The following is a 72,089-nucleotide window of genomic DNA, read 5'->3' on the forward strand; positions in this document are numbered from 1 at the left end:
ATATAATTTTTGAAACTTTGATGATCATGTTCATGTTCTTATGAATTTAGAAGATGAAAGGAATTATTTGCTGAATTGTTTAGGATTAATTCTTGATCATTTATGTGTTTTAATGGAATCCATAATTTGTCCTCAAGTTATGGATATCCAAAGGTCACTTCTTTTAAACACACATTTAAAACACATAAGTTACATAAAATGAAGAGTCTTCATTTTTATGAACCTTTAATTCATAAGTTATGAAATGAAAAGTTTTGGATAGTTACAAAACTTGCCCTCAAGTTTTGGAATTTGTAAAGTTACACACACTTTAATATACTTTAATTCCAAACCCTTAGAGTTTTAAAATTTAAAATTCAACCCTTATACTATTTATAACATTAATGGTTAATTATTATATATATGTATAAGATTAAGTCGTTTTACCGTTAGTAGGCCTCATTCACGAAGCCGGTCTATAAGGGGGGTATAAGGTTGTTGCCTATAAAATGGCAACTTAATGGGTGTCCATTCTCACCCACCGCTTCCTTGATCGGTGGAGGGTCGTTAGCCGAACGGGTAGGACAATGACTTTAAATTCTCATTAAAAGTATAATGAATATTATAAAGTAACTAAACCTTTTATAAATTCCCAATCTTAGTTACTTTAGGAAAATGTGAATATGGTGCTAACCCATGAAATTCACACTTTGTACCTTACCAAGTCGTTGGTGGAGCGTGTGTGGTTAACCGACACACTAACTTGGACTAGTAAGGATCACGAAGGGTGACTTAATGTTTATCATAGATCGGTGGAGCGTGTGTGGTTAACCGACACATCGATTAGGTGATAATATTAAGGGTACCAAGTGAGTTTGCATGGTTATTCACACCTTGTTTGTGATCCTCGGCATCCCAGTCACAAAACCTGAAGGGCACAATCGAGATTGAAACATGCCATTGAAAAGTTCAATGAATCTCAAAAGATCTAGGAGTTTCAAATCCAATTAAAACCTAATAAATTATTTTGTTTTTCATGGTGGAAATTGGTGAATCGTCATTCACCTACCTTCAAATATTTTATAGCTTGGATTACGGCATCCCTCTTCCAAGTTATAAAATATTGTGTTGGGTCCTAGCCTTAATATTTCATATTGGGTGTTATATTAAGGACTTGAATCAACTAACTTGATTTTCTCCCATTGTAGATGTCTGGTTCAGACAACTATGATCTTCTCAAATCGCTTGGAACAAGCTTTCCTCTTGAAGATGATGTCCCTCAACATCATGCTTCACTCCCTCCACCTCCTCCATTTATTCTCCCTGACCCACAAGCCCGAAGACTTGAAAGGTTCAAGGTCACTCAAGCTCCACTAGAAATGAAACATAAAGATGGAAGACCTGTGTGCACTCATGTCTTAGGAATGAAGTCACACATTGACAGGTTGAGAATGTTGGGTGCTGTTATTTCAAGGAAGTTCGCTGTAGACTGGGTTCTTCAGTCACTTCCTGAGTCGTATGGTGAGTTTATTAAAGACTACCATATGACAGATCCTGACATAACCCTAATAGATCTTTCTTATTTGCTTGTTGCTGCTGAATCAGCAATGATTTGGCGCAATGGTCAAGCAAATATTGATGGAAGGTCTGATTCTCAAACTTCCATGGACATGGAAAATGGTAACATTGGAAGTCCAGAAAAGCTTTCTCGTCCCAATGGAAGGGGATCGGCCTTGGTCAACCCGGTTGACCAAAAGGTAAAGGGAAAGGCTAAGTCTGTGATTGTCTCGTGTACCATTCCCAAAGAGTCTATATGTTTTTATTGTCATGAGAAGGGACATTGGAAGCGAAGCTGCCCTGAATACCTGAAATATTTGAATGCAAGTAGAGACAAAATGTTTGACTCGGCTTCAGGTAAGTCCACTATCTAACTTTGTTAAAGTTCCTAATTGTTGATTCTTATTACATGATGTGACTAGGTTGCATCTTGATGTTTAGCATGATCGAGCAAAAGGAAGGTTAAAAGAAGAGTGTGCTGAATCTGATCACGAAGATGGATTTCTATCGCATGGTTCGAGGATCGGATTTTTGAGCCACTACTTAAAAGTTATGATAGATTGCTAAGAAATATGTAATAGCATAGTTTTCATTTAAAGTTGCATTGTAAGGAATATTTTTCCGCATTTTAATAAAGAAATAAAAGTTTTGTTTAGTTTATTTTATATTATATCCCCTTACAATGACATTTATGGAAAATTGATGTTTGTATGTTTCTAGCAATATTGGAGATATGAGTTTGATTCTCTCACATGTGGTAGTGTCTGAATTTACCAAATGAGGAAAGGTTCTCATCACCCAAGCTTCAGTTAGACAAAAACTTGGAATCATACAAGTTGTATTGTATGATGAATGAGAATTTTCATCTTTGTAAAATTGAGACTAATTCATTGATCACATGCACATGTGAGTCAATTGAAGGACTAAGGAATTAGGTACACTGGGTGTGTGCTGGTCAAGGTCCACCACAAAGATCAATTTGTCATGATTTACTAACGATTAGTAAATATGGTTATACTTATAAGGTTAAGTATAATTCTGTAACATTGAAAAAGTTTCAATGTATGGCAGAACGGATGAGAAGAATCAAATTTGGTAGAGAGATAAAAGTTTCTCAAATCTGAAAAGATGGGAGAGTACTTTAGTATCATGTTTTATGATCATCTTAATGATTATGAAACCATATCACAAATTCATACTCTAAGGACATCTTAGTGCATTGTTATGACTAAGATGAGGGGTCATGAATTGTTGGAATGATTAAAATCAAAAAGATGAATCATACTTCGTTCCAAAACAACTCTTAGAGTCATACTCCAAGATTGTAACATTGAGTGACACATCTTAAAGAAGGTTTATAACACTTGTCAAATGTAAGAGTAAAATGTTTTCTACTCTTGCACATTTGAAATTGGTAAGTTGTGATGTCTTGGATAAGACAAAGACCAACTAAGACCAATTGTGTGAAGTGTTTATCTTGATAAGAATCCGCACTATCCCTTGAATATTTGTTTTGTCAAGGAATGGTCCTTGACTAGGGAAACTTACATGTCAAGAGGACAGTGGGAGTCTTAAAGATCCTGAAAGGATTTCAAGATTTAATCAAGAGTAAAACCTGAGTTTTATCACTAGCACACGACTTAAGGTTTGCAACCTATTAAGTTGACATAATTCTTGTTTCTGTGTCTGTTCCTATTAAGTTGACTATGCATATGAGTTATGTTAGTTCTAAACGGTGTGCATAACAGCTTGGAAGCATTGGTGGGCCTTGTGCTACCAGGTGATAAGAAATTAAGATTGAACAAGTTCAATCCATGTAAGGCTGAATTTGTCGCTAACCTTGTCTTTTGATTACGGTTTTGACAAATTCATATGGATAGGAACACATACATCATAAAATCTAAGTGTCATAAGGTTTCTCTCCGATTCATGAAAATGATGGTGAGGAAACGCTTTCACTAAGTAGATTTTAAGTAAATAGCAATTGTGATGTTTGCATTCTCAAAGTCGTTAGTGGAGCGTGTGTGGTTAACCGGCACATTAACATGGACTTGTGAGAAATGGCAAACAGGTCTAAACATTATGATTACGGCATCCTTCTTCATAATTGTTTAGACACACATGTGAGCTGTCTAAGGAAAGATGTATGAGTCTGAGAAGCTTAGATCAAGTTTTGTCGAAGCATCTCGTATCAGAAGTCAGAACTTTGGTGATGAAAGTCAATAAAGTATTGATTTCTAGAAGTCGATTTCTGAGTACCTGTCAAAGCTAGTGGGAGCATAATTGTTGTGCTAAATAATTATTATGCTAGTGGGAGCATAATCAATTATGATGAGTATTGTTAATTATAGAAAACAAGAATTTCACTTGGAAAAGGTTGTTTTGCTATAATTAAGGGAGAGAAGATTATACTTCATTTCAATCCTAAAAGTTTAGATTGAGATTTCAATCATCTTTATTCAAGGATATATATATGAGTTTTATGTTAGAATGGTTCAACATAAGGAAATTCTATATATATTGCGTTCTCAAATTTGATTATGATTACGACATCCCTCTTCATAGTCGATTTTTGAAAACATGGCAAATAAAAATATTGTAGCAAAAGACTGATCTAGTATCAGGTCTTTATGTGAGACATCATGAATCGTGTCCCATATGCTTCGGGTATAGGATAGGTCACATGTGCTATAATATTTATCCGTTCTAAATTTTTCAAAATGCTTAGAGCATTAAGAAGGGAAAAAGTCTAGAATTGGATAAGACTAAAATGATTAAGAAATTATCGAGGACAATCTAAGGTTCACCAAAGATTGGTTGCTCAGGGACAGTTGGAAGTATAGTGTTAAATTTTAGAAGGACCATATAGATATATTCTGAAAAGAGGCAGCTCTTGTTCATATATGATAATCACAGTGGCAATATGGAAATTTTCCATATTGGGAGTTGGATATTAAGAATCTATGAGAAAGTTAGAAACTTTTATGCAAGAAGGATGTTCAAAGCAATGTACTTTGAATATGAGAGTTCGTTTCCATAGAGTTGATCTCCTTTGGAATCCTCTGTAATGACTGATGACAAGGTTTGGTGACCTTGTGCATAATCATTACGAGAGGATCAGTGCATATAAGTTTAAAATCTAACAGATTTTTGGTAAATGGTAGGAATTAGGAATTCTTACATTTACAATAAGGATTTGGGATTGTGAAATGAGCATCATTGGAATCATGTTCAATTGATCTATTTCACAAAGTAAAGATCATAGACAAACATAGTGTGCATACTTGGAGTATGGCATAACTATTGTTTAGAAAAACAAAGTGTACATGCTAGGAGCATGGGACGACTGTTGTTTTTGTTCAAGTATTAAGTTGATTATTTGAAACATTATATAATGAATAATGTGTAATCAATATGGTGATAAATAAAATGTGGTTTTATTTATATTCAAAAGGGTTCTGAGACCATATTGGATTCGATTATTATTGTGTTTCACTTTGCATGTTTTGACTTCCATAATAACTAGGTTATTCTTTCCGAATGATTAAGTTATTCAAACCATCCACAGCCGGTCATATGTTGGAAGTAGATATGAATCAAGACTGTCATGAGTTGGTTGTAGAGGTCTAAGATGTTGGACATGGCTACAACACTCATGAGTGCTCATAAGTTATGAGTATTGGATTCAACCCACGCTCACTTGCATCACTTCATGGAATTTATCTCGAGTGATCGTGAGACGGTAATATCATATAAGTCTTCAAACCTAGAGATATGAGTTGTTGCCTATTAGTTGGTTGTGCATTGATTGCACGAAAACGCATCAGTAACTTGATGTTATAAAACGTGCCTTTGTGTACAATTCAACAAGTAGTACAACAAGCATATGAGTCGAAGTTTATCTGTTCCTTCTAGAAATAGAAGCGATATCTGGGCCCCTCGATGATTTTGTTTTGACCTATGTACCCGGCCCGGTCAGAACCTAATTGATGTGTTCAATTTAGTTCTTTGTCAAACAAATCGGAAATCGGGAAACAAACTGCTGGACAATAAGTACGACGTTGTTCCATGTATTTGTCCGGCTGATATCATGAGACCAGAGGATTATATGATCACTTATCTAAAATGGCGCTTCATAGTTCAACAGAGTTTTCGAGAGCTACGATTGCTGGTTGGTTCCTGAAGTAACATACGCAAATACAGTTATTAGACTTATCCAAGTGGGAGACTGTTGGATAAGGTGTCTAAGTCCATAACTTATTTGGTATATACTTGACCCGACCCGGCATGGTCCATTTGGGTTGCACTTCACCTAAACTGTTTATGGATAATTTTATGAGAATTGTATACTTACGATTTATTAATATATTATAAGTTATAATATATTAATATAAAGTCATGTTATTTAATTAGTTTTAATCTTGAATTAATTATGAATTAATTTAGTGATTAAAAGGAAGACTAATTAAATCATGGGCTATTATATTTATATGGTGTGGGCTAATACTCATTTGTTAATGGGCTAAGCTTATATGGAAGTCCATGGATGATCCATGGAGCTTTTAACCCATGGATCCTTGGAAAGGAAAAGACATGGGTTATTAGGGTTTCACCCTAACCATGCACACTATATAAACAAGCTCATGTTGCATGAAATAACACCCTAATGTGTGTGTAAGTGTGGTGGCCAAAATCAAGAGTTAGTATACTCTCTCATACATTTTCCAAGTTTGTGGTGATTTGTGATTTCCATTTGAGGCATTCACATTATTGGTGCTTGGCTCTCAAACTCCAAGGAATCAACAATCAACAAAAGGTATGTAATTCATCTAGTTCTTTTATGTTTAAAAGTACCCCATGCCATGCTAGATAGGTTATAAACCTTGGAAAATAATATTTTGCATGTATCTTAGACAAACATAGATCCAAGGTTTAATAGGGTTGCATGTACACTTAGGAAGTGTTAGAATGCTCAAAACCCAACACTACCAGGATGCAAAACAATAAACATATCATGTAATAATCCGGATACAAATCCATAAAGGACCGGCCTTGGTGGCTTAGACCCTGTTGATATAGTGAGGATAACTCACCTCTCAAGTGTCGTACTGAAGTGATAAGCTCAACTCTCGGATCACCAACACGAATTCCTCCACCTAAAGTTACCACAAAACCCTTTTTCCATAAATTTCCAAATTACCAAAATACCCCAGAGGTCAATTGGTCAACCCTTGGTCAATGTCCACGTCCCTGGTCATAGTCAACAGTCCATGTTGACCCAACTCGTCAGGTACAGTTCACCGACTCGTCGAGTTCTTCCTGGACTCGATAAGTCGTGAAATCCTAGGTTGACTCGTTGAGTTCCCCTATAACTCGTCGAGTTCCTACGTATCCAAAGGTTGAGAGAAACCCTAGCCGAACCGCCGAGTCTTCTACTGACTCGCCGAGTTCAAGGCAATCTTCGACGGACTCGCCGAGTTGTTCATCCAACTCATCGAGTACATGGCCATCTTCATGTGGCTCGCCGAGTTGACTATGCAACTCGTCGAGTCTTTTCAGACCTTCACTCATGCATAAACTTTTTAATCCATGCCAAGGTTCCAAATTACAGATCCAAGCTTCTAAGGCATGTTTATCACATAAAGTTGCAAACTTTACGTGCATGCAAGGCCCTAGAGGCTCTAAATGACCAATCTAAGCTTCCAATGGAGCTTTACACCTTAGGAGAGTCTCATCCTTACAAGAGCTGGAAGCTTTATGGACTTAGAAGCCCAATAGAGTTCAGATCTGAAGTTACAACTTCAGATCTTAGCTTATACACAAGAAAAGCTTCCAAACATACTAGGAAAGCCCTAAAATTTGCCCAAAGGGATCTAGAAATTAAATGAGGTCAGGATAGCGATTTAATACCTTCCAGAAGATGCCAAATAAGATAGATTTCGGATCTCACAAGCTCCTTGCTTCTGGAGACTTGATCTCCAAGCTCTTTTCTCCAAAAATCCTCTTCCAAGCTTAAGAATACACAAATGGAACACACACACTCAATTAGGGTTTGAGAGGGACAAGAAGCAGTAAAGGGGAGGCTGGGGGAGGCCAATGATCCTTGAAATAGGGTGCAAAACCCTGGGATTTAGTGTTTCATCTGCCAGCTCCTACTCGTCGAGTTCCTTCTTGGACTCGGTGAGTAGGTCATTAAAACGTGTGGACCAATCCGCTGCTACTCGACGAGTAGGGCAACCAAATCGTCGAGTAGCCCTTGAAATCAAGAAACTTTCATATTAAAGCAATAGCTGAGAATCGGAGCGTTACATGGAGCTTCTTGAGCACAAGCTAACTTCAGATCTACAAACTTGATCTTCTTCTCCAACTCTCTGATGCAATACCTTCCTCTTAAAGCACTCAAGAACACACTAAATAAGCTTAAACACACAAAGGAGAGGCTAGGGTTTGGGGATGATGAATGTAATTTGTGGAGGCTGAGATACCTGAAACCAAAACTGAAAACTGTAAGCACAAAGCTTAGTGAGTTCCCCCATCATACCACATACCATACAATAACATATCTAGCCAGGCATATCTGGGTTCCGACCTCCCATTCGGTCTATTTCAACCGGATAGTTGCCTAGAATATCTGGGTGGTGGCCTCCCCTTCGGTCTATTTTAACCGGATAACTGCCTAGCATATATGGGTGCTGGCCTCCCCTTCAGTCTATTTCAACCGGATATCGGGGACTATTTCACCCCCTACCACTACCACTACCACATAGAATCATAGCATACTGGCACATAGAGCATAACAGATAGTGGCATACCAGACAATTATCACACAGACAATCATCTAACTACAAGCTCCTACTAGTGGGCCGACATTATGGCCTTAGACCCACTTCTACTGGAAGGTAACTCACCTCGTAAAGCTGAGTGTCGAATCTCACGGAAAGTAATCTCTAACAGCTGCTCTAATGACTTCCGGCTATCATAATCACAATAACACTCAATCAGAATCTATAACACTACTTAGGGTGAAATGACCATTTTACCCCCTTGGCCTAATTTGAACCATTCATAAGGCCCAATTCTAACTTATTACACCCAGTGCACCCATGGCCCATCAAAGGCTCCCTAAGACCCACTAATGGCCCAATTTTCTGAATTGGGCCATATTCCTCAAATGAGTTCATTACAATACCAAAAGTCCTTAGCCCAAAATATAATTTCAAAAGGCCCGACATGGCCCAATACTCAAATTCCAAACTCCCACGCCCAGAACTATACTTCACAGTAGGCCACGGGGCCCAATCGTCCAGGCTCAGTCCCCTAAGGCCCAAAAAGCCCAATGTAGCCACTCTGCATGCGAACGCGCGGCGTAGCTGACACGTACGCCCAACGTACGCTGGCCTTGACCGAAAACGGGAAGTTGACCCAGTACACGCAGCGTACCAGGGTGTATGCTTAGCGTATTGGCCAACTTTCTTAGGACTTCATTTGTGACTTAATCCATTAAGTCTTCACGTCTAAAAAGTAGATCCAGGTCCTTTAAGACCTCCTAATCCATAAAGTCACTAACTTTATGTGCTTGCATGCATGGTTGGGGTCAAAACGTGATTTTGGTTCTTTGACAAGCTTTATGACCATCAAACACTTGCATGGTTGTGGCTTAACCATCAAGGTCTGATTTTTATGACTCTTAGTGCCTCTACGAGCCCAAAAGGACAACTCTTATGGTCTAAAATCATCAAGATGCAAGAAGCCTCAACAATGGAGTCCAAAAGTGGCATAAAACACCCCAACATCAAATCTAAACATGCAATGATCAAGTTTAAAGCTTGATACCTCAAATGAATCAGAAATGGTGCTAATCTCCTGGATCTACAAGCTCCTTTTGAATCCTTGCTCCTTCTTCAAGCTCCTTTCTCTTCCAAAACACCAAAACTACACCAAGATACTCTCAAATGGATTCCAAATCACAAGGACACATAAATATAGGTTAGGCTTTTCGTGCTGGCTGCCTAGAGGTGAGAGGGAGGCTGGACCAAAGGCATAAGGTTCTTTATATAGGGATCAAACCCTAAAAGTTAGGGCTTTAAAATCTGCACGCGTACCCTTTGGTACGTTGGGCGTACGTGCATAGCCTCCCCGCCCAATTCTCTTGAGTACGTTGAGCGTACCTGGCATGGTACACCCCGCTTAATGCCCTTCTCAGCCCAATAAATAGTAAGGGTTTTAGAATCTATTTTGTTATATATTTTTCAGTAATTGAGCTAATATATTATAAATAGTAAGGGTGTATAATTGAAATATATAAATAGTAAGAGGTGATATGTAAATAATATATAGAATAAATTATTTAAATCATCCCTATGGTTTACCAAAATTTCGTGTTTGGTCCCCATCTTTTGTTTTGCATCCAGACCATTCCTAATTTTTTTATTTTGTTATGCTGTTGTAACACCGTAAATTTCAAACAATTTTTTTTCATTTTAAAATCATATAATTCTCATAACACATTTCACAAAATCCCATTTATTTAATTTACAAACGCATCTCCGTAATTGTTTGATTAGTAATCCAAGATCCTCAAAACATAACTTTTTCTCTGGTGCGTACAATCAAGCCGGTGCCTTCCGGCGATCCTGAGAAAACCTTGAAACACATAACACATAACACGGTAAGCACAAAGCTTAGTGAGTTCCCCAAAATACCACATACACAGATAATAAGCCTCTCATGGCTATAGCTCGTTGGACCCTCCAGTCCGTTATCAGTGTGGACCCTCCAGTCTCACGGCTCGTTGGACCCTCCGGTCCGGTATCAGTGTGGACCCTTCGGTCTTACGGCTCGTTGGACCCTCCGGTCCGGTCTCAGTAACACATAATATAGCATACATATATCACACAAACAAGATGTATAACTCAAGTAAACACATAAGACCCTCCGGTCACTCATAGATATCACTCATGGTAAGTATAGTGAGAAGACTCACCTTGCAAGCAAGCAAGCAATTATCCTCGAACTCGGATCTCGAACTAGCCACCGACTAACACATAGGGTAAATATCTCTAATTAATACTCGATTCTTGACTCTAAGTAACCAAATGTTATTCTTATCTCTCTAACTCTTGAATTGGGTAAAAGACTATTTTACCCCTCCATGGTCTCCATTACTCATGTTGACCAAACCGTAAAGTCAACAGAAGTCAAACTCGAGTCAACAGTCCATGTTTCACCCGACTCGTCGAGTGCACTCTTGTGACTCGTCGAGTCCTCTCGTTTCCTCAGAAGTCTCAAGAAAGTCCAACTCAACTCGTCGAGTTGACCCCAACTCACCGAGTTATCGCACGATAAAGCTCATCGGGACAAACCCTCACCGACTCGTCGAGTCAAGCCATGGACTCGGCGAGTCCCTTCGATCTGATTTCTCATTCAGACGATTGAAGGCAGATCTATCACTCCAAACACTAGATCTACCATCCTAAGGCTCGATTGTTACGTAAAGCTTTGATATTTACACTCATGCATGGTGGTTTTGCTCCAAACTACCAATACATGTTCTCATAAGGTGTTAAACACCATACTCCTCATATGGATGAATAAAGTTGGGACTTTTGGGTTCTAGGGACCTCACAAGGTCCAGATCTGAGGTTTAAACCTCTAGATAACTTAGTATTCTCAAAGTCCCAAATAATATGTGATGAAAACCCTAACTTCTCCACTCATGAGATCTAACCAAATAAAGGGGAAAGATTCAAGCTTTTTACCTTCCTCTTGAAGCTCTGGACGAAATGGCGTGCACCCCAACATCTCCTTCTTGTTTCTAGCTGAATAAACTCCTCTTCCTCCTCAAAGATGCACTAAAATCCTTCAAGGTTAGCTTGGAGACTCTCTTAGCTCACTATACTCGGTTAGGGTTTCACTCAGAAGGGTTAGGCAGCTGGTGAGGCAGAAATGGGGGCATAGGTTCCCTTATATAGGCCCCAACCCCGGAAAATTAGGGTTTCTCTGCCCAGCACCTACTCGGCGAGTCGGCTCTCTGACTCGTCGAGTCCATTCATTAATCCTACACGGACAACTCGACTCTACTCGACGAGTTGGACTCACAACTCATCGAGTCACTCCATAAATCTCAAAAATTAAACACACAATAATATACCTGAAAGTCTGGATGTTATAATTCTCCCCCACTTGAATTAGATTTCTCCCTCGAAATCGGTTCTCAACGTCACATAGATCGAATCCAAAAACCCGATAGGTACCACCGAAAGGATCTCATACCACACAGCTAACTTCCTCTATGGGCACCTGAAACCAAACAGGAACTCCCAAACCCGGAAGAGGACATACCCTTCTGCCGCTACGATACCCCTTCTGACTCTCCAGAATCTGGAAACTCTAGTGGCCTGTCTCACTGCCAGACCGCCCTCTCAAGCTATCACCATGTTATTCGCTCCTCGAATAACAGACCCTGATAACTCACTGCCCCTCTGATTCTCTCGTTGCGACTGATAGAAACAAGTCAAAACCCAAAAATTGGCTACCGATCACTCATACTAGGCATACTAAAAGATGCATATCGTACTCCAATGAACGAAAGGGTCACATTACAGCAGAGACCCATCCTCTGTACTGCAATCGAAACCCACCCGAATAAAGAACTCTCAACACCCTGTCCTCAGACACAAGAAAATGATCATGCTTGCTCAGAAGTATCCTCTGACATCAAACAATCATAAGCCCCATCTCCCTCTCAGATATCCCTTTCAACACTGAGCACCAGGTCAACTCCCGACCCCACAGTTGAACCTCCAAAGGTTACCCATTGCATGCCCCAAAACATCTCACTGACTTCCTTCTCACAACAACTATATCGGCCCAATGTGACACACAAGTCACGAAGTTCGCTTTACCCCAAGCAAATACTACAATCCCAATTGAAATCGTCTCACCCTCGACCTCTGTCGTCTACTACTCATTAGTTCCATGCATCTCGCAGTCATCCCCATACAAATGAACTGACCCACTCAGGTCTAAGACATCAGATGAAACACAATACCCCTCAAAATGAAACCCATCTCTGAATCCGTAATTTCATTCGCCTACTCAATACACCACCAAAGCCAAACTCAAACTCGAGAGTCTGGTCCGACACAAAATTGGAACCACTTGTCCCAATGAAGCACTCAACTCATGACCCATGACCTGCAACCCACGCGTACATCACTTCTCCAATTCCTTTCGATTGCGATAACCACAACTTAACTCAGAATATAACGATTCCCGACAAATATGGAGACCCCAGCCTCGCCCCTGGTCCGACCCCCAGGTTCCCGAAACTGAAAGAATAAGGCTACCCAAGCCTAAAAACTCTTTTGTTTCATGCTCTGACTAGCGAATAATACGGCTACCCGTAGTATCATAAAATGCCCTCTCACTAACCCGTGAAGACTACGGCTCCCCGCAGGCCTACGCCACTCTCTCACTAACTGGTGAACACTACGGCTCCCCGCAATATCACAACACTTTCTCGCAGACTGGTGAACACTACGACTCCCCGCAGTATCACAACACTCTCTCTCACTGACTCGCCATGGGCTCACTCCATGGTTTTCCCTTGATAATCCGAAGTGATTACTCCCACTCAGATCCACTCACCCTCTTATCCCCCCATACTCTCCTCCTCGAGTCATCACCCCACTGAGTTCACTATCGAATACTCCACAGCTCAACATAGATAGGTACACACACCCACCCAGGTTAAGCATCACCACTCCTGACGACAACCGTCGTGACCAACACTTTTTCTCGCTGCAATTCACATTCGTGGATACTCTCGTTTGATGACAATTAGCTGAAGGGCTCCCACCGGAACCATAGTCACTTGATACTCCACTGGCCATCTCATAACTCAAGCCTCAAAATAATCCGAAACTCAGGGCATTCTACTCAGATACCTCGGTACACCATCACAGAACCTCACGATGTCTTGCCTCAACCACTGATCTTCTACTTAAGGCATCATACTCAGATACAACAATGCATCCTTTCAGAATCTCACAACTGATCTTCCTCTCACACAACTTGTAACTTTGGAATATTCCAACTCTCAATTGAAACACGGAGGAATCGTCAATGACTCAGAACACGTTGACGACCATCCGAAACTCCTTCCTCTATTGCTCAAAACCCATGCAAGAATACACATACCGACCCTGAAGTTAGTTGCCCAATCAACTTCTACCCTTCCCAAAGTGCATATAACAACCCATACATTGAACCAAAAATTCTCAACCGCCGAAACTATATTTACGAGCCACCCACCTCGAATTCACTATTACAACCTCGAAGAATTCCTAACCACTACAAGGTCTCCGACCAACAGCCACCTGTCGTGGAGACACTCATCCTTTCCTGCATATGTACAACATGCATTATCTCGTTCTGCGCCTCGCCTCGACTACCAATAACCCTGGTCTCATGTATCCGTACTGTAGGTCACTATATCCAGTCCTCTAACCGCTCTTGAACAAATCTTTGATACTCTCAATAAAATACACGGTTCTCCCCCACTCAGGGCTCGAACCATCACCATTTGGCACACCAACAATCTGTTCCATAGACTGTTTCACCAGGTACATCACATTTACGCTTGGAAAGTACCACATAACACTCGATAATCTTCCCGCTAGAGACCAAGCAACTCCAAACATCCCGAATCTCAGATAAAATCCTCGAAAACTTCCCAACGAGTCATCCAAAATCTCTCACTAACATACTACCGTACGTCTCAACTGTCCCGTAGTAGCCATGACTCTCAGTCTGAAAATAATGAACTATCACACTCCTCATCTTCGACTCCCCAACCAACGTCCCATCATGAGAATTATCATGAGAGCAGGGACCTCACCCCCACACTCGATATCCATCATAGACAATGAGATCCACCGCCCCAATATACTCCTCGTGATCACCCGACACTGCTGCTAACATATGCCCTACTATACTCAAATAGGGTATATCCTTGTCCTTGACCATCTCAGTCCCCACTGATGACCCTCTCATGCTATAATATTACCCTTGCGGCAGACATACTGCCCAGATACTCTGGTGAAAGATCGTAACCAATGCTACCCCACAGGGTTTACCTCCAAGCTCATAAATCGGAAGCTCAACATCTCTTCTGCTTCTCACAGGAAACGGAAATAACACAAATCTGGTCACAGAAAGTGACATCTCCACTATCGGCCGATTGCTCAACTCATACCGTAATCCTCCATAAAGCACCATCTCTACTCATCCCTGAGCCTTGCGACTCCAACTAGCATCTCACCAAAAATCTCTTGGAACTAACTCGATTTCCCTCTCAAGGTATGCTCCATTGGAACTCATTCAACATGGCCCTCCGGCCCCATACTCTATCACATCTGATCTCAGTCTAATCAATCACAACGGGATAACTGGTAAAACCAGAAGCACTAACTGCCATGCGTCATGGTACTCGAACCATGTTATCTCGTCCCAATCTGCTACAAGTCATGGTACTCGAACCATGTTATCTCCTCCCAATCTGCTACAAGTCATGGTACTCGAACCATGTTATTACCTCTCGCTCTGCTACGAATCATGGTACTCGAACCATGTTTTCACCTCTCGCTCTGCCACTCAGAACCTCTAGAATTCTCCCGGTTTTGACTACGGGTCCTCTGCTTTCAGTAGTACAGGCTCATACTACCTGCCACATCTACCCATACTTTCCACACGGATTATCCCAGATTTCCTAAGTAGCTACTCAACCTTCTCGATCACCAATCCCCTAACACTTGGTCGCTCCCCAGCGAATACTCTCCTCAATCAACGTACTCATCTGACTAAGGTCACTCCCTAGGCTCTTCCTAGGTTCTCTCAATTCTCTGCCATCAGTTGCTGAAGAACTCCTTATGATGCCAGCCATCTACCTCCTGAATATCATCATATTCACTTAGTAGCTGACTCCCATCATCAAAAGTTCTACAAAGCACGAAGCAAGCAGCATTCGGGCATCGAATAATCTCTACCAACACATAAAACCACTCTAGGTTACAACTCCACTTGCTCTACTCACACTCAAAAGGTGTCACTAAACTCAATCAACCCTACCCCTCGGGGGTATCTAACTACTCCCTCAGTAGGCTCCTCCAATGCTAATCTAGGTATCAGTGTGGACCCTCCGGTCTCACGACTCGTTGACCCTCCGTTCCGGTCTCAGTAACACATAATATAGCATACATATATCACACAGACAAGATGCATAACTCAAGTAAACACATAAGACCCTCCGGTCTCTCATAGATACCACTCATGGTAAGTATAGTGAGAAGACAAGATGCATAACTCAAGTAAACACATAAGACCCAACTCGCCGAGTTATCGCACGATAAAGCTCATCGGGACAAACCCTCACCGACTCGTCGAGTCAGGCCATGGACTCGGCGAGTCCCTTTGATCTGATTTCTCATTCAGACGATTGAAGGCAGATCTATCACTCCAAACACTAGATCTACCATCGTAAGGCTCGATTGTTACGTAAAGCTTCGATCTTTACACTCATGCATGGTGGTTTTGCTCCAAACTACCAATACATGTTCTCATAAGGTGTTAAACACCATACTCCTCATATGGATGAATAAAGTTGAGACTTTTGGGCTCTAGGGACCTTACAAGGTCCAGATCTGAGGTTTAAACCTCTAGATAACTTAGTATTCTCGAGGTCCCAAATAATATGTAATGAAAACCCTAACTTCTCCACTCATGAGATCTAACCAAATAAAGGGGAAAGATTTAAGCTTTTTACCTTCCTCTTGAAGCTCTGGACGAAATGGCCTGCACCCCAACATCTCCTTCTTGTTTCTTGCTTAATAAACTCCTCTTCCTCCTCAAAGATGCAGTAAAATCCTTCAAGGTTAGCTTGGAGACTCTCGTAGCTCACTACACTCGGTTAGGGTTTCACTCAAAAGGGTTAGGGAGCTGGTGAGGCAGAAATGGGGGCATAAGTTCCCTTATATAGGCCCCAACCTCGGGAAATTAGGGTTTCTCTACCCAGCACCTACTCGGCGAGTCGGCTCTCTGACTCGTCGAGTCCATTCATTAATCCTACGCGCACAACTCGACTCTACTCGACGAGTTGGACTCACAACTCGTCGAGTCACTCCATAAATCTCAAAAATTAAACACACAATAATATACCTGAAAGTCCGGATGTTACAGCTGTAAGTCTCTATCTAATAGGAAATGACTATAATGCCCTTATTATTTTCTTTTTCAGTTTTTTATTATGTTTTTAATTAAAGAAAATGAATTAACTGATTTATTAACAAGTGTAACCCACTCTCACCTCCAGTCACCTCCCACCATCAGCCACCGGTTACTACCACCACACACATGCAACCACCAACAACCACTATCGGTCACCGATAGCCACCACTAAACACCGACACCCACTACCAGACACTACCTTTCCTACCCTCTTTGCATATATTCCGCTCTGAAGCATCCTCTTATACCCTTATACCCTTATCTGAAATCAATGTTGGTGAGAACTTAACTGTCTCCCCCTGAAGAAGAGATCTAGGTTACCAGAGATGATGACGGTAGTTTCAACGATGACGGCTGCAACTCAGAACCAAGTTTCAGCTTGAATCTTGGTTTTAGTGGGGATTTAGCATGGATTAATGTCGAAATTTACAAAAAATAAATAATTTCTTGGAATTAAGTTGAAAATCAGACAATTTGACTTCCAGATCAGCAACAAGCATAGGCACACAGATTGATTGAGATGTTCGTCATGGAATTGAAGTTAAAAACAACCTTCCTGGAACTTTGCTTTGAATCACCAAGCCTGCTTTCTACACTCTTAATCGAATAAATCCTTTGAATTTCTAGATTAAACGCGATGTAAGAAATCATATGCTTTCTCTCAAAGCCCACTACCATCGACTACCAACATAAATGAAACCCGAATGCAACCCAAATGCACAAAGCGGACACTATTAGAGAAACAACTCAGAAAACAATAAACATGCATAAATATTTCTTCTTGTTGAAAACAAACCACAAAGAACAACTGGATTTGTCAAGAGGAGTTTAAGAGAAAACAATAATGGAGAAGGGTTGCCTTATACACGAAACAAAATTCTTTATTAATTACAGCAACAACCAAACATTACATAGACACGTACTATATATATAGACCTATGTGTAACTGTCAAATGGCGGTTACTATCCCAACCAATGCACCGGTCAAATGAAATTCATTCAAACCAACACAATTGTTCAATCTAGTCGGTCTAGATGCAATACTATTAATACTGATAATAAATACTAATAACTACTGTTTTAATAAATAATTACCAAACTACCCTTGTCTAGCTTATATCTTTCAACAGACACTACCCAAGTCAAATGAACTCAGATGAAACCAGATGCAAAAAAATGAATGTCTTCAGGGTCGGCTTCTAAGGTTGATGCAATCCCATTCAAACCTATGGCTGAGTTGCAGCGACATTTAGGTCACAAATGGGCAAGTTTGAGTCAGGGTTCCATCAGTGATGACGCGGGTGGGTGGTGGAGAGGGAAACAAAAAGAGATGCATGTCAATGGTGAATAAGGAGGGAGGAGATGTAGTTGTCGGTCAAGAGGGAGTATGGAAGAGATGTCGTCGACATCGTGGCTTTGAACGAGAGGGATAGAACGGGATTGAGAAAGGAACATGAGGGAGCGGGTTTGGGCCTTTGGGTGATATATTTTTTTATTAATTTTTTTAATAAGATAATAATAGAAAAATATAAAAAAGGTATAAATGTCATTTCAAGGCTGATAGAGACTATACACCATACAAAATCAAAAGTTAAGGATGGTCCGAATACAAAACAAAAGATAGAGACTAAACACAAAATTTTGGTAAATCATAGGGACGATTTCAGTCATTTGTTCTAATATATAAGTTAAAAAGATCTTATATAAAATTAAATCTAAATTGAAAAAGGAAATGAAAGTTTACACCCATTTGGTCATGCATCTATTTTATTCCACCGGTCAATCAAAGCCCACCTAATCTTCCATCAAGATATCCACTCCACAACACGTTTACTAGCCTTGGGAGCTGTGTTCACCGGTGAAAATGTATGCCACGTAGGCTTTGACTCGTAAGAACATCCCCATACCCCTTAACCATATGTACATCCAACACATATAAACACATTTCTTACAACTCCCACAAAAAATAAAAAACCTAGCAACACATCTTCAAAATGCTATACTTTAACCCCCTTGTTTATAAACCAAGACATATATATACTACCACATAACTTCGATATAACTTTCAATATTGATTTTTAAAAATATATATACAACTTATACTCATTAGCAATTTAGCATTCTAAATTTCAATTAATTTCATAAAATTTAGTTACACGTTCAAAAAATACCCGTAAATCGCGTATTCGAATCAGTTTATCTTCGTTCCGAATCCTGCCCAATCTCACAATCTCTACTCTCATTCGATATCGACCTCTCAACTTTTTGCCTCTTCTTATCTCTCGGATCTTTCTTTTCATCAATAAGCGATAACAATGTCTGAAGCCGCCTCGACCCGGCCCCACCGGAATCCGGTGCCGCCCGGGCAATATTACGAAATCGCCGGAAAACTTGACAAAAGTAAATAAAAAGGGCAATGAAACACGCGATACCACAGATAAGAAAGAGACCCCAGAAACTTTTGAGGTGTAATCTGTCTGATTCAAGCTCTGAATTATCAGTGCTACATCCGCTTCTTATTAGCCATTTGTCATGGATCCGTTGAAGGTCTCCGTTTTCTGATAGCGTGAGGATTGCGGTTGATAAGTCGACTGCTAATGGAGAGTCACGGGGGAATGCCTGTAATGTGATTTGACCGTATTAGCCTCGGTTATTATTCTCAATTTGTAAACTAATTAGAGTTTTGTGGTTAAATGAAATGCAAAGATATAATGTGTTTTATTGGTTTGTTAATCATAGCATCCTACTTTTGTTTTCTCGCGTTGCATAGATTGTACTTTGAAAAATCTACACACTTGAAAGTATAATCTTGTAATAAGAAGAAATGAAAGCATAAATATATGAAAAGCTAATAAATGAATGTATATTGCTATTTTATGCATTTAGACTTTTGATGAAGTCAAATTCAAGAGATAGGTTAAATACAAGAACTAGCAATGTATTTTCACTGATTTGTTTATTTTAACATCTTACTTTCATTTCTGCATATTACTACAATATACTTTGAAAAACCTACCCAATTATAGCAATATCATCGAAATACAAAGCTAATTGGATAGATTTTTTAAGGTATAATCACCTAATAAGAAAAACAATAAAAGTACAACGCTAAAATTGGGTCGATGTTTCGATTTACACAACCTTAAAAAACATGAAAGTATAATGTTTAATCAAAAGAAATGAAAGCAGGATGCTATTATAAACAAATATGTGAACATACAATGTTGTTTCTTGCATTCAGCCCTAGAAATAAATAATGTCCTATTATTTCTTGAATCTGGATTCACCAAGGGTTAAATGCATAAAATAGCAACACACTTTTATTTATTTGTTTATTATAGCATGTATTTCCATTTTTTATTACAGCATCGTATTCTTTTAAAGGCACTGGACTTTGAATAATGAACCTAATTACAGCATTGTACTCTCAACATGTTTTAATAGAAAAGTATACTCCAAAAAATCTATCCAATTATAGGTTAATATAATGAGGTAGATTATGAAAAGTACAATGATGTAATAGGAAGAATTGAAAGTATGACCCTATAAAAACATATCACTGAATATACGTTGCCATTTCTTGCCCTTAATACGCTATGATTTAAAGTTTTAAACATATGTTTTATATTTAGAGGTACTTCTATGAGATAACAAAGTACCCACATATCAATCAATTAGAAATTTCAAATCTTGAAAATAAACACGAAAAACAAAGAAATTAAAGAAGGAACTTACAAATCCCCATCCGCTCTTGGTGAACTCGCGCCCAACAACCCTAAATTTGCACTGATTCGATAAGAAAAGCTCAACGTATGGTCGTTCATCAACAATGGCCGCCACCCCACCCTTGTCGGAGCCTTTTAGGAGTGCATCAGCGTAAGCATCAGGCGTTCCAAGAGGAACAAGTCTGGATTCAGAAATTCCGATCTCATCAACCAAATATCGTTCTGCAAAAGACCCCACTTGGTATCCAATTCGATCGTTGGTTTTTTTCAAGGTATCGATGCCTTTGATTGGAGAAGATAACTGTTGGACTGTGAGAATCGAAGTCAAACTTGCGGTGTAACTCGAATTGATTATTAGAACTACGAACAGCCATATGAGTAAAACTATACGTCCGAGAGTACTTGCCGTGTTTTCCCCTGCATAAAAAAAACGCGTCACTCAATTGGAAAGAATTGCAATTTGATAGAGAGCCTAGAGCCGTTTGTGAAATTCTAGGGTTAAAAAGGGTATTTTAGTACTTTTTGTGAATTCCAAGTTTCAAATTCATTTGCAACCAAAGGCTCGGCTGGATCACTGGAACGGAATCGAATTCCAATTCCAGCCAACCATTGCACTTTGACTTTTCAAGTCAAACGTTTCTCTCAAACTTCAATTTGGGTATTGTAACTGATTTGGTACCAAATGTCGTCCCAGATGTAATATATTTATGAAATTTCTCAAAAATTAATACGAATTTCAAAATTCAAGCATTGTTCAGTTTGATTTCAAAAATCAAACAGAGAGTGGTATCAAGCACCACTCACTACAGTTGACTTTTGAGGTCAAAATGTTGCTGTTGAAAAATAAGCAATCTCACTTACTATGTGCAAAAAAGAGAGTAGAAAGGCTAAACCTGCAAGGAAAGAAACCAAGACTTAAATAAGAAACAAGATTGTAGCAAGAAAACAAGATATCATATCATTAAGCTATGCCAAACTACGCTTAGGTGGTGTTTCTTTTTGACATTAACTGAATTAAAAGATAACAAGACTTAAAACCCAAATATGCATATGTGTACATGAAAGAAGAAGAAAACTAACCATAGAATGGTTATGATCTGTCTTTTAGGTGTCCCTCTAAACTCATCGTTTATCCGATGCTCTAAAATCCAAACCACTGTGCCAACCACAAGAAAGAAAAAAGCAGTGACAGCCCACAATGTTGGAGAAAACGGGCGCAAAAAAGCCCAAGCACCCGTGTTCATTTTCTTGAATGGAGCCACTACAACAAGCCCTGATGCAGCATATGGTTGTGTGAAATCCACAATTCTTGTTCGGTTTGTGACTATTGCAATATCACCAACCGCACCATCAAATACCTACACCAAAGTTTGATTTTTAATGCTTCAGTGTGCTATGAATTATTTAGGCATTGTTTAGGCCACTTTAGTTATGCATGATATGTTGTCACTGTACTGTGTTTGACATGCATTGGACTGAGACTGTGATTGATGTCAATGGGACAAAAACTGTAATTTTTTGTCACACCAAAAAAGTGGGACAAAGATTCGCTCTCGATGCCCTCCTCATCCGCATCTCGAAAACAGCCCTAGAAAGCCTGTCAAGCTCCATGTACTTGTTTATTATAACATCCTACTTTCTAGGGGTGAGCATATTAACTGAAAAACCGAACCATAACCAAATTAACCAATATAACCGAACCATTTTAACCGAATCATTACTAAAAGCTATGGTGCGGTTTCTAATTTTGATTAACCGAATACATATGGTTCGGTTATGGTTTTCATCTAAAACCGAACCACTATTAACCGAACCAAACCAATAATATTAATCAATACTTTTAATATAATATAATATTAAATACTCCCCCCCCATCCCATATTTATTGTCCACTTTTGATTTTTAAAGTTTTTATTTTTCAAATTTAATTTTAAATATTTTTATTTTTAATATATAATACTTGATGCAAAATATATTATTGAATTGTGTTTTAAATGTCTTTTCATTTTTATAATTTTTATCAAGTAATTTATAACATAAATAAAAATATTTAATGTCAAAGTTGAAGAATATATACTTTAAAAGTCAAAGTGAACAATAAATATGAGACGGAAGGAGTATATTATATGTAATTATATGAAGAATTAAAAATTTAAAGGGTAATTATTTAGAATTATATATGATAAATAATCTTCTATCAATACAATTATATATACATAATCATTCACTTTTTATAATGGACTTTATGTTTTTCAATTTTTATAGAAAAGTATTTTTAATTTTATGTCATGTTGAACCATTATCGTTAACCAATATTACCCATTAACCATAAGCATTAACCGACTAAAACCGTTATCCAAAACCAATATTAACCGCTACCCAATGACTATTGAAATACATTAACCAATTGTAATGGTTATGGTTCGATTTTGACCAATAACCGAACCAAACCACCCCATTTCTGATTGCATCATTCTACCTTCATTTTTTCTCTTATTAAGGCATTGTACTTTCAAAACGCTACCTAATTATAGCATTGTACTTTGAAAAATTTATCGAATTATATCGACAAAAAATGCTTTGTATTTGGATGACATTGCTATAATTACGTAAATCTTTCAAAGCACAACGTTTTAATATGAAGAAATGGAAGTAAGATGCTATAATAAAGGAAAAAAAACAAAAGTATGTTTCTATTTCTTGCATTTAAACCAATTAAAAACATTAATATTCAAAGTCAAACTCACCCCTGCTGCGATCAATCTCACAAGCTCGGTATAACTTGGATTTTCTTTCCCATTCCCAAATGGCACAAATTGATACGGAACTGCATATGGTAACAAATTGACCGCAGAAACAAACACATCGATACAAAAACCTTTCGAATAATTACTCCCCGGTAATTGTGAAACAAATTCCTTATAACTAACCCTAATCGGAACTGCAATTTTCAACAACTTTCCATTATTCGGGAAAACCCAACCCCGTGGTTTTGTCACTATCTCCCCAGGCCAAATCACACTATGAAGTTCTTGATTATGTGATCCGTTGACTTTTTTCGAGTCAAGATTCTCGGGAGTCAAAGTTGACAAACCGGAACTATTTGACCAATATCCAACCGTTCGAAATCCGGTTCCGATTATGTTAAGAATATCGTACGCGGGATTGACAAGACTTCGATCCGAATCAAACTTTATATGCCCGGTTAAACCAATAAAATCACTATTCAATATATTATCCAATAGTAATTTTCCTCCATTAAAGATGCTCATCGCATCAAGATGAAGATCCGCAAGACCTGCGTTACTTAATCTTGAATCATTTGAAAAGGAAATAACACCACCTTGATCAAAGAACGCATCAAGAGCATGAGCTATAATCCAAACGGAATCATATGCGTATAAACCATAAGAATTTAGCCCAAAAGAACCACCCGATAATTTTTTAAATTTTTCCGTAAAAGATTTAGAACCGGGGGTGTGTTGGCGTAAAGCAAGAACGCCTTGCATGTCGTCCATTTTATCCGATAAATTTGGAAAATTTGAATCTAAAGCAGACGAAAGCCAATCGGTAGCAATCCAAACGTACCCATCTTCCATCATTCCAAGATAACGCGCAACCGAAAAAATCAAGAATCCAATATCCGGATACACGTGAAGAACAATCACTCGCGATTCCATTAATGCGATTTTCACAAGAATATCCATGATTTCACTCCGCCCGTATCCTAATTCCGATTCCGACCCCGGTGGGATTCCGGCTTTGTATGATATTCTACAACGTCTTGCAGCTAATGCATCATCTAACGCTAATACCCCGTTTCTTCCATAATCATCGTCTATGTAAATTGCAATGACTTCTCTCCATGTGTAGTAGTCTATGATTTCGGATACAGCTGTCATTTGGTGTAAGTCACTTTGTGTTGATCTTATGAAATATGGGAATTGGAGGTTGGACAGTGTGGGGTCCGTGGCGGCGAATGATAAAAGAGGGACTTGTAGTTCGTTTGCTACGTGTGATATAATGTGGGCTACTACGGATGATTGTGGCCCTACGATTGCAACCGTATCGCTTTCCATAAATTGCAATGCTGTAAATGGTAAAAAGATAATTGTTCACAATACAAAATTCTATAAGAAATAGCAACATACTTTCAAAGATTTGTTTATTACAACATCCTATTGTCACTTCTGTATACAACATTGTACTTTGAAAAATCTACCCAATTATATCAATGTGATCCAAATATAAAAAAATTTTATCTGTTATATTTGGATAGACTTTTCAAAATATAGTGTCCTAATAAGAAAAAAACTGAAAGTATAATGCCATAAGTGGGTAGATTAACAAAGTAAAATGTTTTAATAAGATTAAAAAAAATTACAATTCTGTTATAGAAAGAAAAGAAAGTAGTTACTCTATTTAGCCCTAGAGATAAAATAAAGGTATATAAATGCTCATTAATCTACCTTCTGATAATGAGTTTTGTTACAACTAGTATAAAAACTAATTATTTGATCCTTAAATGATATTTAACCATAAGTAAACACACACGAACAGAAACTAGAAACAATCAGATAATCACTTTCAAAAAGCACCTCCAAACACCACATGAATCATATTACCTATTTGCCCCTATAGATAATATGCAACATTAGCTAGGATTCATCAAGGTCCACAAGATCTACTCTTATTCTGCTGTAAGAGGTAAAAGAGAAAGCATCTTTTGAACACCCATAAGTATTGCAACATTTCAATTTTCTGGATGTCCCACAAAAAGCTTTTTATTTCAAGTTACCTCTTAAAATATTAAAGTGTGAGAGGGATTGATAGAGTAATATATGGTCTTTTTGAAGGAAATGAGATCATAATTTTCTTAAAGAACATAAATAAATCTAAATAATTTGATATAAATTCATGATTTACCTCCAACCATGCCAAGAAACCCACTACAATTTGAACTCCGCATTTCAATTCTAAGTTCTGATCCACGAAGAACAGTTGAATTGGCATTAACATCTTTAACAGCTTCTTCAATTGCAACTTTAGCAACTCTTCCAATTGTTGAATCAAAAGTGAAAATTGCTCCAATATTCACAACAGCTGGTCTTGTAGATGCATTATGTGATGTCAAACCATTTGTAAGGAAAACCCCCAAATTTAGTAACAGTGTAACAACAAGATTCCAAACAAGAACACTCATCATATCATATCAAATTTGATCCACCTGAAATCATGGGTTTCTGGGAATTTTAATTTGACTGTGGATTTAGGGATTTGGAAACTGAATTCTTCACAAAATAAAAAATAATAATAATAATAACAATCGAATGTGAACAGAGTGGTTACTTACCAAGATCATGTCAGAGCTTTAAAACCCTAATCTTGAAGAAATTAATCAAGAAAAATAAAACAAAGTGGAATTATGAAGGAACATCAAAAGGTAACCCACGAGAAAGGGTTCTTTCGTACACCCCACAAAGAAAAAGTTGAAAACAGAAACAGGGAATCAGATGCAATGCCCTAAACACAATTTTTTAAGAAACCCATGTCATAAAGATTCTTAAAAGCTTAACTGATTGATCAAAAACCCCAAAATAGAGGGACAGACAGAAAGCAAATTCAACTACAAATTTACTATTTTAAGAAAGAAAAGGTAAAAACTAAAAACCCTTCAGTTTTATATTATGATCAGCTAACGTAATACATTTGGTGAAATTAAGTTTTAAAAACAGTAGAAATACCTGGGGTAGGTGTCTAATGTCGAATTAAAAGTCTAGAAACATCGTAAAACAGTCGACTTCAAATCTTCAATGGAGTTAGCTTCATAAAATAACACAGCAGGGTCAAAGTTGGGAATCGAAAAAGGCTCTGATAAACATGGAAACCTGAATGTGGAAATCAAGACACAGAGAGAATCTATCTGCGGGCAAGTTGAAAGGGTCAATTTCTAACAAAAAAAAAAAATCATTCATTTTTATAATAATACTAATTACATGAACAAGGGAGTGTCTTCTCGTTTCGTTTTGGCTGAAGGGTTTTTTCTGGATGGGGTAAATGAGGTAGGTGTGTATATAAGTACAACAGCAAGATGACAGAAGGTTGAGATACAATGGGGATAAGACTTCTTGGAAAAGAAAGAGATGCATGGATTTTATGTGGAAGAAAAGAATAAAAGTAGATTAGGATATAGAACGTGACAACATGTAACACACCCTTGGTTTTGTTTAAAATTTGATGAATATAATATTACATGCATAATTAAATATGAGATTAATCTAGCATTTAAGACACCCTTTAATGATTAAAGGTCATAAAATATCCAGCCTTGGAAATCTTTGGTACTGTTTTTATAAAGTGCGATTTCACATATGAGTCACAACACATGGAATCATCTTTTATATTTTTCAATTAAAGAATATGAAAAAGGTAGACCGGCTAATATATGGAACTAGTTTTATTTGTATTTTCTATCGGATATACGAAAGAGTCCATATGTTTATCACTTCATCATATGGTTTAATCAATTTTACGTATGGACGGATTCACAAATCTTTATTCTAATAAATGAATAGATTTATTCTTCTATTGGCAGGTGTCATTATATTAAAACTCTTCATTAATATTATATGTCCCATATCATGTCACTTGTCAACATATTAATTATTCATTTCAAATTTCAAATTTTCACCCTAATTATATTAAATTTTAAATTTTAAATTTCAAATTTTTTCACTTTAATTATATCAAATTAAAAACATTAGATTAAAAAATAAAATATATAAGGTGATATAACTTCACGTATTTATTTAAATCAACGACTATAATTTTATATAACTAAAAAGAATATCTTTTAAATAATAATTTATTTAAAATAATTAATTAATAATTTTGATTTTTTAATATGAAAGATTAATTAATTTTATAACCGTGGTTCTTACGGGTTGTAAACTAGTATATATATATATATATATATATATATATATATATATATATATATATATATATATATATATATAATAAATGAAGATAATTTTTGCCACATGTCAATTTCTAATGAATTTTGACACTTGTCATTTTGTGATATTTTTTAAATAAATAATATCCACATGTCAATTTATGGTTTTTTCAATTTTTAAAATTAAAAAGTCATATAATCTTCTACTTAAATATGTAAAGTATTAAATGTAATAAATATTATAATAAATTGCAATTAATATCTTTCTTTATTCCTTATGTCAAAATTTTATTTAAAAAAATACTTATTATTTACAATTTAATAATTTATTTTATTTAATATCCGTGTAATACACGGGTTTTACACCTAGTGTATATATATATATATATATATATATATATATATTTAATACCCGTGTAATACACGGGTTTTACACCTAGTGTATATATATATATGTATATATATATATATATATATATATATATATATATATATAAGGTGAGGTTCAATAGAGAACCATAATTAACAAAGAACCAAGTAACCAATCGTGAGCGTCGAAAATCATAATGATCAACGGCAAAGGAAATAGATGTACATTTGTACATTGGACGCACACACACCGGATTATACCAAAAAATCCACCTCGTTACCAAAAAACACACCTCTTTTTTTCGTTTAAAAAAATTTTTAAACCACATTTTTTTATCGAAAATAAAAAACCGAATATACCGTTGTTCTCGATTTTTCGTCATTTTTCCATATTGATCCATGATGATATATAAAAAACGATTTTTTTTTTTGAAAAAAACTCACTTCATTTTGTTAGTTTTTTCAATATTTAAGTTTATTTTTATCAAAAAAAAGAAACTAATTATACTAAAAAAATATTATTTTTTTGTAATCTATTAATAAACATCAACACCAACTAGAAAAAAAAAAAAACCTCGATCAGTGTAGATTCACACTGTGAATCTAAACTGTAAATATTTCAATTTTTAACATTCACAATGTGAAAAAACTCGATCAGTTCAGCAGGGCTGCACACTATGAATCTGAAAATGTTAAAAAAAAAAAAACTCGATTAGTGTAGATTCACACTGTGAATTTAAACTGTAAATATTTCAATTTTTAACATTCAAAATGTGAAAAAGTTTGATCAGTTCAGATTCACATTGTAAATCTGACTTAGTATTATGCACGCTATGAATTGAGAAGGTTCACAATGTGAATCTAAACAAGTTCAGAATATGAATCTGAACAGGTTCACAATGTGAATCTGAACTGAAATATCGTTTTTTTTACATGAATATGAATGTATGTTTAAAAAGTACAAAAAGGCATGAATTTTGATATATTTATTAATTTTTTTTCTATAAAAATTTGACCTTAACTTTTGAACAAAGAAATGAAAGTGGGTTTTTTTTTCGAAAAAAAAAAGTTCGTTTTTTATATATCATCATGAATCTCTTTGGAAAGAGGACGAAAAATCGGGAACAACGGTATACGCGGTTTTTTTTTCGATAAAAAACATGGTCTAAAAAAATTTAAAACGAAAAAAAGGAAGTGAGTTTTTTTTTTTAATCCGGTGCATGTGCGTCCATTGTAAAAGTCTACAACCGTTCCTTCATTTTGCCGTTGATCGCTTTAAATTTCGACGCTTTGGATTGGTTCCTTGGTTCCTTGATTAACCAATGAACCAATCTGTTTTTCAACTTTTAGAACTTATTTTTTATCAAAAAAAAAACTAAAAATATAGAAATTCATAACTTTTTATCATTTTTCCAATGATATCAAATTCGACAATTTTTTTTTCGTCAAATTCACAATGTGAATCTTTGAAAATTCACAATGTGAATCTAAATTCACACGGTGAATCCGAAAAATATATTTAACATTCATTATGTTAAGTTATGAATTTATATATTTTTAGTTTTTTCTCGATAAAGAATAAGCTCTAGAACTTGAAAAAAAAATCGTTTCTTGGAGAACAAATAATTATGGTTCTGTATTGAACTTTTCTATATATATATATATACACACACACCTTAATAAGCATTTAGCCTCAAACTGAATTTTAAGAGGTATAACCCTTAAAGCATCATGTACAACAACGTTATGCATTTCTCATGTGTGAATCAGTCAAAGTCGTTTGAACTAATATAGCCAATTGAATCGGTTAAAACAAACTTAGACTCACATTATATAGCACATCCCATCGTCTCCGCCACTAACATCTGATTTATTGATTTCATCTCTTTCTAATTTATACTTTTACTTGATTTTCAGGACTTCGGTGATGTCGATGCCGCCATCCCCACCGTCTAGTCCAGTCTTCACTCTCCAAGTAAGATTTCAGCTTCCCATTACTTTCTTTCTCTCCTTTCTATTCATCTGTTTCGTTCACCACTTGAAGCTTGGTGCAACTGTGTTGCTCTGCAAACATCGGTAAGTTTGCTCAAAATCTAAAAGGTATAATCATTGTTAAATTCTTTCACTTAAATTTGACTCTGTCATTTATTATCGATCTGATTCGATTCAATCTTCTGACCTAATATCATGGTTGCAGAAATCGGGATTAATCGGTGATTAATCGTGGATTAATCGCTTGGCGTTCTCCAACCGTCAAGGATTAGAGTATTAATCGGAAATTGATAATTAATCGGGTTTGGCGGGATTAATCGGTCAACAAAAGTTAAAAAAAAGTCAAAAAAGTAAAAAAAAAAAGTCAAAAAAGGTAAAAATAAATTTTAAAATTCAAAAAATCAACTTTTTTTTACTCCAAAATTTTCAAATTTTAAAAAGTTCAAATATTATACCAAAATGTTCATATTTTCGTATTTTGAAACTTTCAAATTACAAATTTTCTTATTTTCTAATTTCGAAGTACTTGTTTTTCTTAAGATATATTACTATTTGATTAATTTTAATATTTTATTAATAATCTATGGTCCCCGATTAATTCCCGCCAAGGCCAATTAATCCCTTAACACTAGTCGACCGTCGAGCTACCGTCGAACGATTTTTACAACCTTGCCTAATATGGAACCCTTTCATTTGTACTTGAGTTCAATATTAGAATTTGAGAATGAGATTTAATTTTAGCTACTGTTTTGACACATATTTTTTTTTTCTATTATCTTTTTGTGTTTGCCTTTATTTGAAGCCTATCTAAGCTAAGATCAGGTATAGAACTCGGATCTATAAGAAGGCATATATGGGTTTCTAACATCTTTTTTACACAGGTACTCCCTTTTCTCTCTATCCCTTGAAACCATATCCCGAACAACTTTCAAAACATGAAAATATGTTACACTTATCACTATCTTTATACACATACAACGATAGAAAATATAAAGGCATATCTGGGTGGTTTTCTTTCACATACGAAGGCATATATGGGTTTTGCTCTCTTTTCATTCAACATTCCTTTCACTCTCGACCTTCTCACTCTTGATTTTACAATAAAAAAAAGTCTAAACCATACGTTTGTATCATTATTGGAGTTTTTTGTTCTTTTTTTGCAAAAGCAAATAGAGTTTCCAGGAGAGTGAAACCCTTCCTAGATGTGCAATATGATTTAGCAAGCTTGGTGGAGCATTTTGTGGATGTTTTCATAGTTGTAAATTGAGTTGTAGACATAAGGAGGGGTCGCACACCAAGTGTTTGATAAAAATTATCAGCCAAATTGCATCTCAAATGGCCAAGTTCAATGTTGCTCGGTCTTTACTATTAGCCGCATAAATTCAGAACCTCTTCAGGACCAAATGATGGAGACGATGATTGGCCTACAACATGTGAGTGTCATTTCTCCTAGAACATGATAACATTTTTGTCAAGATTGGTGTTGTCATGGCCTTTGTTTTCATCTATTGCAGGTTTGGGTGTTGGTACCTTTAATGGTACAATTATAAATGTGTTTACCCATAGTAACACTCATTACTGAAACCATCGTACCACCAAACAACAAGAACTACACCTCATAGTCTCATCTCCATTCCTCACCTCCACTATTGCATCTTCACCACCACTTCCGACTATAAAGAAAATAGAAGAATAGTAAGGAGCAACATATGTGAGATTTAGTCGATGATGCTAAATAGACATTCTTAATGACATCACATGGAGAAACATACACGAAAACCACACCATTTAACCTTTATTTCGAAGCTCTAACCTTAGGTACCATTTCTGTTTTGGTAATAAAAGTTCCAAAATTTCACAATTTGATCTTGATTTCATCACATCTGCCTTTTGGCTGGTGTTGTTGATGTTGAATTAACCGAAGACCCTGATATTCCATTCCATCCAGGAAGGGAGGTTAGAGACTAAAAGCTTTTGTTATGGTTATTTATTTTTCATTTATCAAGGAACTGATGTTATTCATTCAAAAGAGGGTTGCAGTGCATGCAAATTAATTATCCAGAAACTCATGTCAGTAATCCTTAACATTTCTACTATAAAGAGTTCCATTATGTAAACTCTCTTATAGTTCTTGATAAAATTGATTTTCCTATGCTTTATCTAAAATAGGTTTTATGTTTGATAAACTAAATTGAATGTTCAGTTTCCATAATTTTTAATTTCCATATGTAAGTCGAATTTTATTAATTTTTTGGTTTATGTGATGCTAGATGTATAAATGATTTTTTGTTGTTTCATGTAAAAAAATATTCACGTTCTTCCTTCTATAACTCGAAATTTATTTAAATGTTTTTGACTGACTTATGATTATTAGATGAAGTCCTTTATACCATCTTTATCAAATTCTGCAATAAAGAAGCTAATGAAAGACTATGACTATTTGTTAAAAACAAATTTTCAATATATAGTTAGAAAAAGACTTTTGTTAAATGTTTTTTGTTTTATATCAATGTAGTTGGTATTATATAATTTATTAAGTTATTTACTGTTAACTTATATATTATATTTTAATGACTTAATAATTAGTTAATTCTTTTTTAAATGGATAAACGAAATAGGTGACTTGTGAAATTGTTTTTTTTTAAAGAAAGGTAAGGTCGGCCATGGGTATCCATAAAAAAAATTAACAACTAAAACAAAATATAATTATGAATTTGAGGTCTCAATCATCTTCTTCTAATCAACAACAAACTAAACAAATAGATTTAAGGGTTAAGTTAATTTTCTTGTAAGAAAATTAAACAAAGTAGTATCATTGCTTTTTTGCTAATTTTTTGGTTGTATTCCATGACAAAAATCTATTTTTTTCTCTCCCATGTCAATAAGTAGTAAAAAAATACTTTGAGTTGTCCTTCTTGATTGATATATATATATATATATATATATATATATATATATATATATATATATATATATATATATATATATATATATATATATATAGGCTTAGATTATTTTGTTTTTACTAACTATTGTGCGCCAAAATGCTCAGATCTGGACCAACGGATGTTATTAATCAATGGACACGATTTGAGAGTGTATTATATTACAATGGGATAACATGTACCATATAATCACACAAATTTTAGCAAACGGGTATTTTGAACAATTAACTACATTTATAAAAGGAAATTTTCAGATTTTTAGGGATAATTAAACCTCCTAATTTTAAAAATCTGATTTTTTTTATTTAATTCAATTTTAATTTTATTGTAATTTGTATACATAATCGATTTTATTCCGTCAGAATATTTTTTTGTTAGAATGATGTTCTTTCAGAATTTTATTTTATTAGAATATTATTGAAGAAAAACAACTTTATTGAATCCGAGGTTGAAAAATAACAACATTCTAATATATTCTTATACATCCGAACTTAAATACAAATTCATACATATTCTTACAGATTAAAAGCCTTATACATTTTAATATAATTATACATATCCTAAAAGAATATCAACAAAAATGAATAAAATTCTTAAAAAATAACAACATTCTAAAATTGTGAATATGATCAAACTTTATTCATTCTTCAAGTTATTCCTATTAGGTCTTCAACGCATTCTTCCAGCCATTCCTATCACAAATACAACAAAAACTAATAATGGTTAAAAACATGTTACTTGCAATTAATTATCCCTTTATATATTCTGGTAGAATATATAGAATATGACAGAATACATAAATACATTCTGACAGAATACATAGATTTTATTTTGGCTGAATAATAGGCAATCCAAGAGAAATATCTATTACAAAAAAAAAGAAAAAAGAAAGAAAGAAAGATTAACAGGTAAACGAAGATTCTAAAGAATCATTAAATATAAATTGTAGTTACCGTTTAATTCTGATAGAATATATATGCAATTACCATTTATTGCATCATACAATTACCCATTACTATTGTGTAACCAAAATATATTATAAATTTTTTTAACAAACATTCTTAAAGAATCATTAAACCTAAAGTGTAATTATCATTTTAAATTCTAACCGAGTTTATTCTAACATAATACACTATACAAAGCATAATGTATTCTTATAGAATCTACTGTGTATTTGATTTTCCCAAAAAAATCAGTATTCTGTTAGAATACATTGTATAATAATTTCTTTTATTAGTATATGTAATGAAACCAAGAAAACTTATCATCTATAATCAAGTTGCAGCATAAATTAATAAAATAAATAAAATTACCTAGATGAGTATATTTATGTGTGAAGGTCCAGGAGCAATTCGAGTATTTCTCACAAGTTGGGATGAAATATCAATGTTTTAATCATCCTCATCTCTATTTTAGTTATATAAACATTATCACCAACCTGGAAGGTGTTAGAAACACATCAAAAATATTCTAAGCATGAAAAGATCTTCAAGCACAAGGTATTCATGGCGTCATTTAAAAACCTTTTGAATTTGCTATTTTATATTGCATTTCTGTATTACCACTAAAGATGCATCACGTAATAAAAAAAGGAATAAGGAATGTATTTCCTAAGAAAAAATATTAACCAACCATTTGTATCAATATTTCTATGTCATTACATCTTTTTTAAACCAAAAATATTGTGATAAAAAAAGAAATCTACCCACATCTTTTCTACTAGACATTTCATCAAACACCTTTAGGGCACACACAAATCATCACGCTTTGTAGGATATTACTAATGAAATGAACAACTATCTAATCATAAGAATCAAAATTGCAAAAGGAGAGAGATGTATAAAGGACTTACAGAAATGAATTCTTTCCTAAAATTTGCTAATTTCACCATCACCACCTGACATGGATTTCTAACTCCACTATTTTAATCAAGCCAAGAGAGAGGCAGAGGGAGAAATAACCCAAATGGTTCCCTGCGCTTGGTTATGATTTTCAATTCAAAATCGGGAGCAGTTGAAGATGATGGCAATGTTAATGATTATCATTTATCAAACACATATCCTTAGAACAACAGCATAAACAACACCATGAATATCCAGAATCAAGCCCTAATTTCTGTTTCTCCTCTACAATGCTTGCTTTAGGGGTTGAAATTCTTTTTGTAGATGATTGAAGAACATAAATCAATTAAATGAAAAAAATATGATATGTGTCACACCCCCAAACCAGACGGCGGAAACGTCCGGGGGCTCGTGTGACTAACAATTGAATAATCATCACAATGAATATACATGAAACATAACACATTCATCACCAACATTACATAATACAACCAGCATTGTTTATATCAAGTACATTGTTAAAATACATAAATTCTAATTGTTCAAAGTACGATAAGTGATATTACATAAACAAAACCAAACACACTCGCATATCTTCCAGCTTAACGATTACCTGAGAATAGAAGTTATTTTGAAAACGGTCAACATATATAATGTTGGTGAGTTCATAAGTATGTTTGAATAAAAGTTTTTGTATCTTTAGTAAAAACCCAGAAAATCCGATATTTTCTGTAAATTGTCTGAAAATGATGTGAAAATCCAGTATAAATGCATGTGTGAATTTCATAACTATAACCTGTATAAAAGTAGTTTAGATTCATTGTATTTTGAATAACTGATAAGTATATATGAATAATTTCCCCAGAAAATCCGATATTTTCCGTTTTATAGCAATGTTTAGATTCTTGTATCATTAAATAAGATTTTTGTATTGACACCCTCAAAGAGTTTATCTTTAAAAGGTTTAACTTTTGGTATGGAATCCCTAAATGAGCCGTTATAATCATCCATGATAATGACTAGGTCGCCCGTCTTGGTATTTTTCCAAATGTCGGTCTTGATAAGGATGTTGTCGCCCTAGACTGACCTAGTCTAGCTGTAGCGAACAACTAAGGCGTGGGGGGTCACCCTGTATAGATCTATACACAAACTCCCGCTTTCCACCCAGGAAACTCTGATTATAACTACAGGCTACGATTGTACACTCAGTGCTGCCAACCGACATGTCTCACTAGATTCTCAACTCCTTTTTCGTACCATGTTTAATGTTCACACATATGTTGTAGGTTCGGATTCAAAAGGTACATTTTTATATAAGTATAAGACGTTAAGTGATTACGCAACGGTATAGTTTTGATCACAAGCACATGAATTCCATTCCAAACCCAATTAGCATGTAAATGGACCACGAAGGCCCAATACATGTAAGAAGGTAACTTGGGCCCAATAGACATGTATATGGGCCACAAAAGCCCAATAAACATATAGTCCATAACTCAGGCTCAAATTAACATGTAAGTGGGTCGCAAGGCCCACTAAACACGTCATGGAACACATTGGGTTCAATATACACTTAGTTGGGCCCTTTGGGCCCAACGGCCAGGTATCGTGAATATTAAGCCCAATAATTGATTATCGACATAGTTTGTTCGTTCGTTTTTGTTTCGTGGTTTGTTTTAGCTAAGGGTTTACTAGATTGTCGATAAGAGTTTTCTTTTTGAAGAAAAAATGACATTTTTACCCAATAATCCTCAAATTTTTAGTTAAGGCCCAAAGTTTTGTAAAAATTACATTTTAGTCCATAAGTTATAAAAAGTTACAGCTTTTGTCCCAAATGTCTAAAAACTTACGGTTTTAGCCCAAAAAGTTATATTTTCACATTTAGGAACATGTTTTGCAGAAAAGTGCATTTTCAGCCCTTTGTTTGTAAAAGTTTACATTTTCGGCCCAATTTTGGAAAGTTTTACATTTTTGGTCCATTTTGAAAATAAATGTTATTTTTCACCTCCAAATTTGGTTTATTTACATTTATGACTCCAACTTTGGCCAAATAACATTTTTAAACCTTAAAACTTCATGTTTTTCGCAAATTGGGCCCTAAGGCCGTGATGCCCAAAAGTTTGGCCCAATAAGCTTAAATTTGCATTTTTGACCCTTGTAAAAGTATGTTTAGCATAAAAATATCTTTTTATACATATAGGACCTGTTTGGACCCTTTGAAAACAAAATTTTCACTTTTTACCCTTATCTTTTGTTTTCTTGACAATTTTGACCCTTAACAAGATTTTTGTTGAATTCTTTTGTATCTTAAACATGTGTTCTTCTTTGGCTTGGTAATATGATATGTATAATGTAATAGTTCATAGATCCTTGCTAGATAATACTTGAATTTTGAGATTTGATAAGATCTAACTCATTATTACCAAATAAAACAAGTATTCACACAAAACATGCATATAACACATAGATCTACACATTTTACTTGTATTCTCCCCCAAAAATCTTATGAAAACCGAAAACAAGGGGGTATGAACTCACCTCTGCTTTGATGTTTCGGTTTTGAAGAAGAAATGAAGAAGATTTTGGTCTTAGCAAGCTTTCTTGAGTGGATTTCGAACTTAAGAAGTTCTAGGAAGCAAAATCACCAAAACTTTGCTTAAAAGAGTGTTCTAACAAGAGAATGGAATTATAAAACTTGGAGGTGTAAAGACTTATCAAGAAATGATGATTATCTTGTGAAAACCTCTTGAAACACAAGCAAAAGTCTTGAGAATTTTGGATGAAGAAGATGAATGAGTCTTGAGAGAATTGGAGAGAGTTTGGTGTAATGTGTGTGTGTTTGTGGCTCTCAGCCGAGAGTAGAAGAGGAGAGGGGAGAGAGAGTGGTGAATGACTAGCTTGGATACATGGATAATTTTGCATGGATGTATGACGGACAAAATGGAGGTGGCACTCCAAATTCAACCCCCCCCTTAATTCTCTTCTTTCTTTTTTTCTTTTTTTATTTATACATGGGCCGAGATTTTGGGCCAAGGAGAAATGATGGAGTAGTTTGGGCCCATTAACTTTAGTTTGGATATTTGGGTCCTAAACATAAACTTTTTCGGCCCATTGGGCTCTTGGAAGCATTTAAGGCCCAATTAGAATAAAAGAATGGTTTATGGCTCACTAATGGTTAATTGGATTAGTTATGGCCCAATTAGGCCCATTAGGTTTAAAATGAATCATTCTAGGCCCAAATGGTCCAAAATGTTTTAAGTTTTTGAATTGGGTCCAATTAGGATCCAATTAGGGATTCTAAGTCCAATAAAGTTGAATTGGGTGCTTATTGGTCCATTAGGCCCAATAAGGAACTCCTAGTCCAATATGGACTTAAACCGGGATTCTTAGGGTTTTTAGTCTATTTGTTGGATGTCATTGATGAATCTAATGAGCATAGTGGGAGGTTTACTTAGAGTATAAGATTTACAATAGTTGAATGGTTACACAGGAATAGAATTTCCTAGCTAAAATGCTAGTTGTGACATCATCCCCCCGTTAGAGGGAATTTCGTCCCAAAATTCTTTTGAAACTAGGATTGTGAAGGAAAGAATAGATGAGGGTACTTTTGCTTCATCTGGTTTTCACGTTCCCATGTGATTCCGGTCCTCGCTTCGCGCTCCATCGAACCTTCACGATCGAGATGCGACTTTGTTTTGTACGCTTCACCTCCCTATCCGTAATCTCAACTGGTTCTTTGACGAACAGGAGATTCTCGTTTAACTCAATCTCTTCCAAAGGGACGACAAGGGTTTCGTCTGATAGACACTTTTTTAGGTTTGAGACGTGGAACACTGGGTGCACGTTGCTGAGCTCGGCGGGTAGTTGCAGTCTGTAAGCCACTGGACCAATCCGGGCAAGAATTTCGAATGGTCTAATGTACTGCGGGTTCAGTTTTCCTCTTTTCCCAAAGCGAATCATCCCCTTCCATGGAGAGACCTTTAATAGCATGCGATCTCCGACTTGAAATTCTAGTGGCTTTCGCCGCTTGTCAGCATAGCTCTTCTGTCGGTCTCACGATGCTTGAAGTCGAGCTTTGATTTGGACTATCTTCTAGGTTGTTTCACGAATGATTTCGGGTCCTGTAAGAGCACTAGATGGCGATTGCCCTTTTGCTAGTTGAGTGTCACCCACCTCAGCCCAACATAGGGGCGATCTACATTTACGACCATAGAGAGCCTCGAAGGGAGCAACCTTGATGCTCGTATGGTAACTATTATTATAAGAGAATTCGATTAGAGGCAAGTAGGCATCCCATGATTTGCCGAAATCAATCACGCAAGCTCGGAGCATGTCCTCGAGTGTCTGAATGGTACGCTCACTCTGACCATCCGTCTGTGGGTGGTAGGCAATGCTCATATCTAGCTGTGTTCCCATTGCTCTCTGAAGAGATTGCCAGAACCTTGAAGTGAATCTACTATCTCGATCCGAGATAATGGATATGGGCACTCCATGGAGTTTCACAACCTCCTTGAGATAGATTCGGGTCAGCTTTTCCATCTTGTAGGATTCTTTTATTAGCAAGAAATGAGCGGATTTTGTTAATCTATCGACAATTACCCAGATAGCATCCAATCTGTATGTTGTCTTCGGCAGTTTAGTCACGAAGTCCATAGTAATCCTCTCCCATTTCCACTCGGGTATCACTGGTTGTTGCAGTAGTCCCGAGGGCTTTTGGTATTCCACTTTCACCTTGGCGCAAGTAAGACACTTGCCCACGAAAATGGTTATCTCTGCCTTCATATTAGGCCACCAATATTGCTGCTTGATATCCAAATACATTTTGTCTGACCCTGGATGAATAGAATATCACGTCTTGTGGGCTTCGTGCATGACTGTCTCTCTGAATCCCCCAATTCTGGGAACCCAGATTCTATTCATGAAGTAGTAGCTTCCGTCGTCTTTGACTTCGAGCTCCTTCTGCATTCCTCGTAGCGATTCACTCGCGACATTTTCTGGCTTCAATGCGTCCAATTGGGCTTCCCTGATTTGTGAGGCTAGATGAGATTGGATGGTGATTGACAAGGTCTTCACATGACGACTTGAATACTACTTTCGGCTCAGGGCATCGGCTACTACGTTAGCCTTGCCTGGATGGTATTTGATTTCACACTCATAATCCTTTAACAGTTTAACCCATCTTCGTTGCCTCATGTTCAGTTCCTTTTGATTTAGAATGTGTTGGAGGCTCTTGTGGTCTGTAAAGATGGTGCACTTGGTACCATATAGGTAGTGCCTCCAAATTTTTAAGGCGAAGACCACCGACCCCAGTTCGAGATCATGCGTGGTGTAATTTACCTCATGCGTTTTCAGTTGTCTGGATGCGTAAGCAATTACCTTCCCACGTTGCATAAGGACACAACCTAAACCCTGATTCGAAGCATCACAGTAAACTATGAAGTCCTCGGTTCCCTCTGGTAAGGATAGCACTGGAGCACTACAGAGGGCTCGCTTCAAGGTTTGGAAGGAAATTTCTTGCTTCTCGGTCCAGCTGAAAGGTACGCCTTTCTGTGTCAATGTGGTGAGGGGTTTGGCTATCTTGGAGAAGTTTTGAATGAATCTTCGATAGTAGCCTGCGAGGCCTAAGAATTGACGAATTTCCGTTGGTGTTGCCGGAGTTTCCCAACTTTCGATTGCTTTGATCTTGGTGGGGTCCACGTGTATTCCTTCTTGACTGACTACATGGCCCAGAAAGTTTACACTGCGGAGCCAGAATTTGCACTTGGAGAGTTTCGCGTACAACGTTTCAGCCCGTAGGGTTTCTAAAATCTATCGGAGGTGCTGGCTATGATATTCTTCACTTCGAAAGTATACGAGAATATCATCGATGAAAACGATTACGAATTTATCAAGGAATGGTCGGCAGACTCGGTTCATGAGGTCCATAAATGCAGCGGGGGCATTCGTTAGACCAAAGGGTATCATGACGAATTTGTAATGACCATAACGAGTTCGGAAAGCAGTCTTAGGAATTTCCTCTTCTCGGACCTTGAGTTGATGATAACCGGATCTCAGATCTATCTTAGAAAAGTAACTAGCTCCTTGGAGCTAGTCGAATAGATCATCGATTCGTGGAAGTGGATACCGGTTTTTGATGGTGAGCTTATTTAACTCCCTGTAGTCGATGCACATCCTGAAGGATCCGTCTTTCTTTTTAACGAAAAAGACTGGAGCTCCCCATGGTGAGAAGTTAGGTCTGATGAATCCCTTATTCAGGAGTTCGCTTAATTGGCTTGATAATTCTTGCATTTCTGCAGGAGCCAACCTATAGGGTGATTTGGCGATTGGAGTGGCTCCAGGCACTAGGTCGATTCGGAATTCGATTTGTCGTTCTGGGGGTATTCCCGGAAGATCTTCTGGAAACACATCCGGGAAATCACACGCCACTGGGATGTTGTGAATGATCGCTTCCTCTTTGGTTTTATCCACCACGTGAGCAAGGAATGCGTAGTTCTTCTTTTGTAGACACTTTTGCGCCTTGATACTCGAGATAAGGCGAAGGTTTGCACCGAGTTTATCTCCATAAATTATTAGGGTTTTGTGGTTAGGAGGATGAAGGCGAACGACCTTCTCGTGATATATAATATTGGCATGATGGGGGCTTAACCAATCCATGCCGATGATCACATCAAAACTCCTAATATTGACATGCATTAAGTTTATTTGGAAGGTGTGATTGTTTAGAGTTAGTGTACACCCTACATAGGTATCCTTAGTTGATTCAGTCTTCCCATTAGCCATTTCCACCGTGAAGGCTTCATTAAGCTTTTGGGGTTGTTGTTTTAGTAAGTATTTGAACTTATTACTCACAAATCTTCGCTCCGCTCCGATATCAAATAAGATGCATGCATATGAGTCGTTAAGTAGGAACGTACCGGTGACAACGGTTGGGTCCTGCACTGCTTCACCCTGACCCATTGTCAGAACTCTCCCTGTTGTTCCTATCCCTTGGTTGTTTGTGTTGGGGCAGTTTCGCCTGATATGCCCCGTTTTCCCACATCCACAACAGGTATAGCTAGCTCCAGTATTGGCGTTGTTGTTGTTGTTGCTGTTTGTCATCTGGTTCTGTTGAAGCTGAGTCCTACAATACTTTGTTGTGTGGCCTTTCCGATTGCACCTTGTGCAACTCATCTCTCGGCACTCCCCGTGATGGTGGGAGTTGCATTTGTTACACTTGGGGAGATTTCCCGAGTACTGCTTGGAAGCAATTGGTGTGGATGAGGCTGGAGCATGTGGTGTGGTAGTAGCTTGTGTTGCAGCATGGACAAACACCGTTTGTTGCTTCTTAGACGATTCTAAGTTTTGCTTTCCTTTTCGCTTGTTGTTTTTCCCCTTCTTTCTCTCTTCCTCCTTCTTAGCCTCCGCTACCTCTGTCTTGGCACCCTTCTTATTGCCATGATCGTACAGTTTCTTGGCCAGTCTCTTAGCACTATCAAACGTCTTAGGGTTTGCTGCAATGACATTCCCTTGAATAGGCTCAGTCAGCCCCCAGATAAACCTTTCAATCTTTTTCTCTTCTGAGGTGATCATTCCGGGACGCAGAAGAGATAGCTCACTAAACCTGGATATGTATGTGTCGATGTTGGAGTTTTGGACCGTGAGGTTCCACAACTCTTGCTCCATCTTCTGAATCTCACCTCTAAGGCTGTATTCTGCTAACATCATCTCCTTCAGCTCTTCCCAGTGCATCGCATTCGCCACCGGGAGTGTCATGGCCTCTACGTGACCATTCCACCAGGAGAGAGCTTGGTCGATGAATGTGCAGGCTGCGAACTTGACCTTACACTCATCCGGACATCCGTAGATTTCGAATACCGACTCTACTTTCTCAATCCATCTTTTCAGGGCTATGATGCCTCCTATCCCATTAAAGGTTCGAGGTTTGGCGTTGGTGAAGTCCTTGTAGGTGCATGGTCGTGCGGCTCCGTGGTTTGTCCCTTGATTTGTGCTTCCATCTCCCTGACCGTTGCCTTCTCCATTGTTTCCATTGCGAATTTGCGCAAGTGCTGCAGTGACCGCAGCGGACACTGCTGCCCGGAATGCAACCGAGTTTATTTCCGGCGGGGTTGGTGTTGCGTTGTTTCCACGGTTGGGTCTTTGAGGCATCTTTCTGTCATGGAACGGAAAGATGTTGAGTGCCTATGGTTTTTGCGAGTTGTGATCCTATAGTCTAGGGGTATGGCATGTACTCAAGTAATTTCACATTTTGACATAAAACAAGGAAGTAAAACACATAGTAGATAACAATATCATGATAAAACATAAAGCATTTTCATTAATACTAATAGTTTTGATACATGAAAATTTTCCAGAAGGCATACAGTACATGGAAATATAAAATCCGGCAGCATGACGACCCTATGAGTAGTGTAATCACTTAAACATAGAGTCGATAGTACATAGCATAGATCACATAAGCATAATACTAATGATAGATACGGCTAGTCCTAGTCATGGTGGGATGTGCCAGGGGGTGGTGCTAAGGAAGTGGATGCTCCCTGAAGGTGAGCCACCTGTCGCTCTGCGTCTCAGAGTCGAGTCTCCCACCTCACCTGCCTCATGTGGAACTCTCGGATAACCGCTCGCATTTCCTGCTCCGCCCGCTTAACCCTAGTCCGTATTTGGTGCATCTGATCGGCGGTGCTCTGAGCCAAATCGCCAGTATCCCGCAATCGTCTCACCACGACTAGAAGTGCTTGATCAGTCGGTCCTCCCTCCCTCAAGTCATAGAACTCACGTGCCATGCCAAACAGGGGTTGCTGTCCCTGTTGCCTGCTCCACCTCCAAATGTTGATACCCCAGGGAGGTGTAGGGCCACTTGGACCCATTCGTTGAGCCGGTACCCTCACTGGGTATGGTGGGTTGATGACTTTGGACTCTGCGTCCGAATCATCATCGATGTCGTCACCAAACTCTTCTTCACCATCATCTGCCACAGGTTCTGCAGGTTCCTCTTCAATTTCTTCTTCCTCCCCCTCAGGGACCTCTTCAGGCTCCTCTTCAGGTTCCTCTTCAGGGTCCTCGTCGGATTCCTCTAGCCATCCGTTATTTCCCTGATTGGGAAAGTAGGGATCTTCAGGGTGGTGGAAACCAGCCATACGGACTACACAAGAGTGCATATATAAGTCATATTTTAATTACCCTCATAGTATTTTTAATTATTTGTGTTTGGATCCCTAGAGTTATTGGAGAGTGGGGTAGGCTTTTGGATTCATTTCCCGCTATGATTATTCCCGAACACATGTTGGTCATACTCTGAATAAATATAGTTGATCAGGCTATATTTATCCCTAATATAACTAGATAACTGCCCAGGTTGAATCATAATGTTCAATTTCCTCCAGAAGCTTTTATTAGAATGCCTTACCAGTTAAACAAATATACTTATGTTACTTTGTTTTTACTAACTATTGTGTGCCAGAATGCACAGATCTGGACCACCGGATGAATAAAATCAATAATCATGATCTGAGGGTCTATGATATTACAATAGGGTAGCATGTATCATATAATCACACAAATTTCAGCAAAATGGTATTTTGGTCAATTAACTTATTTTAAAAAAGGAAATTTTCGGATTTTAAGGGATCATTAATTCCCTTATTTTTAAAAAATCTGAATTTTTTAAATTAATTCTAATTAAATTTTAATATTATTTTTAATAATAACCGATTTTATTCTGTCAGAATGACAAAAAATCAACAATAAACTAGTAAATATATTTGCGGTTTTATTCTTGCAGAAAATTGTTTCATTCAAGATACTTTTTATACTAAACATGCTTAAAGAATTATACAACATATTATCAAGAATAACATTTTCTAAAGAATACAGATTTTATTATTTAAGAATCACTATTTACATTCATCCGCAAAGAAAAAGACTATAAACAATTATTACAATCATTCTAAAAAATTATGACTAATAATGGTTTAAAGATTACATTTATTCTTAAAGATTAAAATTAAAAATGGTTAAAAAAGAAAAAAAAACATTAAAATCTAACAAAAACACTAATATATTCTGAAAGAATATTATTGTTAATACATTTTGCAAGAATACACTCTAGTTCTCCATGTTTTTTCTCCTTTTCCACATCAATGACAGTCTCTTCAAAACCTACATCCACAAAAAAAAAAAAAAAACATAGTCAACTCTCAGATATTTGGAGCATTCTAAAAGAATAAAAACTATAAATTCTGATAGAATGTAATAGATATTAAACAATTGTAATTTATTCTAATAACATGCATTACTAGTTATTCTGCTAGAATATACTATCGCTATTCTAATAACATGCATTACTCGTAATTCTGCTAGAATGCATTACCAGTTAAACAAATATACTTGTTGTTAACAAAACATTTATAAAGAAATTTTGACAGAATGCATTTATATAAAAAAATTATGATAGAATACACATAAGTTTTAACTTATCATTCATCATAAATCACCTGTTTTTCGTTATAGACAAAAAAAAAGCAACATGCAAATCAAGATTATATACATATTATAACATTTTATTTTTATTTACTGAAATGTTAGCTTCAAGTCACTTTTCACCATAACTGAAACAGAAAAATAGTATGAATTTACTTAATGCAAAGGATACTAAGTTGTTGTATCATTACGATTAATACGTTTTGAAAGGTAAAAAAGGAATCATAGTTACTGTAGTAAATTTCTACAAGATTATTCCATAACAAGGTGTAAGCAGCATATACATACAAAAGTTAACTAGATTAAGAAAAAAACAAGTAATTCACTAAATTAGTTATAGCAAAGACCTGGTAGAAAATTCAAAAGGGTTTTACAAGGGCATGAATAACTTATATGATTTTCTCTTCTTTAAATTTTACAATGAATAGTTCTTTCCAAAATCTGGTATTCAACTCTAAATGGTATTAATACATCTTTAATCTTGTTAATCACATCTCCTAGCTAAAAGCCATCTTGATCACATGCACCATTTTACCTTACATAAACCTATTAAAATCTACCAGGAAAACTTGATCGTTTACTAACCAACAGACATGTACATATCTCTTCACTTAGAAAAACAAAAAATTAAAAATAGTGATTTTTATGCCATTCCATGTCTAATCCTATTCTAAAATCTCAAAAGGCATTTCACTGAACACCTGGTATGCATTTCAAACAAACACTAACCCTTAAATAAAATAAAAAAAACTATAATATTTCCAGCATATTAAAGATTTTTTAGAGAATAGAATACATATTAAGTGTGTTCCATCCATCAAACAAAAAAATATCGTTAAAAACCAAAAAAAATGGTTGTCGAGTTGGTTTGAAGGAGGCTTTTTGTTAGTGTAATAACAACAGATTAAGAAAAAGAAGATATGAGGGAGGAGAGAAACGTATTCAAAGAAGAACTGAGCAATCTAGTACAATGTAAAATTACCTCGAATTTGGTCTCTTCTTCGACGAGAAATCAAGGGAGAATCACAACACGAGATGATGATGATGAGGGATGCAAGAGCGTTTATCGATGATGAAGATTATGCTCTCGTACACACACACAAACACAAGTGGGGTGAGGGAAAAAGAACGGTCGTAGATAAATATGGGAGAAATTAGGGTAAAAGTCAATGTACCATAATAATTATGCCTAGATTACTATTATGCCCTTTTATAATTTATTATTGAATTTATTTTTGCGTAATTCTGATTGGTTGTTAGAGGCACACAATACTTATTGAAAACATTTGAACCTATATATATATATATATATATATATATATATATATATATATATATATATGGCTTAAGTTATTTTGTTCTTACTAACTATTGTGTGCCGGAATGCACAGATTTGGACCACCGGATGGAATAAAATCAGAAATTATGATCCGAGGGTGTATGAATTACAATAGGGTAACATGTACCATATAATCACACAAAATTCAACATAAGGGCATTTTAGTCAATTGAGACAAATTTAAAAAAGGAAAAATCGAGATTTATGGGATAATTAATGATTTTGATTTAAAAAATCTGATTTTTTTTCAAATTAATTCAATTTCAAACGTAATTTGTAAGCATAAACCGAATTTATTCTATCAGAATGTTATTTTGTTAAAATGATATTCTGTAATTCTCTCAGAATGGTATACAAGTATGAACATAATATTATAAAGACATATTATCAAGACTAATAATTTTTAATGAATACAAATTTTATATAAGACGAAGTTTAATAGTTTAGAATAAGTAATTACATTCATTATTAAAGAATACAACTATGAACATAAATTACATTCATTCTTGAAATTTTTTGCAAAAAAAAATATCGGCATTCTTGAAAGAATCCTCATTCACTTTCTTGTTTCGTTTCTAGATGTCTTGTGTATGTTTGACCTCTAAGCCACTTCAAAATATGCTAGCATTCTATGAGATTGACATTTTGTGAGATTGGCATTCTGTCAGAATTGTATTGCATGAGAATGATTTTATACAAGGAGGTGCAAAAAGGAGATTGGCATTCTGTTAGAATTGTATTGCATGAGAATGATTTTATACAAGGAGCTGCAGAATTGTGAGATTGGCGTTCCGGCAGAATCATTCTTATGTGATTCTCCAAGATTATAATACTCTCTACACATTATTCAAATAGAAGAATACATTAGATACTTAATATTCTAAAAGAATGAAATAACTATTCTTAAAGAATGAAATAATTGAAGATAAGAATAAACACCCAATGATGAGGAAAGAAAGTCATTCTCACAGAATTAGCTTAATTAGCTTAAACTGAAAAGTATTTCATCAATCGATCAACAATTGGTGCATCTTTTGCTGCAATTAGAAGCTTGATTAGTGATATTTTAATTAAAGCAATACAACATACAATCAAATCAGTAGAATAATAGTGTATCTTTCATCATCTGTAGCAATTAAAGCTTGATTAGAATATATAGAATATTCAACACAGAACATAAAACATAAGTAAAAGTAGTTAGAATAACTAGTATATCACATACATTAGAATAAGTAGAATAATTTGAAGTGAACATTTTACCAACCAACATACATAGAATAAATAAACGTAAACCACAATGCTTAAAATATTTAAGGTATACATAACTTACAATATCTAGAATAAATCAAAAGAAATCATTATCACATAAGAATATCTAGAATGTTTAAGGAAGAATGATGTAATGTTGGCATTATGTCGAACACCTGGTGGGTGGAAGTTACACCTTCACATTACACATAGCAGATTAACATGTCAAAATCGACATCAGATTCAACAACAAGGTAAACATCATGTGCAATTCAGAAAGCAATTAGATTCAAGGTGCAAAATCAGAAATCAATTTCACAACCAATCAATCGACTCAAGTTGCAAAATTATAAACCAATTAACATCATATTCCAGACGTAAAATCGATAAGTAAGACATAGAAAAAAACTGAGATTTAAAATTACGATTGATGAACCGAAAAAACTGAAGCATCATCAAAAAATAAAAAAAATAAAAAAATAAAAATTGAAACAAAGATGGATGAAAAGAGGGAAACGAGGGCGTCCATACCATACAGGTGCCGATCGGAGAACACTGTGATGGATGCAAAGAAGGAAACAAGCCCGATGTATCAAAGAGCAATGGCCGACGATGGCGCAGTAGCCAAAGGGAAGAAGGACGACAGCTTGCTTGATTTCTTTCTATGTTATGATCGATGTACAATTGCGTGGAGAAGAAGAACAATCATGTGATATAAGAGAAATATTAGGTCAATGTATTTATTCTGTTTCCTTAAGTGCAAAGATTTTATTAAATGATACCATAAATTGAAAGTGCAAAAAACCAAAAATACTCTTTTTTATTTAATTAATTATTTAATTCTTTGCTAATTTGTGATTGGTGCATTTAGGAACACAATGCTTGCTAGAAACATTTGAACCTAGCTCATATATAGGGTTATGTTATTTTGTTTTAGGTAACTATTGTATGCATGTAAGGAGAATTCTGGACCAATAGATGAAAATAATGAATGACTATGATTTTGAGGGTCTATGATATTACAATGGAATATCATGTACCATAATATCACTCAAATTTAATTAAAAGGGTATTTTAGACAATTAATTATATTTAAAAAAAAAGGAAATTTTGGAATTTGAAGGGATAATTCTGATTTTAAAAAAAATTAATTCAATTTCAGTTCTAATTTAATTTGTAATCGTAACCGATTATAACTTATTTTATTCGTCAGAATGCGATTCTATTAGAATGACATTCTGTTAGAATAACAGTTTATGACATCCTTTAAGAATACATAAATAAGAAGAAAACATGAATAAGTACATTATGAAACAATATACAAAATCGATTCTTGAACTAATAATATATCAAATAATTATATTGTATGATTGTGATACAAAAAGAACATTCTTGAATAATAACAACATTTTGAAAGAATAACAAGTGTAATCTTTATATATATTAAAAGAGAAACCTTATGACACCACCTTCAACAATCAAGATCATTCATTGTGTTTTATTGATTAATTTCAACCATTGGATCACTTTGATGATGTCATCCTAAAATTAAATTAAACTAAATTAATATTACTAAATTTGAAAGTTTGACTAACTGATTTAATGTTAACATCATTTATAAAAAGAATATATTCAACTCATTTAAAGCTCATTATAATTTTTGAAAGTAAATTTTGTTCATTCCTAATTAAAATCACGTTCTTAGCTGGCACATTTCGTATATTCTTTCAATTCACATCTATTATATGAAACATATCTACAAGATTACGGGATATCATTGCTCAATTTAAAGAATCAAAGAATTCGAAATTTGATATCCTTTCCATAATCATTGTTGAAAGTTATCTATAAATCGTGTGCTGCTGTTCGTACATAATGTTTTCTTCAGACCCTTTGCAGCATCACGTTCGTCATCCTGGTTCCTTCTTTAATATGATGTTCTTAATTTTTATTAATTGTATTTGATTTTTTATTCTAATTAGTGTTGTACTTAACTGTGATCTTTGAATGCATGAATAATCTTGATTATAAATGTCAGTATTAGTTTTTCAATCTTTTAATTTTGTCTTTCTAATTTTGCATTTGATGTTGCAATCTACATGTTTGATAAAATTTCCATGAGAAAAGCATAGTGAATTTTTATTAACTGTATGTATGTATGAGTGTCTTACGTAATTAATTTTTTCTGAGATTGTTTTGATTGCACGGTAGTTGATGATCGAAAACTATCATTTACCATTCAGTGTTTTTAATTATCAATATTATACTGCTATTAATTTGACATATTTGCCCATAATTCTTGGTTTTTAACAGATTTAGTTAATAGCAATGTGCTATGACTTTAATCTATAATGTTTTGAATTATAATTTCTAAATTTCTTTTGAGTTGTTGTAACTGTGTTCAGTGAATACAAAGTGCATTGTAATTTCTATTTTGTTTTTAACATATTTAGTTAATAACAATGTGCGTATGTGTTTTTTTATTTAAAAAACCAAAGCTTTTATTTCAGCATTTTTCCCTAATCTGTCCATGTCCTTGAGAGGTCATATCTCGGTCATAGGAAACCCTTTTTGGTCGAAATCAGTGAACAAGTTTCGTATTTAAGACACTTAATCTTAAAAATAGCAAGTTATGACAAATTTTAAAGTAAGATAAAAAGATTATAATATATTAGGAGATTTGTAAAAAGTACAATTAATAAAAGCGTTACGGTTATTAGAAAAAAAAATAAGACCGTTAACATTAGGAAAAATGTAATATATAAACTAAATTGTCACAATAATAATGACATGTCATTATTTGATATTTCATATAATTGAAAGATATATACCAAATTACATTGATGATATACCAAAATTATTCAAAGTTGCACCAAGTCTAATGCAAAGTTTTTGCGAACACCAAATAAATAAGAACAAACATAAAAGCTAACACTTATATTCATAATCAATTTAAAATAAACCAATCATGATTTAGAAAAGAATTTTCATTGATGATATACTAAAATTAAATTCATATAACATTTAACATTCCATAAATTATACTATATGAATTTATTTGAATAAATGAAATAGTTGTCAATATTATATGTAGTGAAAAACCGGTATATTGGTTGTCAATATATGTTTAAATTAAGTAATCTTATTATGGAAGGAACTGTCTAATTAAAATGTTTTTGCTTATATAACAATATAATTAAGTAACATTTTTAAATAATTGAAAAACATGGAATCATGACAAGTAAAAAATAGTTAATTCAAAAATACCAAAAATTGTCATGTGACAAAATGAATGAGAAAATGACATGTGGCAAAATGATTCTTATTTATTTAGATATATTTTTTTAATGTGTCGACTTTTTATAAGTTTATATGTATTTTTTATATGTTTCCCCACGTTTAAAATTTTATATTTTCACGACTTACGCATTTCCTTTATCAAATTCAAACTTTCAAAAATCGGATTACGATAGTAACCTACTAATTTAATTGTCATTAATTTCATCTATAATTTCACCCAATTTAAATTTGTATTTCCCTTATATAAATTTTTTTAATGATCTCAATTTTTCCCTCCAAAAATATTTCAAGCATTTATTTCTTACACGTTCCTTTATCAAATTTAAATTTGTATTTTCTTTATATCCATAAAAAGTTTTATTTTGATAACTTATACGTTTCCTTTATCAAATTTAAACCTTCCAAAATTGGATTCAATCGTAACCTACCAATTTAATCGTCATTAATTTCATCCATAATTTCACCTAATTTAAATTTGTATTTTGCATATATAATTTTTTTTAATGATCCCGATTTTTTCCCTCCAAAAATATTTCATGTATTTATTTTTAGATAATGTTGTCCCATTATAATTCATACTTTCCTCATATAAAATAATAAAACTAACCAATATGCCTATATATTTATATTTAACTTTTATAAGCAACATTAACACTAAAACAAAGTAATGAATTCAAGTGACGATTCATCTTTATTTAAAAAAAAACCTAAAAGTTTTGTCCCTAATGTTTTACCCATCAATCTTTCTTCAAATTACACTAATGTAATTATCTATGATTTTGAAGGTACTTATATGTGACGAAGAATGTTGTTCAACTAATAAAACAAAAAATGTTATGTACAAAGAGGTCCTTCAACGATTACAGATATGTATCGATTTCAATATATCTTTTACACATTTCAAGAATACTAATAACCATAACTTTTATTAATAATTATTTTGCAATATCTGTAGACATTTGTATGTTTTTTATGCGTTCGTCCGCGTTTAACGCGGGTTATAATCTAGTTCTTAAAAAACAACAACATTCTTAAACTGTGAGTATGATCAATTTTGATTCACTCTTCACGTCATTCCTATAAGGTCTTCAAGCCATTCCTATCACAAAGGAAACAAAAACATCAAAATCCAACAAAAAAACATTAATTCATTCTGAAAGAATAATGTTGCTAAGATTCATTTTATACATTCAGAATACATTCTACTTAAGACACTTTTGTTCTCTATATTTTCTTTCTTTTCCACATGAATGACAAACTCTTCAAAACCTAAAAAGAAAAAAAAAAACATTAAAATCTAACAAAAACACTAACTCATTCTAAAATAATATTATTGATAAGATTTGTTTTATAAATTTTGGCTGAATACATAAACTATATTCTGCTAGAATACAAACATTCTGAAAGAACGGATTTATATAAATAAATTCCGACAGAATGGTTTTGAATATTCTTAAAGAATTTGTATTATCAAGAGTATGAGATAACTAATCATAAGAAAATTATATCATCATGTTTATGGAATAACTAATCATAAGCAAAGTCAAAATAAAGAAAATAAACACCTCATTAGACCAACACAAGACTAGATTAACAAAACTACATTGGCTAATTTTCAAATTGATATAAATACTTATCAATAGACATCATGTTTATGGAATAACTAATGATAAGCAAAGTCAAAATAGAGAAATATAAAGACCTCATTAGGTCAACACCATACCAGATTAACAAAACTACATATTCTAATTTCCAAATAGGTATAAATACTTATCAATAGATATCATGTGCAAATGAATGGATGAAATATTTGATTCAAGCATTTTAACAAATAGTTGGCGGGCAATAATCAGATGCCTTCTGAATTTTAGAAACTACAGTAAAAAGAATGGGTCTTGCACATGGAGTCTTTAGAGCTGTTCTAACCACCAAAAAAGTGAAAATAACTGATTAAGGAACTGTCTAAATATGCTAAAGATCAATAGCTAACACCGGGACCATCTCACCGGAACAGTCTGTGTCACCAGCCTCCATGGTGGTGTCGACTGTTTTGGTGGTTTTTCAAGTGAATTTTGATCAGATAAGGAAAAGAACCACCTGAGGACAATGGAGAAGCAAGGAAAAAGTGAATGGAAGCTGTTTGAGAGTCAGATAAATTGAAGGCATGAAGGAGAACTAGTAAGGGACGCTGCTCCTTCTTCTTCGGTGAATTGTGCCGACAGGGCCTGCTTAGGATCGGGGGTTGCTTCAACTGGCCATGACGCTGATTGGGTCACTTTGTCATAAAAAATAGAAGGAAGAAAAGAGGTTGTGTTGGATATGGCAACAACTTCGGTTGATGTTGGGTTCTTTTCTGGTGATCAGGAGGAACATGAGGGTGGTGATCAAGAGGAACATGAGGGTGATGGAGTTTGAGGAGATGAAAAGAGGCGGAGGTATGTCGATGCAATGAACAGGAGGTGATTTGTAGGGTTTTAAATTGATTTCCCTTATTTAAAAGGGGTATTAAATGTTTTCAATAATTACTAAAATTAAATAAGTAAAGATTACTATTATACCCCCAAAACAATTTATTAATTATTTAATATTTCCTGAATTTTGATTGGTCCTAAGAGGCACACAATAGTTGTTAGAAACAATTGAAACTAATTCTCTCTCTCTCTCTCTCTCTCTCTCTATATATATATATATATATATATATATATATATATATATATATATATATATATATATATATATATATATATATATATATATATATATGAAAAAATGAATATGTGGCTGTTATTTACCTAAGCTTAGGTATATAACTTTTTAAACGACGTAGTTTTAAGCAAAACAAATCAAATTTAATTTTCTTTTAGTTTTTGTTTTAATAGAATACCATTGAATTAAGTTCAATTATGGAATGAAAAAATCAATTATATATATTTTTACTGCAAATAATTATTGAAGTTTATAAAGAAAAAAAACCAATATCTTTTAACGAATATAACTCAAGTGTTTTGTCTTTCAATTGTAAATTATATCCAATGATTTTGTGAAAAGCTTGATTGAGTTATGACATGTTCTTCTTTTATCTTTTATTCTATTAGTTTTTCATTTAGAATTTAGTAGTGTAACGCCCCGATTCTCGAATACCAATTTATGGTTATGAATTCTCATGAATTCAAGAATTACTCGACGAGTTGGTTGCCTGACTCGTCGAGTAGCAGCGGGTTTGGGCCACGTGTTTAAGTGACCAACTCGCCGAGTCGGAAGAGTGACTCGACGAGTTGGAGCTGGAGGGTGAAACCCTAATTTTTGGGGTTTGGCACCCTATTTAAGGGATCATTAGCCTCCCTTAGTTCCTTTGCAGCCTCTTGAGAGTCCATAAACCCTAATTCGTGTGTGTGCTCCATATTAGTGTAAATTTCAAGCTTGGAAAGAAGACCTTGATGCAAGAAGCTTGAAGATCAACAAGTTGGAGGCAAGAATGTTTGTGGGTCTGAAGTCTATCTCAGCTAGCTTCATTTGAGGTATAAATTCATGATCTTGGCCTCATTCCTTTCTAGATCTCTATGGATGAAGTTAGGGCTTCTTGGCTTGGTTATGAAGCTATTCTTGGGTATGAGCTCAGATCTGAAGTTGTAACTTCAGATATGAACTCTCTTTGATTATAAGTCCATGAAGCTATCAGCTTTGGCAAGCATGAACCCCTCCTTAAGTGTAAAACCTCATTTCAAGCTTAGTTTTGGGCATTTTGAGTCATTAGAGCCTTGCATGCATGTAAAGTTTGCAACTTTACGTGATAAGCATGCCTTGGGAGCTTGGATTTGTAGTATGGAGCCTTGGCATGGCTTAAAAATCATCTGTATGGATGAAGGACTGAAGGGACTCGGCATGTCGCATGGTAGACTCGACGAGTCATATGAAGATGGTCATGAACTCGACGGGTTGGATGAACAACTCGGCGAGTCTGATGAAGATTGCCTTGGACTCGGCGAGTGGCATGGTGACTCGGCGAGTTGGCAAGTTATGCAAGGAACTCGGCGAGTAGCTGAGGGTACTCGACAAGTTGAGGTCAACATGGACTGTTGACCTTGACAGTTGACTTTGACCTCGAACCAAGGGTTAACCATTTTGACTTTTGAGAGTAATTGGTAAGCGGATATTTATGAATTGGATCATTGATGGTTATAGGTGTTGGAGCTTGGGGCAGTGTTTCGGGAGCGTGATTTCGTGGTTCCGTCCGGCATTGCAAGGTGAGTTATCCTCACTATACTCAAGGGTCTAAGGCACCAAGGCCGACCCTTTGATTTGTTATTTGAGATAGTTACTAATGTGATATGTTAGCTCGGCATCCTGGTAGATAGGATGGTTATATGCTAGTATGATCTGTTAGATCGGTATCCTGGTAGATCGGATGTAGTTATGCTTAGTGACCTATAGTTGGTCTGACTGTCTGCATGCTAGTTGTTATGCCAGTTAGGTAGATTTGTAGGACTACCTGTAGTATGATGTGATTATCTGTATGCGTATTAGTTGTGTTATATGTCGACATATTATGTGGGATGGGTTGAGGTGAAACTGCTCCGTGCGATAACCAACAAACCCGGGAGCATTCCAGATACGAGCTAAGGGAGACTCGTACTGTGGGCTCGGGAGCATTCCAGATACGAGCGGAGGGAGACTCGTACTGTGAGCTCGATGGCAATCCAGATGTGAGTTGTGGGCCCGGAAGGCAATCCAGACTCACATTGTGGGCCCAGGGGTAATCCAGTCTGTAAAATTGTGGACCCAGTACATGCTGATTATTTGTATATGTGTTACGGTATGTTGGCATTCCAACCCGATGGTCGAGGGCCAGGGGTATTCCAACCCGATGGTTGACTGGACCCATAGTATGATGTTCATTGCTGTATGTGTATGGTTGTGTGTATGAGTATTTTGGGGGTAACTCACTAAGCTTTCGGGCTTACAGTTTCAGTTTATTGTTTCAGGTTCAACGGATGGCCGCGGGTAGGCGAAGGCGTGACCGTACACTTCCTCGATTGACGATTATGATTTCTGGGAACTCTGATGTATAAACTATTTTGAAAACAAATTGTAATAATTGAATGGTTTCAAATGATTTAAAAAGTTTTAAATTTGCTCGAATTTATAGTGTTACAAGTTGGTATCAGAGCTTTGGTTTGAATGAGTTGGAGGAACACTCGTGTGAATCCAGTCTCAAATCATGGAAAGATTTTCAAAATGATTTTTAAATGGTTTTCAAAATAAGTAAAAGAGGATGCAAAGTGTACGATCAGTCGGAGCGAGTAAGTAGACCCCAAGATACCATACAGTTATTTGATATTGTGATATGTTAGAACAGCATGCTAGTACTAGGCTAGGGATCTTCAGGAATCGCATGATAGAATTGCCTGATTACATGATGCCTCTTAGCCTAGGGTTTTCCTTATATGAGACTGACAACATTACTGTAGTTACTTGTGTATGCATCACAGCTGTATATAATTAAGATCTTATAGCCTGAGAATGTTTGATATGGCCTTATGTTCTATTCTTATTGATTAGGGCTTAGGGTAGGATTGGATATTCGAAAGTCTATATGGTCCAGCGTTATGTATGGCTAGCATACACTAGTGCTGCAGGGGTTGGTGGAAGTTTCATGGATGGGTGGGTAGTGAGAGGCCTGGAGGCCAGTTATGAGATATTTAGCATTCCTCTAGGAGTGAGGATTTATCGGTCGCTATGTATATGTATATGGTAGGGAGTTGTGGTGATACTTGAGACAAATATGGGTAGGTGTGGAAGGTAGTATGGGCCCGTACTACTGAAAGCACAAGACCCATACACGTATCAAGGAAGTCACAACCCCTAGGGTTGGGTTGGGAGTCGGTTCCCAGTTATGGTATGGAATATTCGAGATGTCTTGAAACCGGATCCAGGTTAGGATCGGGAGCGGGCAGCCATGATAGGCCAACATTTTCAGGGGATCGTGTTAGTGAGATCATCCGGGAGTAGATGATCAAGATTGTCCGGGGGCAGTTTCCGGAGATGTCGGGTCTATTAAGACCGCCATGGCTGAGTATTTCGGCGAGCGCTATGCAGCCATTGCCGAGACGGTTGCTGCGGCAGCTTAAACTGTTGGGTATAAAATTATGGTTTATACTTTGCTTTTCTAGGAAAATACATTTTTATGTAGTTTTTGTGTATTTGTGTACAACCGTACTCCTGTGTACGGCCGTACACGGGTGTATGGCTGGTGATCCTATATATATATATATAGTGAGGAGTGTAAGGCTAGAGAAGGAGAACATTTTGTAGAGAAAGAAACTAGATAGAAGAAGAGAGGAGCTTTAGTGTGTGTTAGTGTGTGTGAATCTTGTATCTGGATCTTCATTCATATCAAATCATACAAGATTCAAGTTATTCTTCTTCTCCTTCTCTTCTATTTTGATCTGGTATCATCCGTTTGATTGGGATTCCGCACCATCAAACGGATCTGATTGATACACAAGCATATTTGGGGACTTACAATTGGTATCAGAGCTTGGATTGTATCAATCAATTTTGTCAGATCTGGAGCTTATTTGATCATATTTTTGAAGGATTTTTGCGTTTGTGGATAGATCTTGGCAAAATAAGGGGGGTTTGTTCTTTGCATTTTTCCTAAAAACGAGTTTTGGAGCAAAAAGGGTGAAAAACATCTTTTTTCGCGAGCTGTTGAAGGTGTACGGCCGCACACGCCTGTACGGTCCTCGGTGTACGGCCTCGGTGTGCGGTCTTTAGTGTACGGCCGTACACGGGAGTCCGGCTTCGGAGTCTACGGCCCAGCAGCAGATGTCCTCGCAGCACATCAGCTTCCATTAAAAAAGAAGCAATTTTGGGGGTGCCGGGGATCGAACCAGGGTCTCCTCCTAATCCAACCAACGCTCTTTCCAACTCTTCTAGGCTGCGAGTTGATACAATACTTCCCTTTTTAAATCTTAAGGCATCCTTATTTCGATTCAACTTTCGCATTTTTAACACTTTTAACCCCAAAACAATTTCCTTTTAATTTTAAATTCCTTTTTCAACCCAAAAATTTTAGTTTTTAATTTTTGACTTTTAATTTTGACTTTTTAATTAAAATTTTGACTTTGACTTTAAAGTTTGACCTTTGACTTTAAATTTTGACTTTCTCGTTTGACTTTCAAATTTTCAAATTTAGCTTTTCGGTTTGACTTTTAAGTTTGACTTTTTAAGTTTGACTTTTAAGTTTGACTTTTTAAATTTGACTTTTAAGGTTGACTTTTGAGGGTTTAGTCAAAGGGCATTTTTGGTAAACAATGAGTTCTTCAACAATTAATGTCAATGAAATTTCCTTGGAGAATTTACGTGAACATTATGAATTACTGCGTAGAGAAAACGAGGACCTAAAATATGAGAGGTACATTATTAGGAAAGAACAGAAACCTCTAAAAGCTCAATTAGAAGCAAAAACCAAAGACTTTAGGAAGCTTCAGGAAGAGTATAGCACTAAGTGTGCACATTATAGATATGTGACGGAACAACTTGCTGAGGTAACTGTCGAACTTGATGCATTAAAAGCAAAATATAAAGATGCTGAATTCAACTTTAAGAAGTTTGATGTATCAAGTGAGGTAGTCGTGTCCATGATTGACAACTACTTAAAATTTAAAGATAACCAGCAAAAGGGTCTAGGGTATGATCAAGTGCCTCCTCCTTTTAATCACACCTATCAGTATAACCCTTTGACCAAAGAAGAAATGGACAGAGAGACACATCTCATATATGGCAAACCAGCTGGATTTGTGTCAGGAGGTATTCAGGTTGAAAATACTAATGCTTCTATTTCCTATACAGATCAACCACTAAGCCAATCCAAGCAAGCAGATGAAGAGAGTGTGTCTGATAGTAAAATTGTGTCAAAGTCTAATGACTTAAATTTTTTCGATATATTTGATGATATCTTTGATAATTCTGCCGTGGTTATGCCAGAAAGTGTTGAGCTGAACGATTCTAATACTTCTACTTCATGTGCAGGTAAAGTAGCGGAAGGTGAGAACAAGGAGAACACTATTGAACAAACCAATATCTCCTTGAACTCAGAATCTGTTGCTTCTAACTCGATTACTTCTGATCAACCTGCTGTTGGTAAATACAAGCCACCAATTGAAGCTAAACAGAGTGCATGCCGCAAGTGTTCTTGTAGGAACAATAACAAACAAGGCAAAGACACGCCACCAGGGGCAGGAAGAAACAACTTCCCAGTGAAGAAAAAGACTTGCTTTCACTGTGGAACACCTGGACACATTGCCCGAAACTGTCAAAATCGCGCATACGTTCCCTACTATGCACAAGGATGGCAGAACGCGCCAAGAGAGAGATTTTTCAAAAGAAACCCCTCAAGGTCACGTTCAGACAATGTAACACCAGCAAAATTTAGGTGAAAAATAAATTGTTCAATAACCTTAATTGGGATAAATGAAGTGATAGAGATCGTAACTAGGTTTCCAAAAATGTAAAGAACACTAAAATCCGAGTTATAACGAAGAAGTTATGACCGATCGAAGATACGCGACGGTACCGGTAAAACACTGTTAAGCATAAAACGAGAAATTTCAATAAAATACTTTTCAACCTTAGGTGTCTAAATGAAAGACATAGATATCCCAAAACCGTAAACGTACATAAAAAGAACGCCTAAATCTGACTTCATGCGAGGAAGTTATGAATTTTCGAAGTTTCGGACATAACAGTAGACAGCTAAAAACTCGAAATAGAGATCGAGCGACTTTTTGCCATCATGAACTAAACGAGAATCGAAGATCTCATCAATGGTATTACAACGGTAAAAAGTCTGATGAAAACGGACATCGGATGAAGAAGTTATGGTTTTTTAACGGACTTTTCCTGTCCCGGCCTGTTAAAAATGTAATATTAAAAATAAATTCAAAATTAGCCAACGGAGTCTAAACGAGAGTTGTATAGCATAATCTCACCTACGCGTGGATATAAAGAACGTTGAAAACGAAGCTCGTATACGAAAGATATGAATTTCTGAAGTTCGAGGCACGATTTTCGACGCTGTGTCAGAATTTGTCAGAGTTCACGACGTGAACACTAAAGTTCACGACGTGAACAGTTTGAATGACCATTTCAGAGCCACTTGACAGATGACGCATGCCATGAGCGAATCGGGACAAACTCACGACGTGAATTGGCAAAACTCACGACGTGAACTTCGATTTTTAGCCTATATATAGAAATTGAAGCCTTCTGAGTGTGGTTGCTCATTCTTATCCTCTCTCCCACTTCTACTCTGTGTTAAGCATCCCGAGACCACCCCGAAACCCCGATAACAACCCTAGCACACAACGCAAGGCTCGAAGTCCCGAAGTTCCCGAGGAACTTGCTTCTTTCCAGTCGAAGTACTGCCCGAGTTTAGTCTCGCCTTCTTCAACTCACCACTTCTATCAGGTGAGTTCATACCCTTACGCTTTTAAGATTTTTAATGTTTTCAGTGGGGGAATACAAGCCAAATACAAATGATTTTGTGAAACAAAAACAACAGGATTTCAACGAGTTTAAAACTTATGCAATTGATACAGTTAAATGGTCTCCCACGTTTTATGAAACATTTAGACATTTTTATCCCTTTTGTACTGTGCTGAGCATAAGGGACGCTTTCAACTTGGAAATATAATTGCATAGTTTTCAGAATAACTTACAAACCAAGTACATAACTTTTCAATCAAACTATAATAGGTATAGTTTGGGGAATTCAATGCATAGCTTTTACCGATTCAGATTACATACATGGGTAACCATATAAACTATGACCGATTTAGTTTATGATATACATTACTACAAGAGTACACCATTTAATAATTATTTAAGTATAATTATTACCTCATACAGTATACACACGGATTTCAATACAATAGATCACTACAGAACTGCATGTAAACTAGTTAGTACATAATTGTGAGACTCTACTTCAAAATTGTACCCTTAGGTGTACTGAATTAAATCCTATCATAGTATAACCATAGTCTCCTGGAGGGAGAGCGTGAGATTTGTGAATAGATCTATTCGGGACTGACAATCCCAGACCTGAATTGCTAGCTACAGTTAGGCAGGCATGTCTGAGGTGACAAGTGTCATCTCATTTCGACGCCTGAAGAACGTCGCTACAGGCAAATTATGATAGTACGGTTATAAAAACTCACTGGATAGACAATTATTATGGTATTACGTTTTTCACGGGAAAAGTAACAGATACAGTTCTTTTCACATACAAATACAAATCTTCTTATAGTTTTGTTTTATAATAAGACTATACATCATCTTTTGAGCATGTCATATTTGCTTACAAGTTACGGTCTTGGACATTTGAGACTGCATTTCACATTTAGGAAAATATAGGATTTTCCTGGTTCAAATACATACAATTTATACAACAAACACTCATAATCTTTTCATACACTCATAAGAAAATATCGGATTTTCTGGAAAACATACACGAACTTTCGAATGGCATACATTTTTTCAAACCACTACTTATGAACTCACCAACTTTATTGTTGACACTTTTTCTTTGAAATAACTTGTATTCTCAGGAAAACGCTAAATCAGGTAGCAACCACTTTTGAAGACTAACGCGCTGGCGTTAGTAACATATTTTGGATCACCATATTGTATTTGATATTTAAACATGTAACACATACAATCATGTAAACTTTTCAAATATATTTATATTATGGTGGTGTGTACTTTCTTTTCTATTCAATTGTTATGATACTATACATGACGTCCTCCGCCCCCGAACGTTTCCGCCGTTCAGGTTTGGGGGTGTGACAGACAATGGCGACTGGAATGCCATGAAGGCCAAAAAGTCAACTCCCAAGGCCAAGCATCCAACTCCCAAGAACAAGAAGGGAATGCCTGCCAAGAAGTCCAATCCAAGAGATGCTCCAGTGAAATCAAGACCGGTTAGGTCAAAGTCATCTCGACGATCAGCTTCAAGTTCAAAATCAAGTATCGAGGCACCCATCGGATCGAAAAAGAAATGGGTTAAACCCAACTACAAATGGGTACCAAAGGTTCAATCTCCCAAATCACATAATGCGTCTAATATTTCTACATCTTCTAGCTTGTGATAAGCAGGATATGTCATGGGAGAGAGTTCCTTGCACAAATGACAAAGGTCGACCTAGTTTTAAAATGGACTGGGTTCCAAAGACCAACTGATCTCGCTCTGTGTCGGAGCAGCTATGGAGGCATATCATCAGACTTCGGTTTGTTGGTAGTGGCTGTTCCAGGCACATGATAGGATGCATCTCTCAACTGTACAACATTCAAACCATTGTTTGAGAGTATTTGTCCTTTGCGGGAAAGGAAGAAAGGAGAGGATCACACATTGGGGTTAGTGCTTAATGACATGAAGAATTTTCGGATCTGTTATGAGATTATGCGTGTTGTTCTCAGACCTTCTGGATGCAAATTCAATCGGTGAATTACGGTTTGAGTTCTCTTCTCGATACTCCTGAGTTTCTCTTTCATTGATTCATTTTAAAGACAATTTTCTTTATTTTCTTATAGTTTTTTGTTAGTTTTGTTTTGGAAAGTAATATAAAGAGAAAGTGATAACGGGCGGTCTAAACATGTGTAAGGGACTGAATCTGAATTGTCTAGACTCTGTGTTCAATGTGCTGGTAGGCACGAAGGATTTGACAGTATGGATTTAGATAGGATTGTTGGACTGACCATACGACGCTCGGGTAGATTGAGCAGTGAGATAAACATGGGAACCCACGGGATACACTAAATTAATACGCATCTAGAATAGTGGTTCAACTTTTCCTTAATGTATGGACTTATGTCCTTAATTCTGGTTCTGATAGGGCGACTGGGGGTTCTGATAAAGTAGGTCTATAGGAAATTATTTTCTTGCTTTCTATCTGTCAGTCATATGTTGCTTCCTCTGCGTGATTGGAAGAGATCCGACCTGGAATGCAACATATGCAACTCTATTTCTACGCACCTCCTTATCTATGAAATTCTTTCTATCTGTTAGTCATATGATGTCTCATCTGCGTGATTGAAATGATCCGACCTGGAACACAACATATGCAATATTCTACCTCTCAATCCTTCTATCCTAGTTAGCCATATGTTGTCCCCTCTGCGTGATTGAAAGAGATCCGACCTGGGACACAACATATGCACCTATTTCTAAATCTGACTTCCTCCTTAATAATTGTTTACTCACCTAAAGTAAGGAGTTCTTTGGAAGTTCTTGATAATCAGGGTCGATCGGGAAGTGGGGAACACGTTCTAATGTAACTAAAATTGAACCATTTAGAGGTTGTCTGTAGATCTCGCTGCTTAATTTAAGTGGATAACAATACCCGTGGTCGTCGTCAGCTAAATGGTATATTTGAAAAGTTTGTCAGTATTCTTCGTGTTTAAGTGGACCACAATACTGGAAATTGACCAGATCTATTCATGAAGGTGAAGGTACTGATAAACAAAGTTAAGACTGTTTCACAACTTTGATCCTAAATATTTTTGTTTTTGTTAAATTTGTTCATAATTTTCCTCTATGCACAAATTTAGGGGGAGAATTAAAAAAATTTTAAAAAAATCAAACAAAAATCAGAAAAACCAAAAATCCAAAAATAGTGTTATTTTTGCTTTATTTCTTTTCAGAAAATTTGAAAAATCCAAAAATATGTTTGTTTCTGTTTTATTTTTTAGAAAATATGAAAAATCCAAAAAATAAAAAATAAAATATTGTGTGCTAAATTTTCTTTTAGCTTTGTTTTGTCTTGAAAAGTAAATTCAAATGTAGATGAAACTCATGGAGTTTGTGTCAAAAATTTCTGAGCCAAGGCTTCATCCGTGAGCATCGAAGAATTCTCATTCGAAGGAGCAAGAAATGAAGATTATTCTTCCAACATTCAATCTTTCAACCCTAGAAGCAAGGTCAAGCAATTAAAGATTATGTGACGGATTGCATTGAAGCCTCCTCAATCAATTTGCTGGTATCTTGTACCTGCTGAAGTGATCCAGAAGATTCGTCATCTTTGTTCTCTCTGAAGATTCTCAAGCTGAAAGCGCTATCTTTCAAGAATCTTTTCAAGAAGCCTCCTCACCCAATGTGCGTTCAATGTCAAATTCTGGAGAAAATCCCAACTGCTCAAGATGAAGTCATTTATTGAAGATTCATATGTTCATCTTGATGCTATGAAGAATTTGAAGATTAATGCTGAAGCCAAGCTCCCAATGAAGATTAACAAGAAAAGCCAGCTACTTTTTAGGGGGAGTTTGTTGGGTCAATTAGAAAAGAAATCTATAAACCAAGGGGGAGATTGTTGGGTCTAAAATTATGGTTTATACTTTGCTTTTCTAGGAAAATATATTTTTATGTAGTTTTTGTGTATTTGTGTACAGCCGTACTCCTGTGTACGGCCGTACACGGGTGTATGGCTGGTGATCCTATATATATAGTGATGAGTGTAGAGGAGTGTAAGGCTAGAGAAGGAGAACATTTTGTAGAGAGAGAAACTAGAGAGAAGAAGAGAGGAGTTTTAGTGTGTGTTAGTGTGTGTGAATCTTGTATCTGGATATTCATTCATATCAAATCATACAAGATTCAAGTTATTCTTCTTCTCCTTCTCTTCTATTTTGATCTGGCATCATCCGTTTGATTGGGATTCCGCACCATCAAACGGATCTGATTGATACACAAGCATATTTGGGGACTTACATAAACAGCTGTAACGACGAAAGGGAGATGAGCTGGACGAGCTTTCCAGTACCGGGACTTTTAATTGGTATATATTTTGATGAGCAGAGGGATGCAGTTATCTGGGATCAGGAAGATGATCTGTACTTGTTATATTGCCGCGGGTTGAGCGTGGGAGTCTAGCTCATGAGTTCTAGATTTGAGGCTCGCGGGTTTGCTCGAGGCCAGATTATGAGTCGCGTGGACTCCAGAAGGGAGTGGTGATTATGTTCAGCTGGGATTTTGCAGCTGGAAGTGGAATAGTTATGTAACGTCCCAATTTTCAGGTCCAAATGTAACGACCCAATTTTCAAGACTAAAATTTCTTTTATAAAACGTTACTTAAAACACTTTTATCAATTCATAACATAATCGGAGTATCATTTCCAAAACACTTGTTCAATTATCAGAGTAAAACATCCCAGGCTATCTAAACTATGGTGTGTGCCATGCGATCACCCCGAGCTCTTCCCTCCGCTTCCGGAAGTACCTGAAACCAAAACTGAAAACCGTAAGCACGAAGCTTAGTGAGTTCCCCAACCTACCACATACCCTGCATAATCACATACTGCAAATACTGGGCCACGCCCGCTACTTCGGGCCTCGCCCGCTACCTCGGACCTCGCCCGCTACAGCAGGCCCCGCCTGTCTTTGAGCCCCGCTCGGATACAGATCTGTTTCACTTAGGCCTCGCCTGTCACTGGGCCTCGCCCGCTAACGTAAACTAACACATAAACATATCACAACACATAAGTTAAACAATACTACTTAATCCCGTTCTAAGGCCTCGCCTATCTTGGGCCTCGCCCTTGTCCTGCTACTGATGAGTCGTGGAGCCCCGTCCACACTCCTACTGATAGTGAGATACAGCCCTAGCCCACACTCACTCTTTTCCTAACTTGGGCCTCGCCCCTGCTCCGCTGCTAATGAGATATGGAACACCGTCCACACTCTGCTATTGGTGAGATACGGGACCTCGCCCACACTCACCACCCTACCAGGCACATACATGTATCACACAGACAACAAGTATACTCTATCATGCAAACCATTCCTTGGGCACCCGCCCGTCATCGGACCTTGGTCCTGAATATCATACTAGCAAACAGTGCCTAGGGCTAACCCCCGGGTCTTCCTACTCATAACTACATGGGCCGACATTGTGGCCGTAGACCCATCCACACAAAGGGAAACTCACCTCAACTGATGAAACTGCTGATAACCCTCTGACTGCTATCTGCCAACTTTCTCTGAACTGCTGCTCCACTAGCTCCCCGAGCTACCAATATCAACATCACACTTAGTCTAACTGTCCTCCGAAAGTCAACTAAGTCTACTCTGGTCAAAGTCAAAGTCCTGGTCAAAGTCAACCTTCCAGGTCAACCCTACTCGCCGAGTCTGCCTACTGACTCGCCGAGTCCATGTGCTCAGAATCCTTTCATTCGCGACTCGACTCGCCGAGTCAACCCCTGACTCGCCGCGTCTACCGATTTCCGAGTTCTGTCCTGTCCAACTCACTGAGTCCCCACTCAACTCACTGATCCAAGTCCTAACTCGAAGGGTTTGGGGTTTTGCGACTTGACTCGTCGAGTCCAAGAACAGACTCGCCGAGTCCAAGGCCATCTTCAACAGACTCGCCGAGTTGTTCTTCCAACTCGTCGAGTTGCTGCCTATCTTCAAACTACTCCCCGAGTCCACTCGAAGGACTCGTCGAGTCTATTCAGTTCTTAATCCATTCAGTGGCTTTCGAGCCATGCAGGGGTTCCAACTCATAGATCCATCATTCCCAAGACTATTCCTCACGTAAAGTTGCAAACTTTACGTGTATCTAAGGAGATCTAAGCTCAAAACACTATAAACTAGGGTTTTAGACAAGGAGGCTTTACAATCAACCCAAAGACTGATACTTTATGGCTCTCTAGGCCAGAATACACTTGGATCTGAAGTAGCAACTTCAGATTTGGGCTCTAACTCGAAATGCTTCTTACTTGGTCCAAAATCTCATAAAAAGGGACATGAAGAGATCTATCAATTAACAAGACAAGGAAGGAACTTGGTTACCAAAATGAGTAGCAAAAGAGATGAATCTTCTGGATCCACAACCTTCCTCTTGAACCCTCAACTCCTTCTTCTCCTTTTAGATTTCAAGAACACTCCAACTCTTCAACAATGGCTCACACACTCAAAGAGAGCACTAGGGTTTCGTGGAATAGCTTCTGGACAAAGGGGGCTACAAATGAGGCTACAAATGAGGCTAATATAAGGATAATGAGATGCTTAAATAGTGCACAAAATCCCGGATTTAGGGTTTCCCTCTTCATACCGGACTCGCCGAGTCCTTCTTGCCGACTCGCCGAGTCGGTCACTTAATCGATCCCCCGGATCCCGCTCCGACTCGTCGAGTTCCTCCCTGGACTCGACGAGTTGCCCCTTTGACTTAGGGTTTCCTTTCCTTTCTTGGCCTTTCTGATTTTGGGTGTTACAACTCTCCCCCACTTAAACTAAACTTCGTCCTCGAAGTTCGCTATGGCCAACTGACCTATGATCTGCCTCCAACACTCTGTCTGGAGAACCTAACACCCACTGGCTACCTCTGCTGGCCTTTCGCCTGACCATTCTGACTATCATTAACCTCGCGGATAATATTCTCGGGTTCACCCTCACCCTGACCATCCTGTGAACACAACTTACTCAACTGACAATCCTTATGGTACTCCCCGAGTACCTACGCTGAACCTCTCGGGTTTACTTCTCTTTATCGTTACTACCACTTTCTGGAAATTATGTTGCCCCTTATCCGCCTACCGGATGCACTGAGACCACCCTGGTCCAACTAACCTGCCAATATCTGGGTTGACCGGACCCCCACCGGTTACTACACCCCAACGCAATCTCCTAGCCGCTCCCAGCGACTTCTGAATATACATCGACTATCTATAACTGTTCTATCTATTTCGCCACCCTGGCGCTACAAGTCCTGGGATCCTCGATCCCCTATCTTGACTCTACGGTCCCTACCAGGTCTCACCTGCGCTGCTATAAACTCACGGGCCTCGCCCACGGGTCTCACCCATCTATAACCTCAAGTGGTCTAATCCTCTATTCTCACTTGCCTAACGACTCTCACACGGGCCTCGCCCACGGGTCTCACCCAATCATACTACTGAGCAACCCTGCTCCTAGGTCTCACCTAAACTGCTCCCAGCATACGGGCCTCGCCCACGGGTCTTACCCAGCTACATCCTGGAGCGTCCTCTCCCAAGGTCTCACCTCTCTAGGGCTACGCAGGCTAGCTCCATACTACTCTCATCAACTACCCATTCCTGATCTCTACCGCGATGACTAGGAGGTAAGGGTCTCGCCCAAAGTCCGCTAACTGGAAAATACGGGCCTCCGCCCGATCTCTGCTACTAAGTTGCTAGGGAAAGCTACGGCTTACCCGTAGTCTTACAACGCCTTCCTTGCTAACTGGCCGCTAGAGAACGCTACGGCTATCCCCGTAGTCTTTCAACACTTTCCATACTACTGGCTGCTAGTGGATGCTACAGCTATCCCCGTAGTCTTACAACACTTTCCTTACTACTGGCTGCTAGTGAATGCTACAGCTATCCCCGTAGTCTTACAACACTTTCCATACTACTGGCTGCTGCTGAAGAATGTTGCGGCTCTCTCGCCGCTCTACCATGCACTGCATGCCGTCTCTACCACCAACTACTAACACGGAAGCATCTCCTGCTAACCGTTCTCAAGATTCTCTTTCTGACTCACTAGAGTCCTATAGGTGGTCCTCCAACCTGGATTCTCAACCAGTCGCCAACCATCTCGATGAACTAACTGTTGGGAAGTTCCTCAAACTCCCAATCCTGAACTCCTCAATCCATCAATCGCTGTATTACTTTCTTTTCTTCTCAGTGGTCGCGTACTCGTTCTGGATCTGCGTGCTCTTGACCTTGTACACTCGGAGGGTTCTCCCCAACTTTGATCCTGCTTATACCTCACTGCTCAAAACCTTGCCGGGAATTTCCAATCCTTACCACTATTCCGTAATCGATCTGCTGTAAAGCCCAAACTTATCATAGCTATGGGATCTAACCAATCTATTCCTCAACAGCACCTTCCGGAAACCAGCGGGACACCTCCGAGCCCCACATAGACATGCTACAGTTACTGCACCCTAAGTAACCTGCTCTAGGAAGGAACATCCTTTAACTATCATTCTCAAGTCCTCGGTATGCAGATGACATATTTCTTACTCACAAGCAGGCCACCCTATTCTAAAATACTCGTACCAATAACGATGCAGAACCATAACAATATAATCATGAATAAAAGTCAACAAGGAAATAAAAGATACGCACCTGCAATGTCCGGTGCTGCTCGTATCTCCATGGTAGACATCTGAAAAGCCCTACCCCTACCGTAGGCGCCTCTGCTCGACCCTGGCGGCCATCCGTGATCCTCAATGTCGCAGGGGCAGGTGCTACCACCCGTCCTGCTGAAAGCAAACTGGGACACTGGGCCTTTTGGTGGCCCCGCTGACTGCAGTGAAAATATATCAGGTCTGATCCCTGTATGGTGGTCGCAGTACAATCTCGGCCAAAATGACCAGTCCGACCGTACTTGAAGCAGCCAGACTCACCACCACTCCCACTCCTGCACGTACCCCCGTGCGTCCTGCCGCACCTCCCGCATCGACCGCGGCTCTGGAAATCCCTCGATCTCAAATCTGACCCCTTGGGCCTTTTGCCCAATCCTGTGGCTGTCTGAACCTCATCCGGCTTCCTCTTCCGGATCTGCTCCAAATCGATCTCCCTCTCCCTGGCCCGTGAGATCATGTCCTCCAGCGTCTTGCAGCCGGACCTGCTCACGAACTCCCTGATGTCAGCCCTCAACATCTCGTGATATCGGGCCTTATTCATCTCCTCATCCGCGACATACTGCAGAACAAGAAGGGCCCTCTCCCTGAACTTGGCGGTGATCTCCGCCACAGTCTCAGTAGTCTGCGTCAAATCCTGAAACTCCCGTGCTAGCTGCTGCACCTCAATAATCGGCGAAAACTCAGCCCTGAACCTGGCCGAGAAATCGCTCCAGGTCATCGCGTCCAACGCGACATCATCACCCATGGCGTGACCAACCTCCTCCCACCAATCCCTCGCTCTGTCCTTCAGAAGACAGGAGGCGAGTCTGACCTTGTCCCCCTCGGGACACCGGCTCGTACGAAAAGCGTTGGCAACATCGGCCAACCACCTGCTGCTAGCGATGGGGTCCCTAGCTCCATGATAATCTGGCGCTCCGCAAGCTCTAAACTCTCGGAATGTCAAAGTACGAGCTCCCATCAAAGCCATCATCTCTGTACGGAAGGCTCCCAGCCTCTCATCCAAAATGTCCAGTATCCCCTCCTTGACCGTGCCAAAGATCACAGGAGTCTGGTCTAGTATGATGCGCGTAACCTCTGCTGATATAAACTCTCTCATACGCTCCTCGAGCTGCTCTGTCCCTGAACCCGAGCCTGATCCCTCTCCGGCGCCTGATCCACCTACTGGTCTCTCGCGTAATGTCACCATGCTAACAAACATAACACATAACTATCAGAATAATCCTCACTTGCTGAGGGATCTCACACACACACTACAAGTTTCCCGGTCTCATCTCGGCCTTTCTTGAATCGAGTACGGATCCTCTGCTTTCAGTAGTACGGGCCCATACTACCTTCCACATCTATCCGTACTTTCCTCAAGAACTGCTTCGACTCCACCAGGTCCCTTTCTCTACTACTACTGCTCCCAACACTATCCCATCCTTGGCTTACCCTAGGGAAACCTCTGACTCAACTCAAACCAGTCCTCAGCTGCTGAAGGCCTCCTTGTGATGCCAATTAGCCATCACCTGAGTACCATCACATGTGACGAGGCTCAGATAATCCTTCGAGTAAAAGACTCGTCCCTACAACGGTTAGACTCAAACAAGAGCTGCACAATAGGGCCAAATCCAGCACTCTGAGATTATTCAACCCTGAACACATGTGACGCGACGTATTCACCTAATGGCTAACTCCCATCACTCAGAATCCCACAATGCACAAAGCAAGCAGCATTCAGACAAGGGAAAACCATAACATACTCAAGCAATCATAATCTCATATCAAGAATCTGTACTAGCATGCAACATAATCTCATATACTCAGGCATAACCTAAACAGGCTACCCTATTACTGTCTAACCAGCACTATCATGCAGCTCAAAGCACATATAACAGGCACATAAGTCATCCTCCCTAGATCCTTAGTCCTAATCTAGCATGCTGTTCTACTAACTGATAATCATAACATAAACTTGTATGGGTATTTTGGGGTACTTACTTGAGCTCGGATGATTGCATGCACCACACCCTTTTCTCTTATCAAAGTTCCTTTCTTTCTGAGTTCCTTTTTGCTTTTCTAAAACTGTTTTCTTTCTCAAAACTCTTTTTACAAAACTTGTCTCTTCAATTTGAAAACTTTTATACCAATCCGTTAGTTTGAGTTAAGACACACCCGAGAGTATGTCCAAATCCCTCAAACCAAGGCTCTGATACCAACTTGTAACGACCCAATTTTCAAGACTAAAAATTTCTTTTATAAAACGTTACTTAAAACACTTTTATCAATTCATAACATAATCGGAGTATCATTTCCAAAACACTTGTTCAATTATCAGAGTAAAACATCCCAGGTTATCTAAACTATGGTGTGTGCCATGCGATCACCCCGAGCTCTTCCCTCTGCTACCGGAAGTACCTGAAACCAAAACTGAAAACTATAAGCACGAATCTTAGTGAGTTCCCCAACCTACCACATACCCTGCATAATCACATACTGCAAATACTGGGCCACGCCCGCTACTTCGGGCCTCGCCCGCAACCTCGGACCTCGCCCGCTACAACAGGCCCCGCCTGCTCCAGGCCCCGCCTGGCTTCGAGCCCCGCTCGGATACAAATCTGTTTCACTTAGGCCTCGCCTGTCACTGGGCCTCGCCCGCTAACGTAAACTAACACATAAACATATCACAACACATAAGCTAAACAATACTACTTAATCCCGTTCTAAGGCCTCGCCTATCTTGGGCCTCGCCCTTGTCCTGCTACTGATGAGTCGTGGAGCCCCGTCCACACTCTTACTGATAGTGAGATATAGGCCTAGCCCACACTCACTCTTTTCCTAACTTGGGCCTCGCCCCTGCTCCGCTGCTAATGAGATATGGAACACCGTCCACACTTTACTATTGGTGAGATACGGGACCTCGCCCACACTC

The 72,089-nt window shown here is 37.2% G+C and overlaps 1 protein-coding gene across 2 annotated transcripts; it reads right to left on the reverse strand.

Moving 5' to 3' along the window:
• Positions 1–18,873: 18,873 nt before the first annotated feature.
• GLR3.3 (glutamate receptor 3.3) lies at positions 18,874–26,689 on the reverse strand. 2 transcript variants are annotated; one of them, XM_079077714.1, is made up of 9 exons: positions 26,543–26,689; positions 26,291–26,469; positions 25,900–26,069; positions 25,473–25,773; positions 23,294–24,636; positions 21,627–21,904; positions 21,408–21,439; positions 20,557–20,963; positions 18,874–19,440 (listed from the first exon to the last, which is right to left on the reverse strand). In XM_079077714.1, the coding sequence occupies exons 4-9, from the start codon at positions 25,750–25,752 to the stop codon at positions 19,018–19,020; spliced, it is 2,763 nt and encodes a 920-aa protein (XP_078933840.1). In that variant the 5' UTR covers positions 25,753–25,773; positions 25,900–26,069; positions 26,291–26,469; positions 26,543–26,689; the 3' UTR covers positions 18,874–19,017. The 2 variants fall into 2 exon arrangements, with proteins under 2 accessions (XP_078933840.1, XP_078933839.1); XM_079077713.1 differs by lacking the exon at positions 25,900–26,069.
• Positions 26,690–72,089: the final 45,400 nt, after the last annotated feature.

This window comes from Lactuca virosa, chromosome 2 (genome assembly GCF_052849685.1).
Source record: "Lactuca virosa cultivar CGN04683 chromosome 2, Lactuca_virosa_CGN04683_v6, whole genome shotgun sequence".
NCBI lineage: Eukaryota > Viridiplantae > Streptophyta > Magnoliopsida > Asterales > Asteraceae > Lactuca > Lactuca virosa.

What these genes read in the sequence shown, in the direction of transcription:
- GLR3.3 (XM_079077713.1), bottom strand. Translation starts at nt 25,752, where the DNA reads ATGATGAGTGTTCTTGTTTGGAATCTTGTTGTTACACTGTTACTAAAT. An exon ending in GTTTCTTGGCATGGTTGGAG is followed by an intron (nt 24,637 to 25,472) that starts GTAAATCATGAA and finishes TACCATTTACAG; the next exon opens with CATTGCAATTTATGGAAAGC. An exon ending in CCAAGAGCGGATGGGGATTT is followed by an intron (nt 19,441 to 20,556) that starts GTAAGTTCCTTC and finishes ATCACATTACAG; the next exon opens with GCATTCCCCCGTGACTCTCC.